General features: G+C 37.5%; 1 protein-coding gene and 1 non-coding gene across 3 annotated transcripts; one reads left to right on the top strand and one right to left on the bottom strand.

Moving 5' to 3' along the window:
- The first annotated feature begins 485 nt into the window (after positions 1–485).
- On the top strand, positions 486–54,769 carry ADAD1 (adenosine deaminase domain containing 1). 2 transcript variants are annotated; one of them, XM_075544828.1, is made up of 11 exons: positions 486–657; positions 1,748–1,936; positions 6,083–6,250; positions 7,355–7,423; positions 18,896–19,021; positions 31,225–31,348; positions 32,306–32,443; positions 35,166–35,395; positions 38,047–38,284; positions 41,675–41,807; positions 54,656–54,769. In XM_075544828.1, the coding sequence occupies exons 1-11, from the start codon at positions 486–488 to the stop codon at positions 54,767–54,769; spliced, it is 1,701 nt and encodes a 566-aa protein (XP_075400943.1). The 2 variants fall into 2 exon arrangements, with proteins under 2 accessions (XP_075400943.1, XP_075400942.1); XM_075544827.1 differs by having other exon boundaries at positions 32,273–32,443.
- LOC142444206 (small nucleolar RNA SNORA48) lies at positions 34,703–34,846 on the bottom strand. The gene has a single exon (XR_012783859.1). It is a non-coding gene; the product is annotated as a small nucleolar RNA SNORA48 (small nucleolar RNA).
- Positions 54,770–60,948: the final 6,179 nt, after the last annotated feature.

Here is a 60,948-nt window from a genome sequence, read left to right as displayed (position 1 = left end):
CGTGGCGCCTGGCAGGCCGCTTGAGGTGAGAGGTGAGGGCCGGAGGAGGAAGCAACGGCGGCCGGCAAGCTCTGCGCCGCGGCCTGGCCCCCTGGGGTGGGGTCCAGCCGAGGGCGGGGAGAGCAGTTGGGTGGGTGGAAGCCAGGTAGGCCCGGAGGAGGCCGCCCGAGTGGGTAGGGGGAGTTCGCCGAGGGGCCACTCTAATGCGTCAAAGCTGACCTCTAGGTCGATGGACGGGCCTCTCCCACAGCCCGGCTCCCCTCTTTTAAGCAAAAGTGAGACTCTGGAGAGCCACGTTCTGTGTCTGTTAAAACTTTAGCACCGAAAGCGGGCCATCACTCGAGTTAAAGAGGGAATCACGAGCACGTGTGTGAGTAAGCCATAGGTACGATTTTTTGACTAGAATGGATATTTTTTATTTAGTCACTTTTTTCCCCCTTTCTTTCCAATTACCTTCCATTTTCTCATGATTTGCAGGTGAGAAGATGGCTGGCAACAACGATTGGTTCCAGAGCCCCCGGGTCCCTAGCTTTGCGCAGATGCTGAAAAAAAATTTGCCAGTTCAGCCCCCTGCGCAGACCGTGGCTGCACCATCAGGATACTCCTCAGAAAGTTATAGCCTGTCGAATATGGCTTCCAAGGTTACGCAAGTGACTGGTAGGACTGCTTCTTCATTTGTAACAGTGCCTCCGTTCATTACGATTCCAGCATCGCCAGTACGCATCGCCAGTACGACCTGCTGGACCTTTTGTTCACAGGTTTCAGTGGTTTGTATGCAAACGCACAGCCATTTGCCTGTCGGAATAGCCCACCTGGGGCTCGAGCCCAACCATGCTGAAGACCAGCTGTAGACCTTGGCTCAGTGCTGCTTAACTGTTGTAGATTGCCTTCAACTTAACCTTGTCTTTTTGATGCAAGGTGATTGTTTGCCTCTTCAGGGAAGGGACTGAACTTGTGTTGGTGACTTAGGTTCCACATATCATTTAGCAGAGTATCACAGGCACCAAAATTAGGACCCAAAATAACAAAAAGTTGCCCTGGTGTTGAGTCTGACGCAGTAAACCTATCTGGTTTCCAAACTAATCTTGCTCTTAGGGAGCCACTGGTGGGTTGAAACTGTTGACCCTTCTGTTAGCAGCTGAGCAGTTCATCACCGCACCACCATAAAGGAGGGACCAACATAAGCTTAAAAAAAATGCTTTTGAAGTCTGTGAATCAAGGTGGAAGCCAAACACCAGGTTCTAGTCCCAACTCTGCTACTTAATTCAATTCATTTTAAGCCTTAGTAATCACATGTGTGAAGTTGGCTTAGGGAACCTCTGAAGATATTTTCTCACTTGTAAATCGTGAGCAAGTAGATTCTTTATGGTACTTAACAATGAGAAGGCAGTGATGTTACCTCTCTGAAAAATAGTCTTCCTGTAAAAGACACATGGTAATAACAAATTGTGCATATCATGCCAAAAGACCTATGACCAAACGGATCTGAGACAATCTTGTGTGTTTAGGGAAGATCAAGTACTTTCACTTGTCTGCAGTTCAAACTCATCAACTGGCACTTGGGAGAAAGATGAAACTATCTGCTCCAGTAAAGATTTGTCGTCTCAGAAACCATAGGGAACTTTTTTACTGTCCTACAGGGTCTTCATGGTTGGAATTAACTCAGTAGCAGTGGGTTTGGATGAATTGGTTAGGTTGGCTCTGGTATTTGTTTACCAAATTGACCGATGTAAATATTTATTTTTAGGGAATTTTCCGGAACCATTGTTTTCCAAAGGACTTACATCTATTTCAAATCCAGTTCTTCCTCCCAAAAAAATACCTAAGGAATTTATAATGAAATACAAGCGAGGAGAGATAAATCCTGTGTCTGCCTTGCACCAGTTTGCCCAGATGCAACGGGTTCATCTTGACCTCAAGGAAACTGTAACAACAGGCAAGTGCAAAGTTGTGCCTGGTTATTGTAGGACTGGAAAGTCTTCTTCTTTTAAATACTGAGCATATAAGTTCGCTAACTTTATTTCCTATATTCACTTAGCATTAGGGTTAGATAACTAGTAGCTGTTTGACAGGAATATTCTTAAGTTTTTATATCTACACTTAACCTTTTGAGATGTCGATCATAATACATAAATAAAATGTTTTGTCTCATTGAATTGTAATTTATGTTGTCTATTTGAACTGAAATTTCATTAGCTTCATGGATTATCAGGTAAAATTTACAGAATATTATTCACACTTTCCTAGGGATGTTAAATATTTGCCGTATGAGGAGGATTTTGTGATAATGATTAAGAAAAAATTATCATTTGTGATAATACTTAAGAAAAAACCATGATCAAGTTGCCTTCTAAATTCTTGGGAATTAGATATGAAAATAGCACTTAATGTGATTGGTTCTCTCTGAGTTTGCCTGGCTGTTCTCATTTTTTAATTCCACCAATAAAAAAACAATGACTTTATTGAGCTTGTGGAAGACTAGAGATTATAGATTAGTGAAATGACAGAATGCAGTTTGATTTCTTTACCTGATGACCAGTGATTAGGAAAAAGTTTAGGAAAGTGGAGGACTGAGAGAGCCAATGCTCCTAAGAGGTTATGAGCAAGTTACATGTGTGAGGCAAAGAAGCACGGCTGAAAAAATAAAACCTTTATATGAGGGGACTTCAAAAAGTTCATAGAAAATTCTATTTTCATTCCATTTTCCACAAACTTCCTGAAGCACTCTTCCCCCCATGTGCTGTGTATGCTTGTGTGTGTGTAAACATATACAATCAAGTAGTTTTGGGGGTTTTTTTTGTTTTGCTTTTAATTCTCTTCCTGAAACTGACTTACTAGTGTGTACCTCAATGCAATTTTATTATTTTTCAAAATAATTGAAAGGTATTAAGACTTTAAAACACTGTAAAAGGTAGAATTCTCATCTTTCAAGTGGAAGACCAAGATTCAATTCCTGGCCAGTGTACTTCATACAAAGCTGCCACCTGTCTATAAGGGAAGGCTTTATGTGTTGTTGTAATGCAAGAAGCAGAGTTTCTAAAATATGGTCTAGGAAGAAAGGCCAACCCATCTTCTTCTGAAAATCAGCCCATGCGAAAGCCCTCTGGATCACAGTGGTCCAATGCGTAAACACTCAGGGAGGATGATGTAATGATGGAGGATTTGCTGTATGTCCTCTGGTCATGTGTAAGATCACCATGAGTTGGGGCTGCTCCATGGCAGCTAGCAAGAATAAAGATTGTAAGGATAATTGTAGCAATCTTGAGACTGTTGACCAAATTAAATTTTAATGTAGAATGTGGACTTTTCCTTGGTACTGTCATTATAGTTTGGCTTAGTTAATGATGTCAGTACTGTGGTGTTAATCGCTGTGTAACAGCTAGTTTTTCTCCGTTGTCTGACTTTCCTTGAAACATGTAAGCTGTTGGCTATAGTAGAAATAACTAAGTTGATCAGGGCAAATCTTCACTGTACTGAGCAAAAACAACTCCGAAGTACTATTAGTGGTTAATTGTGATCATTTGTGAGCAATGGATCAATTGTATCTGTAGGTTTTGTAGTGAGGCAAGGTAATTAGTATTTCCAACAAGCTCTGCAGGTGATTTTGATCTATAAAGTTTGATAACCTGAAGTTAATGAAGCTTAAAGGCTTACCATTCTGGAAAAGGTGACTTTATAGCAGATGACGTGGAGAATATATCACACATAAGAATGGTTTAGGCCACTTGTTAAATATGCAGAATATTCTGCTAGTTTGAAACCACCAGGCTGGCCACGAGGCTTTCTACTCCTAAAGAGAGATAGAGTCTCAGAAACCCGCAAGGGGCAGTTCCACCCTCTTCGGGGGGGGGGGGGGCTGGTAGGAATCAGAATCCACTTGATAGTGAGTTTTGAGGGGGAAAATACCTGAACATATCTCTATAAATCAGTTACTAAAAATCCCATTTTACAGATGATGGAAGAGAGGAGCCTGTTCACTTAAAATCATGCTGGTGGTAAATTCTAGGGAAGGATCTTGAACCTAGGTCTGTCTCGTGGCCAAGGCCCACTCACTTTGAAACATTTCAAAGCCCATATTGCATACTACGCACAGCAAGACACTTGCTCCTGAAGATCCTTCTGGGATCATTCTGACACAACAGAAGAAAGCCTGCAGAGATTATAGCACAAGACAGAACAACTTAAAAAAATGTTTTAACCTAATTTTCAGCAAATGTACAGGCTGTATTTTACATATTTTAAAACTTCTAGAAAATATAAGCTGCAAAAAATACAGACTACTACACTCAGAAAATTCTACCTAGAGAGAATTACTTATCAAACCTTGATGTTATTTTCTTCACTAAAAATTAAAAGTAATGTATTGTGATTATGAATATGAGGCTTAATTACAGGGACATAGTTCTTAGCCATCCATAAGCAAAAAAAGTTAAGACATACCACTAAAAACCAAACCCCATGCTGTGTCAATTGTGATACACAGTGACCTATAGGCATAGGTTCCCAAAATTATTTGGCCTACTGCCCCCTTGTCACATTACCCTGCCCCATGAATTACAACTTTTATAGTAAACCCCAGGGCTTCTTAAACTACTTCCACTTTGGACTCCTTTTCAACCAAGAAATTTGCAACATGGGCAAGGTGCTGCTAAAAACACCTTGTATTCATTATGCATTTATTTAATTAATTTTTGGTTATTGCATGTTTAGAAACCTTTACTGTTGTAACACTTTTTGTGACCTCTGTTCACTTACAGGACCCAATATGGGACATGACCCACAGTTCAAGAATCTTTGCTATAGCCCATAATCCAGGATAGATAGCTGCTTTTGTGCCCCCAAATTGTTCCAGTGCTCCCCATGGGGTGGAATCACCCAGTAGGGGAAACACTGCTATAGGCAAAGTAAAGGTAATCCCTAAAATTTCTTAGGCTGATGTGTATAAATCTTTACAGGAAGAAAAAAACCTCATGTTTCTCATTCAGAGTGGCTGGTGGATTCAAACTGCCAACATAAGGCTATCAGCCCAATGCATAACCCACTATTACATCAGTGCTCTTTATGACATAAAAAGCCCTCATAAAGTCCAAATGCAAAAGCCCTGGATTCAATTCCCGACCAGTACATTTCATGTACAGCCACCACCCATCTGTCAGTGGAGGCTTGCAGGTGGCTATAAAGTTGAGTAGGTTTAAGTGGGGCTTCCAGACTGAGACACTAGGTGTGTAGCCTGGTTATCTGTTTCTGAGACGTTGCCATTGAAATCCTTCATCATAATAGTCTAATCCACAGTCAGTCTTGGGGATAGAACAGAACTAAGTGGTCTTCTTACTTCATCCATGGACCACCTTGAGCAGGTGGGCCTCGCAGGATGACAGCTAACAAAAACAAAGTCCACATACCAACAAATAAAATGTGAACCAGAAAAATCTTTGATCTGTACGTTTAAGAGCTGTTCCATTTTCATTTATCATGCAGATAGTTGGGTTATTAGATCTAATTCTCTTAGGAATTTTGAGTAACTAGACATTCAGTTTAATTCTTTAAGATAGCTTGTTTCTCTTTGAGTTCCTTTACTAGCTATAAGAAGACAACCAATTGAATTGTTTTCCTAGAGGTGAGTAAATACTGATGAATGCATAGGATTTCTTCAAGATGTCTGTGTCCTAGAGCTTAAAAGATCGATGAGACACTCAGAATGGAAAATATTTAGTGTATTTGCTATTGAAGTGTGAAAGAGCAGGTCCAAGAGATGATGGGAAGTTCACATTTTGTCTTTCAGTGTATTCAATACGTATTTTGAGTTCTTAGGATCAACCATGTGTAGCTTGTATTCTAAACTGCTTTTGTTTACTTTGCATCTGGATCCAAGCTGGCTGGTACAAGGGCTCCTCAGATCTAGTTCAGGAGCCTCCCCAGGTTCTGTTTTAACTTCCACTTGTCCTGAGAAAAGAATGCCGTATCCAGACTTTTCTGAAGAAAGTCATTTTCCAAAATTTTAATCCCCATATACTATTCCCATATACTTTTCCTAAGACATATTGTGACATATCATGGCATTCATTCTGAATTCTTTTTCAAGGTAATGTTTTGGGACCATATTTTGCTTTTTGTGCTGTGGTGGATGGTATTCAATACAAGACTGGACTAGGACAAAATAAAAAGGAGTCTCGATCCAATGCAGCAAAACTGGCTCTTGATGAACTTCTACAATTGGATGAACCTGAACCAGGAATTTTAGAAACATCAGGTAAATATTTTTAATTATACAGCATATGAAGAATATACTAGTTTTCTGGAGTAATTGACAAAAAGAAACTAATAAAGTAGTTACTTGACAACTTAAAAATGTTTCAGGATTTGAATGATTTCCTTTTGTTGCTGTCTGTTTGCTGACTTCTAACATGTGGCCCTTTCAGGTAAGCATTGGACTGCTAACTGCAAGGTTAGAGGTTCAAACACAACAGTTACTCCATGAGAGACAGTTAAGGCTGTCTCCTCCCATAAACCCTTAGAAGCCTTGGAACCCCTCTATAGGGTCACAGTAAGTCAGAATCAACTCAAGGCCAGTGAATTTTTGGTAAAATGCTCTTGGATATTTTATCAGCAAAAGATAGCATTATGTTAATAAATTTCTGATAATTTGTCCAGGACTTGAGTAAAAATTTGTTTTTGTTTTTTTCCCTATAACTATTTAATTCATATTACGCAATTACTGTTGTGCATCTAATCTTTAAAGATTTTCCTTGTGAATTTTGTATAGTCTTCATTTAAATTTCTAGGATCTCTTTTAACTCTTTGGTTATTATGCTTCCCCCACCCTTTCCAGGTTCTCCCTAAATTGGGGACCAAATTGTGAAGTCTTCGAAAGTATGCAATTAAATATTGCTCAAGAAATTGTCTGGCAAAATAACTGATGATACTAATTTTTACTTAATTACATTTTCAATAGAATATTAATATAAAGTGTTTTATACTATAAGTAGCAAAGTGTTTATAAGCATCTAGGATACGCTTTTAAAAGTTTTTAAGGATGTTTAATTATAAGCAAGCTATATATATCAAACCAACTCGACAACCCCACCACTGAGTCAGTTCCAACTCAGCAATCTTACAAAGAGTTTACAGGGCTTGATGAGGCTTTACGAACGAACTCAGCCTCATCTTTCTATAGTGCATCAAAAGATCAGAAAATATGCCTACGGTATTTCAAAAATAGCCAAGATGTTTATCAAGGGTTAGCATTAGGTGGGTTAGAGCTGACAGATGTATACTGGAAAAAGTGATCACTCCTGGATTACTCTTTAATTACAGAATAGTAACTGTTGGAATCTCTGTGATGTTTTGTTCACAGGTCCTCCTCCTATTCCTGCAGAACCTGTCATTTCACCTGAACCAGCATATGTTTCAAAAATACATTATGGTAGGAAAATTCCTTCATGGTGTTCTTTTTTAAGAGTAACTTAAAAATTATAAAAGCAATGATTAATTATAGGTATGATCATATAAATTAACATTTTATCATTCAAACCTGTCACAGAAAATGACAGAAATAAGTAATTGAAGAGCGAGCTTTTTTCCTATAAGGAGATGATTCTTTAATTCATATAATTGATTTTGCTTGATGATTGTTGGGCATTTGGGTGATCCATCTTAAATAATCCATTTCCTTCTTTTTAATGCCGGTAAATATACCACTGAAGCCCAAGAAAACTGCAACTGTAGTTGAAGTTACTACTTATATGTGACCTTAAATCCATTAGTTCTCTGTGCAGCCTAATTTACCTATGAAATAGGGAAAATAATAATTACCTCATAGGGCTGGTGAGGATTCCAAAAATTAATATAAAGTGCTTATATCAGTGCTTGACACATAGAATTAAAAAAAGAAATTACCATCAAGTTGATTCCAACTCATATCAAGCCTATAGGGTAGGGTAGAACTGTCCCTGTGAATTGGCGAGACTATAAATAAAATTTAATGGGAGTTATGTGGTTGTCGTCACCACCCCTCCCCCCAGAATCACTGTTGATTTTAAACTAGGGTAGACAGCCCAATAGGTAACCCACAACTCCACCTGGGGTAGGAGCTCATTAAATATTAACCGCTCATTAAAACGAACCTTGGGGGCTTAGTGGTTATACATTGTGCTGCTTTCCTCAGGGTCAGCAGTTTGAAACCAGCAGCCACTCTGAGGGAATAAGACTGGGCTTTCTACTCCTGTAAAGAGTTACAGTATCAGAAACTCAAAGAGGTAGTTCCACCCTGCTCTACAGGGTTGCTATGAGGCAGAATTGATTTGATGGCAGTGCGTTTGACTTTGGTTTATTATATATAACAAAGAGCCCTGGTGGTATAGTGAGCTATACATTCAGCTGCTAAGTGAAAAGTCTGGGGTTGGAACTCAATAAGCCACTCCTGGGGAGAAAGATGAGTCTCACTGCACTTGTAAAAATTTAATTAAAAGTCTTAGAACCCCAAAGGAGCAATTTTACTCTGTCCTGTAGGATTGCCAAGAGTCAGAATTGACTTAACAGCGGTGGTTTTTTAGTAACATGTCAGCACATTGAACAGTATATCAACTATTGTTTTACTCTTCCTATTAGAAGGAGCCTTTGTGGCATAGTGGGTTACATGGTGGGCTGTTAACTGCAAGGACAGCAGTCCGACTGCAACAGCTCTTCTTCAGGTGAAAGATAGATGACTTTGTGTGCTGGCAAAATTTCATAGCCTCAAAAACCCAAGGGGCCAGTTCTGTTGTCTTAGAGGATTGCTGTGAGTCAGTATCTGCCCAGTGGCGGTCAATTTCCCACTAGATTGTGAATAGGCTGAAAGACACATAACTTTAATTCTTAATTTCAACATGCCTACATGGTAGGCATGTTTCAGATTCTCAAATTTAGAATGTTTATAGAATTACAATAAAAGAAAAGGAACCATTTTTCCAAGACTGGAAATTACTATTAAACAAAGTTGAATTCTGTTATATTTTAGAGAAAGGCCTTGCAAATTCTTGTGGGACCATAGAGTGAAATGACCAGCTAAGGCAGCAGTTCTCAACCTCTGGGTCACAACCCCTTTGGGCGTCAAACAACCCTTTCACAGGGGTCGCCTGACTAACAACAGTGGCAAAATGACAATTATGAAGTAGCAACGAAATAATTTTATGGTGGGGGGTCACTACAACATGAGGAACTTCAATAAAAGGGTCGCGGCATTAGGAAGGTTGAGAACCACTGAGATAAGGGAAAACAAGCACAGCTAAAATACAAAATCCTGAATAGTTCCATATATTCATGAGACCTAACAGAAAAAGGAACTGTTGAATGAAGAAACTAAGATGGATAAGTCTTAAAGTAGTTGTTACCTGCTGTAAGTTGGTTCCCATACCTAGCTACCCTATGTTCAACAGAAGGAACCACCAACCAGCCCTGTGCCATGTTCACAATTTATCTTCTGCTTGAACTCATTGTTGCTGCCACAGTGTCCATCTACTTGAGGGGCTTCCTTTTTTTCTCCGCCCCTCTGCTTTACCAAGCATATTGTCCTTTCCCACGGACTGGTCTTCCTGACATTGCCAAAGTACAGGAGACTTGAGTCTTCTCATCCATGCCTCCAAGGAGCTTTTCGGCTGTCTTTCTTCCAAGACAAGACTTGTTTGTTCTTTAAGCAGTCCATGGTAAGTTTCAGTGTTCTTTGCCAGCACTATAATTAAAATGCATACATTTCTCTCCACTCTTTCTTACTCAATATATACCTTTCACAAATATATGAGGCAATTGAAAATACTATGGCTTGGGTTAGATGCACCTCAGTCCTCAAAAGTAATCTTGCCTTTCAACATTAAAAAAAAATTATTGGGGGCTCTTACAGCTCTTAACACAATCCATACATATATCCACCGTGTCAAACATATCTGTACATATGTTGCCATCTTTTTCAAAACATTGTCTTTATACCGAAGCCCTTGGCATCCACTCCCTCTTTTTTATTTTTCCTCACTCCCCCATGTCCCCTTGATAATTGATAAATTATTCCGTTTCATTTTCTCATGTCTTAAATTGACTGCTGTCTCCTTTCACCCACTTTTCTGCTGTCTGTCCCCCTAGGAGGGTGGGCCATATATCAATTATTGTGATTGGTTCCCTTTAGCTCCATCCCCCTCCCCTTAGCCTCCTAGTATTGCTGCTCTCATTATTGGTCCTGGCGGGCGGGCTGGGCGGAGTGGGGGGTGGTATCTGTTTGGGATTTCCTGTGTTTCGAGCTCTTATCTGTACCACTGTACATGTTCTGATCTAGCTAAACATTCTAAAGCGGTCTTGTGCAGCACATTGACCTATGCAGTGCATCCTTTGATTGCTGATTTTTTGATTAGGGATCCAAGAGAAATAAATTCCTTGACAGTGTCAACTTGTTCTCCATTTATCATCATGCTACTTAGTAGTGCAGTTGTGAGGATTTGGGAATTCTTTAGATAGAATCCTAATCCATACTGAAGGCTGCAATCCTTTATCTTAATCAGCAGGTGCTTCAAATCTTTTTCATTTACAGCAAGCAAGATTGAGCCATTTGCATCTCACAGTTTGTTAATAAGCCTTCCTCTGATTCTGATGCTGCATTCTTCATACGATCCAGCTTTCTTTATAGTCTGAATAAAGATTTCAACACTGACACACACTTTTACTGAATTTAAACCATGCAGTATCCCCTTTTCTGTTCACATAACTGCCTCTTGAACCATGGACTAGTTCCCCATGACCACAATGAAGTGTTCTGTAGTTCTTACTCTTCTCAAAGACTGTCTATATTTGGTTATGATTCAAACAGCCAGATATCTTGGCATAGTCAATAAAACACAAGTAAAAATCTTTCTGATGTTTTCTTTTTTGAGCCACGATCCATCTGACGGCAGCAATGATATTTATTTTATGTCCTCCTCTGATTCTGGCCAGAACCTTAGGTCAGTATACTGCTGCAACTGTTGTTGGATGATTGTCAGCACAATCTTACTTGCATGTGACATTAATAAATTTGCTCTTTCTGATGATTTACCTTTCTTTGGACTCTTGCAATCATTTGGCCTAGGAGTTAGTTGTCATCCAAATCTCCTGGCATAGACAAGTGATTGCTTCCAGTGTTTCATCAGCTCGCTGAAATATTTCAATTGGAATTCCATCAATTCCTAAAGCTTTGTTTTAACTAATGCTTCCAGTGCAGCTTGAACTCCTTCCTTTAGTACCACTGGTTCTTGCCTCATAGTTATTTTTCATCTAGTGACAGTGTTCCTTTCCATCATCTTTTGATGATTTCTGTATTATTCACATTAGATCTTTCAGTATGTCAGCTCCACAGTCTTGAATTTTTTTCTTGGATTCTTTTAGTTTAAGGTAGGCTGAGCATGTTCTTCCTGTTTGGTTTTCTAACTCTAGGTTTTTTCACATTTCATTATAATACTTTTGTCTTTTTGAGCTGCCTTTTGAAATGTTTTAAGTTTTTGATCTCATGATTTCTTACATGATTAACAGCAATTTTCAGAATTTTTTTCTGACATCAACTTTGATCTTTTTTTTGTCTTAAGGACCATTTACTTTCTTAATGAGTGCTGTTCTGTATATCTCACAGCTCATCAGGTCTTGTTTAATAATCAGATCTCTTAAGATCTTGAAATTCAGGTGGGATATGCTCATGGTTGTATTTTTGTTCTCATGGACCTTTACCTTTCTTCAGTTTTATCCTGAACTTACATAGGAGCAAGTGAGGGTTTGTTCCATAATTGATGTTTTCAGCTGTTACTTCTAATTTTGAGTTGTGCTCCAGCAGGAACTAAAGGTCCGGAAGACCGTTCTCTTTCTGCATTATTATGATTGACCCAGGTTTGAGAATGCAGTTCTTTTGAGTCATATTTTGAATGTCTTCTGACCTGGGGCTCATCTGACAGTGTTCTGCTTCTATTCATGAGCTTTTCAGGATCTGATGATGTTTCTATGCTCCATAAGGTTTTCGATGGCAAATTCTCCTGAAGCTGACTGTCTGTTCTTCTTCATAGGCTGTTCTTAGTCTGGAAAGTCTGCTGGACACTGTTCTCCTAGGGTGTCTGCTGGTATTTAAAATTCCAGTGACGTAGTTGCCAGCGTCATAGTGACACATAAGCCCCCACAGTACGAAACACTGAGTCTTTCAGTAGTGATCTCTTAATATGGAAAGAGCTCAGGTTTTTCTTTCAGGGTTGGTGGGTGTTTTTAATCAGTAAAGTGGTAAAATTGACAATTAGTAGATTAATATGGAAAAGCAGGCCATAGTTTGTATAGAAGAAAGAACATTTTGTTAACTCAGTGCCATCAAGTCAATGCTGACCCTATAGGACAGGGAAGAGCTTCCCCTTTCTACTCACAGGTATAACAGTATCTGAGACTATAACTCTTTATGGGAGTAAAAAGTGCCCTGTCTTTCTCCCTCAGAGTGGCTGGTGGTTTCAAACTACTGACCTTATGAATCACAGCCCTACTTACAACCACTATGCCACCAGGGCTTCTTATTTTGTTAATGGTAACTTTTAAAGGAAATAAAGGAATAGAGTTGGGTTTGATAGTCTCAAATGAAAAGTAAAGTGTCAGAAAAGTCAAAGCCAAAACAAATCCACTGCCATTAAGTCAATTTTGACGCTTACCCTTTGCAGTGGTTCTTAACCTTCCTAATTCTGCAACCCTTTAATACAGTTCCTATGTTGTGCTGACCACCCAACCATAAAATTATTTTCATTGCTGCTTCATCACTAATTTTGTCACTGTTATGAATCATGCAACACTGTGAAAGGGGTTACGACCCACAGGTTGATAACCACTGTTTTATAGGGTTTCCAAGACTACATCTTACAGAATCAGACAGCTTTCTCTTTTCTCGCAGAATTGCTGGTGGATGTGAACCATTTTACTTCGTAGTTCACAGTCCAGTCCTCACCCAGCATCATCACCAGGGTCAGAAAAGGGAGGCAAACATTACTCTCAAGTGCAGAGATCAAAAAGGACTTACCATTTTTGAAGAAAGAATACCTACCAGATCTGAACACTTTGCTGTGGGCCAGATAGAGTTGACAATTCTTTCAGCCTGTATATTCTACCATATGGTTTCCAGTTGGACTTTCTGGAAAATATTAGGTCAAAAACAGTTTCATATCAGGTTAGTTTATAATCCATTACCTTTAAGTCAAGTCCAACTCATAGTGACCCAGTAGGACAAAGTACTACGGCCTCATAGAGTTTCCAGGGCTGTAATCTTTATGGAAGCGGATGGCCCTACTTGTCTCCCACAGAGACATTGGTGGGTTTGACCTGTCCCTTTGCACCCGAGGACTTTAGCCACTGTGCCACCAGGAATCCTCAGGACTACGCTAATCTGTAATACTCCTTTTCAGTCAAGGTGGGGGAAAAGCACTTTATTTTTGGTCAAACAATCCTATAGAAAATTGGAGACTGGTAAAGCAGAATTTTAAAATATTAACACAAATGATCAATCACTTTGATCATTGTAAGGTATATTTTCCTGTCTTCCTATTTTTCTTAACATGTTGAATATGCTGCTTTAGAACATTTAACTTTATCCTAAGGTAGTAGTACATTTACATGGTTAAATTGCTTAATTTATATTTTATGTGTATATATACACACATTAATTGTACACATACAAATTGTTAGTATCAAAATTGACTCATAACAACTCTTATGTACAACAGAATGAAGCACAAATGTACAAATATACAATTCAGCATATATTGGATGTATATTGGATGTATATATATTACACACATACGATTTTGAATCCTCTATATATAACATGAGTATTTATACATGTTATTTGAAAACTATTCCATAAATTATACTGTAATGTATTTTACTATTAAAATAGTAGTGATCATTTAAATCCTTTCTAGGCATTTACTATTATAAGTAATGTCTTTAATGTCTTTGGACATAAATCTTTTACATTTCCTATTTTTCTTTGTACAGATTCCTAGAAGAGGAATTACTGGGTCAAAGCATATGAACCTTGTTCTCCATTGCTTTAAAACTTTTGATACTTATTGCTAAATTGCTTTCCAGTAGAGCTTTACCATATAAAAGATTTCTATCATCTGTGTGAGAATTGCCTCTTTTATTGTACCTTTGTCAGTTTTTTAAAAATAATCTATTCTAAGATTTTAGGGGAAATGTCAAATTTTTCTAAGCTTGAATTTAGAAATTTCATATTAAGTGAATGTTTCTTCATGCATTACTGTTATTTCTTAGAAATGTTTAATTTTTATTGGTCTTTAATAATATTCTTCAATAAATGTGTAGCAGTTGGTGACTGAGCTTAGTATATCTTTGCAACTTACACAACTAAAGATAAAACCTGAAGCAGTAGTTACATAATAAGTTAACAATAAATTGTTGTATTTCCGGATCCATATTCCCTTCACTGCTCTGAATCTTAGGTAGATTCTTAGATCCTCAAACATTGAGCTTAGATGGAAAGTGGAACAAAACCACAAATAGCTGATCATACTTTAACGGAATTTAGAGACTATTTTAAGACCTTAAATAGTTTTAGCTCTTCCAGTTGTAATTTGGTACATACATAATTTGAGTCAGTTAAAGCCTAGAGTTTCTGTTCCATTGTTTAGCTAATTTAGCACAGCAAAGTACAACTATAATATTCCAAGTGTATTTCACTAATTCTAAGAGCATTTCATAAATAGGCATGCACCTCAATGATGGCAGAACATTCCATGTCACATCATGGATTAGATAATATACAGTTTTCTATCCATATCATTTGTTTAAATAGCGTCTCCTAATGTATACTGAATCTTAATACATGTATTCCTTTTTCCAGAAGACTGCATATAATCATTTTTAGTGTTGAGATGTAAACAAAGAGAATAGTTAATAATATTACTTAGACCTCTTGAGTCTCTAGTCCCAGACTCCCCCACTATTAAATGCCTACAAATAATGGTTTCCCTTGATACTGATCTTCTGAGATTCTGTATATACAGATGAAACATTGGAAATGAAGGTTTTAAAAGTGAACACTAACCAAGTGATGATAGTATGTCTTGACTTAAAATTGTTATCCTGGAAAAATTGTAACAACTTCCCTTTTCAGTCTTAAACTCTCATTCAGTCATTCATGTGATTACTTTTTTAAAAGGTTCCCAGTAAATTGCCTTAACACTGAAACTTTCCGTGGACATACGTGTTCTACTTTTCTCATTTGCTAAAATTATTCCCTGAGCTTAATAAACGATCCTTACTTTCAGTTCCTTCTGTTTAAGTTTTGGTGCATTCCTACTCATGAGTTATAATGTAAATATTTCTAGAATGTGTGGTGCTGTTGATCACTAAATAGGTAAGCAGATATTTTAGGAAGATAAAAATTTAAATGAACACAAATCAGTGAATTGGGAGTTAATAGTTTTATGAGAGAATAGGGATGGTATCATTTGCATTCTTAAGCAACTGTGATGGACAGTTTGAGCCCTCAGTTCTGTTTATGGAAGAACAAACATGGCCTAACAAACAGACCTAAAATTATCCCTCATTTAAAAGATTTGTTTCCTAGCTATAGCCTTTTCAAGAGCTGATAATGTTGATTACTTCAATTTGAGAGATAGAGCAGTAGCTGGACTCAGTTTTGTCATTTGGATGTGATTTAAAGATATGCCCAGAAATGTTTTTGTAGTTCTTTCAAATGAAAAGAATCAAGTGATGAGCAAAAATCACTTTTATGCAATCAGATCACCTGTCTTCATTAAAAATAGTGATATTTTTGTTCTGATTTTTTTAAAGACACTAAACATCAAATGAAATTACAAAAAAATCTTCATTGCATAGAACTGATTCCAACTCACAGCAACCCAACAGGACAGAGTAGAACTGCTTTTCTGGGTTTCCAAGACTTAGATCTTTTCTGGATTAGGAAGCATCTTTTTTTTTTCTTTTTCCATTTGGAGCAGCTGGTGGTTTTGAACCCTTATTGACTTTGAGGAGTACGCACAACCCACTACCACTACACCACCAAGGCTCCTTGCGTGAAATTAACTTGAAATCAAATGAACTTGATGGATATTATCTGTGTTGTAGTTTTTGCTCATTCTTCATTCCCAATAATTTGACCATTATCTCAACAACCGACATGAGTGTGTGGGACATGTTCTTGCACTTACTCCTTTCCTTTCCACATACATGCCAATACAAGGTAGAGTTAGTTGCTAATGTTTTATTCATAACATTCCTTACCACTTTCAATTTGGATTAAGATCAAGAAGTATAGTGTTAATTTCCAAATTTTGTGCATGATATCTATGTGCAACCTTTTTAATCTGTAGCAAAACATTTCCTTGGCACAAACGTAATTCTTGTTACTATAAAGTTCAGTATGACTTTTCCAATACCATAACACAAAATAAATGCAACATATCTACTGCCTTTGCGTCAATTCTGACTCAACTTCATAGAGTTTCTGAGGCTATAAACTTCAGGGAAGCCTCATATTTTTCCTGTGGTGTGGCTGGTGAGTGTGAACCCCACTAAACCTTCAGTTTAGCGGCCAATGTGTACCAACTATACTACCAGGGCTCCTAATCACTGCAGAGGGGATGGTTAAGTAAATTATAGTACATTCAGTCTATGGAACCATTTTAATAATGAGGCTGCCTTTGAGTGATATCTAAGAGAAAGTAAATGCCAAAAAAAGTATCTTAGCGTGCCCAGATTTTGATTTATGTGTTTACATATACAAAGATTATTACATAAAATATCCATAAGAAATTGGTTGCCTCTGAGATTGACTTCTCAATGTATATCCTCATATTAACCAAAATCACAAACTCTAATCAAGTCAATGCCAACTGATAGCGTATCCTGTAGGACAGGGTAGTCCTCCAGACTAGAAGTCTTTATGGGAGAAGAAAGCCCTGGGTTGTTTTTTCTCCTCATCTTACTATTGCCAAAGAGTAAAACTGAACAAAAACACATTATTAAAAAATCATTAAGTGGAGATAGAAACTACTGTATCATAGGTATTTTGGTGATAAAGAGCCAAATTGATAAGAACTCTTTGTACTGTATAAAGATCAAGATCCAATTTATATACCATATCATGAGGTTTTAATACCATTAGCATGAAATAATTAGCACTTCCACAATGTAGGCTTTGTGATTAGATGAAAGAAAATCCCCAAAAGCTCATTCAGCTTTCTCTTAAGAATTTTGGTTTACCTTTGTGATGTTTCTTTCATTTTTTGTTCTTGTGATTATTTTTGCAAAGAAGAGAATATTAACAATATTAATATAAATACATGGGAACTTCAAAAGGTTAGTGGAAATCAATTAAAAGATCAGGAACCCTCCCTCATAAACAAAAAAAATACATAAATGAGCTGCTGAAACGAATTACACCTAGGTAGACTATTAACAGACTACTGACTAGTGTTATACTTTTACTATTTCTGTGCCTTTTACAATGTAATGATTATTAGAATTCTGTCAAAATTACAATTAATCATACTTTTGAAGTATATTCTATAAATAAGGGAAAACTTAGTTCATTACTTATTTTCTCTGAAAGCATTAAGTTGAAATCAGGCTACTTGACTGACTAACAAGCACTATTCAACAGAAATGACTAGTGGTTTATAATCAAACATTGAGAAATACCGGAATAAGTGATTCTGGAGCCTCTTAGCCCATACAGCAATGGGTCTTCAGTAGGTATACACAAGCATAACACTATAAAGCAATGAATAGATGGAACCTTCCTCCAGAAGCTCAGGCTCTGTTTTATATATATGAATATAGATATATATGATAGAAATCTGCAGTTATGATTTGTTCTTTATTTAATTTGAAAAACTTTATATTGTGAATTGGGTAAAGATTTAAAGAACAGATCACATTTTTGTTCAGAAGTTGGTGCAATTTTGTTTCATCTCATTGCTTGAAATCCCCGCAATGTAACATCATTTCTCTATGCTTCCTGTTTCCATTCCCCCTTCATGGCTAATCCATCTGAACTTTGTCCTCTGGTAAATGCTGCCCTTTTGATCTTAAATGGTTGATTGTTTTAAGGTGAACATACCTCACTAGTGTTGTTCCCCTGTTATACCCGTTATTTTGCTGGAAATTGAGCCATGGAGATGAATTCATTTCCAGATGTGAAGAGTGATTACGGTCCATTGTCATAGTGGGCGGGTAGGGAGTGGGGTACCACTAGTTTCTTTTCTATTCTTAAGTTTCTTTACTGATCTTTCATGGGTAACATTTGATGTATGTTCTTGTATAAAAACTACCTGTGGTAATTCTATTTAATTTAGTACTATGTTCGTTCTCTTTCAGTTTCAGACATTTTTTAATGGGAACATGCAGTATTAAAAGCCTAAATGTTTAGCCATTTGCAGTGATTTTCATCAGGGCAAATACTAGGGAGTATATTTAATGTCACAATTATTTGGGTGAAAAAATGACATTTAGTGGTATATTGTTCGCCTTTCATTGTGAGGGTCTATCTTTCACACATGGAATTATCCCATATTGTTTAGATATCTTTTCAGACGAAATTCAACAAATGAGCATCAAAACATTAGAGGAAAAATATTCCATTAACTGGCAATTCCATTTGTCCATGAACTTTTTGAAGCCCTCTCCTATAAATCAGTAATACTCTAGAATGTAATACTAAAGCACCTTGTTCTTTAAGACTTGAATGCTTTAAAATTTCATTAATGGCATATTATAAATTCCATTTCTGTAAGACTTAAACTCATTCCATTGTAAATTGAAATAAAAATAATAAGGAGCCAGCTTCTGAGAAAGCATGTCTTTCAAATTCATAATTGCTTTTGATTTTTTCTTCTAGAAGGGAGACAGATTCAGTATGCAAAGATTTCCCAGATTGTTAAGGAAACATTTAATCAACTAATTTCTAATCATTCAGAATATCTGAAATGTAGTAATTCATTGGCTGCTTTTATAATTGAAAGAGGTAAGTCCAAATATTTGGAATGTCGTAATTTGTAGAAAAACCATTACCTTAATTACAGTAATATTTCACTTTCTTTGTTCCTGTTGACGTGGTTCTGCATTGATTTGAAGTGGTTTTTTTAAAAAAGAAAGTGTGAGTCACTAAATATAAAAGTTCTCAACATTACCAAAAGTTGAGGTAAAGTATACTAAGAACGATAACTTCAGAAAGGTAACAGTTCTGAAGAATTTAAACCATAACTCTTTGTAAACTACTACCAACCTGAAATAACATTATAAGCATTGAGAAGGAGGAAGTAAAATTATATTTTCTTAATTTCAAGAAAGAAAAATTAGAATGTGGATAATCATAAACCTCTAGGTTTGGGGGAGATATTAAGATGTTGCATAGTACATTTTTATCCTTTATTTACTGTCTTTATTATTCTGGGTTTATAGCTCAAGTCTTTGAGTAGCTGTTTTAGGTTCATTGCTGAATTGGATAAGGATGATGTGAAATCACTATGAGATTTGGGTCATGTTCCTTAAATATATTTTTATTGTAAATTAGGTGGAGGTTTACATTTTGATCATCAACTTGGTATTCTACAGTTTGTTACTAATCCAACCCCTCACCTGCTCCTCACTTAATCCTTTACCTGCTTCTAATTCTGATGCTATAAGTGGGAAGAGAAAATACATTTAATAATTTAAGATGATAAAAGTTAAAATACGTTTGCTGTACTTCAAAATGTGTGGGAATTAATAGAAGATAAGTAAAGACATTGGACAAGGTGAAGACGTAAGCTGAAACTTTAAAGATTGATGAGGTTTGGATAAAGAAAAAGGAGACCTTCTAATATGAGAAAATGCATGGAAGGAAAGAAACTGGAAAAGGCTGGGACAAAGACATACTCTTAAACTGCTAGTGCAGATGAGTAATAGGAAACACAAGGAACCCTGGTCACATAATGGTTAAAGAACTCAACTGCTAACCAAAAGGTTGGTGGTTCAAACCCTCCGGCTGATCCATGAGAAAAAGATGGAGCAGTCTTCTTTAAGATTCACATCCTTGGAAACCTTATGGGTCACTTCTACCCAGCCAATAGAGTCGCTGTGAGTCAGTATCAAATGGTTGACAGGCTTTTTAGTAGGAAATATAAGGGTGAGTAAAATACTATGGAATCACTTCAAGCTCATGTAGAAGAATTAGCATATCCATATATACAGGAAAGCGAGAAGTTGGTGTGATCTTTGATACAAAGGGAGTATAATTTATTTTCAGAAAACAGAAGTATGCCTATGGGATAAGTAAAATGAACATTCCTAGAGTAATACACAAAGTCTGTACATCCTTAAGGAGTATTAACATCAATCTCAAATAGGTATCCTCAGAGTCCAGCTAACGTATACGCCAGTAGGTTTAGTCATATTCTTGTGATTGCTAAATCATCCTTTTAAAATTTTCTTTAAAAATGAGAACATTATACTTACAGAAAATCAGAACCTATCTCATAACTTCTCATCCTCTCTCTCAACTAATGACCTTACTCCATAATTTTTAATTAGGTCTACAAAATTGTAACACTTCTTTTATTCCCTGCCACCAGATCTATATACTTTGATGCATTTGTATCAGCTGTCTTAACTGTTCAAAGGTGAAAGAGTCTCTCAAGTGCTAATTTCATTCCTTGTTATGTCTTGACGAATTTTGTCATTTGGTTATATCCTCTTTTTCACTGCATTACCAAACTCTCTGCTGCTCTCTAGATCAAGCTGTTCTTGGCTACATCATTAGCTTTATAACCTAGAGTTTGTATCACTGTTAAAGAATTTACACTGACAATATGCAATTCTATTTAAGGGAAGATTTATAAGTATCTAGTTCTTGAATCAAGTCCAGCATTTATAGGGCCACACTCTGACTTCGACAAAAGCAGAGTCAGTGCTAAGGTGTTCCTGAATAATATTTGCTTTCATTTCCAATATTTAAGGATGCCTGGCTTCTCAAAATTTCAACATAAAACCAAGTAAAGAAACCCTCTTAAAAAAAGAAAGAAGAAACCGTCCTTTAAAGCCATGCTTCCATACACTTAAGACCAATAGCATTCTTTATTTTGCTTTATAACCACACATCATAAAAAAATTTTTTTGATACTCAGTTGTGCTCACTCTTAATTACAGGTTAGCTTCCTACTACTCTCTGCCCACTACTGTCTTCAGCCTGGTGTAGCAGTAGTATAAGCACTGTACTACTAACCACAAGTCGGGAATTGAAACCCACAGCATCTCCATTGGGGAAATCTGAGCCTCTCTGCTCCCATTAAGGTTCACAGTCTTGGCAACCTTACATAGGGTTCCTGTATCGAATGAGAGTCAACCTAGATAGCTGTAGGCTTTGGTTTATTACTGTCTTGCCTAAAACTACCGTAACAAATACCATGAGTGGATAGCTTAACAAACAGAAATGTGTTCTCATAGTTAACAGGTGCTGTACATGCAGTTGCGACTCACTTCCACCGTGTGCAATAAAACAAAACACTGCTTAGTTCTGCATTGTCATTACTACGTTTGAGCCCATTTTTGCATCCTCTTGTAAAGGACTTTACTCTCTTGCTGCCCTCTGCCAAGTAGAATGTTCTCCTAGGACTCATGCTCTCCTCAAAATATGTCCAAAGTACTTGAGACAAAGTCTCGTCATGCCTTCCTTGAAGGAGCATTCTGGTTGTATTTCTTCCAAGACAGTTCTGTTCATCCTTTTGATAGTCCATGGTACTTTTCCGTATTCTTTACCAGAACCATAATTCAAATACATACTTTATTCTTCACTCTTCCTTATTCTGTGTCCATCTTTCACATGCATTTGACGTGCTTGAAAATTCCATGGCTTGAAACAGATTCTGATTTGCAGATGGCTATGGATGACAGTGGGAACCCAAGATACATTTATGAGAGATCTCCGTACAAAATTAGCCTCCAGTGATCTCCCTCTATAATGGAGGGACGGGAAGAAACTGTTACCAAACAAGGGTTTTGGAAATATGACTACAGAAAATAAAAAAGAAAAACCTAACTACCTAACTTGAATGGTTAAAACCTTTGTCAGTTAACCCCACCTTTGTTGCACATTAGAACTGATCTGGTTTTCAACATTTTCTGTATTTTGTTTTTTGATCATATTGGGTTTATCTCAGATTTTGTATTTTGTCATTGGGGGTTGATCCTCTTGGATTTTTGTTACATAGTTTTCAGTATATGAACCCAAGGAATGGTAAATCTATAGAGAGCGCAAAGAGAAGTAGGGTTTCTGGTGGTGGTGGCGGAGAGGAGGGTGTGGGGGTAAAAAGGGAGCTGATGCAAAGGATTTAAAGAAGAGAATGTTTTGTAACTGGTATGGTAGTAATGGTACAATACTGCTTGATGTGATTGGACTATGGAACGATATACCTGTATTAGCGCTTAATAAAATGGTTTGGGGGGAGGAAATTAGAGAACAATAAAAAACACTAATATCTCACTCCAAAAAGAAAGTACCATGGCTTGAATAAGTTGCACCTTAGTCTTTAACCTTTATGCTTTCAGTCCTCTAACGATGTCCTGTGCGGCAGATTTACCCAATGTAACACATCTTTTGATCTCTTGACTGCTACTTCCATGAGTATGGATTGTGGATCCAAGCAAGACAAAATATTTGATAACGTCACAGTTCCTCCATTTATCATAATGTTACCTACTGTTTGGTTTTTAAGGATTTTGGTCTTTTATTGAGGTGATGTGCATACTGAAGGCAATCTTGCTCTTCATCAGCAAGTGCCTTACATTTTCCTGGGATTCAGCAATCCCAATGTGGCATTCTTCTGCTCCAGTTTCTCAGATTATTGGCTTGGCACTTGGATTGAATAAGTATGGTGAGAGATACAGCCCTGATGAATTCCTGATTTTAAACCATGTAATATTCCTTTGTTCTGTTCGCACAGCTGCCTCTGATTCCACATACAAGTTCCTCATCAGCACAATGAAGAAATCCGGAATTCACAAGTTTTCTTTTTTTTTAATCATTTTATTGGGGGCCTCATACAACTCTTATCACAATCCATACATCCATCTATTGTGTCAAGCACAGAAGTCAAGCTCTACTTGAACTTTTGGTATCAGCTCCTCAGTTTCTTTCCTTCCCTCCCCACAAGCCCTCCCTCATGAACCCTTGATAATTTATAAATTAGTATTTTTTCATGTATTACACTGATGTCTCCCTTCATCCTCTTTTCTGCTGTCCATTCCCCTGGGAGGGGCTTATAGTAGATCATTGTGATCAGTTCCCCCTATTTCCCCACCTTCCCCTTACCCTCCTGGTATGGCTGTTCTTAATATTGGTCCTGAGGGGTTTAACTGTCCTAGATTCCCTGTGTTTCCAGCTCTTATCTGTACCTGTGTACATGCTCTGGTCTGGTCAGATTTGTAAGATAGATTTGGGGTCATGATAGTTGGTGGGAGAAAGCATTGAAGAAGTAGGGAAAAGTTGTTTGTTTCATCAGTGCTTTACTGTCCCCTGGCTGGCTCGTCTCCTCCCCTCCTCACAACCCTTCTGTAAGGGTATGTCCAGGTGCCTACATAAGGACTTTGGACCTCCACTCCATACTCCCCCCTCATTCACAATGGTATGTTTTTGTCCTGGGTCTTTGATGCCTGATACGTGATCCTATTGACACCTTGTGATCACAGAGGCTGGTGTGCTGCTTCCGTATGGGTTCTTTTGCTTCTCAGCTAGATGGCCGCTTGTTTATCTTCAAGCCTTTAAGACCTCAGACACTATGTCTTTTGATAGCCGGGCTCCATCCACTTTCTTCACATTTGCTTATGCACTCGCTTTATCTTCAGCAATTGTGTAGGGAATGTGAGCATCATGGAATGACAGGTTAATAGAACAAAGTGTTCCTGCATTGAGGGTGTACTTGAGTAGAGGCCCAATGTCCATCTGCTACCTTAATACTAAACCTATAAATAAATGTACATAGACCTATTTCTCTATCAAAAGTGTATTTACATATGTACATGCCTGTACTTAGAATTCTATAAATGCCCTTTACTTCCTAGTTCTTTCCTCTATTTTACTTTATTCTTGTCCCACTATCATGTTCAGCCTTCATTTGAGTTTCAGTCATTCCTTGGTTATATTTCCCTAGATTAAGCCCTTACCAGGCCTCCTACACTCTCCTCACCATCAGTTTTAGGCCACTAATTCCCTTTCTACTTCCTTTCCCCCACCTCCCACTCTCCCATGTCCCCCTAGAACCATCGGTCCATTGTTTCCTCTAGATTGTTTATCCTATTTTAACTAGATAAACATGCAGAGGTAATAGTATGCACAAAAACAAGACAAAGCAAAACAAAAGAAAACAAAGTGGCCAAAAATAAGCCTATAAATGAGTAGTTCAAGGTCTGTTGACCTTTAGTAGTGTTTTCTGGTCAAGTCTGACGGTGTCAAGTCTGAGCCCCCAAATCTATTTTTGGTTTTCCCTGGGGACTTCCATTGCTCTGCTCCCCTTGCTGTTCTGTTGCATGCCTGTAGTGTTTTCCCTCGGTATGGTGGGTCTAATCAGGCACAATTCCTGCACTGTGTCTCCAGTGTTGTCCCCGTAGAGCTATGGGTCTGTGAGGGATGATGTGTCTCATGGGGGTGGGAGGGGGGCGGCCCTTGGTCCTCTCTGTGCATTGACTGCTCTGAGGAGGAATATCATCCTCAGGGCTTGGTGGGCCAGGATGTGTTCCACACACTCTCCCTGCCTCTTCATTTGCTCCTGTGTGCCCTGATCAGACATGTCCCTCTACTGAGCTGTAGTTTTAGTGGGAATTCACAATCTTAAGGCTACATTCTGAATTTTGCCTAAACCTCTGCATCTATAGAACTATCAATAGTTCTGTAATGTGGGCCTTCTTTTTTTAAAACGTTTTATTAGGGGCTCATACAACTCATCACAGTCCATACATACATCAGTTGTGTAAAGCACCCTTGTACATTCATTGCCCTCATCATTCTCAAAGCATTTGCTCTCCACTTAAACCCTTAGCATCAGGTCCTCTTTTTTCCCCCTCCCTCCCTGCTCCCCCTTCCCTCACGAGTCCTTGATAACTTATAAATTATTGTGCCACATCCTGAATTTGGGTATTTACCATAATATTAGAAATTAACCATAGAATGATAAACTCCAAAAAATCAAATTTGTGGAAATTGAACAACACTTTTCTTAACCACTGGGTAGCTAAAGAAATAACCAGCAGATTCCTTAAAATAAATGAGAACAAAAATACCACCTGTCAAACCTATGGGATACAGCAAAAGCAGTACTCAGTGATAGTTTATGACAATAACTGCACATAGCAATAAGGCAGAAAAAAGTAAAATAAACCTTAATACATCAACTTCAGCAATTGGGAAAAGTGCTGCAAAACAAACCATCAGATCCTAGAAGAAAAAGATAAGGGCACAAATCAGTGATTCAGAAAATTTTAAGAGCTACACGATGAAGTTGGTTCCTTAAAAAGATTTTTAAAATTGAGAAACCTAACAGGAAAATAGTGAGGAAAAAACTTCAACAAATAAGAATATCAAATGTATGGTATCACAACAGAACCAGAATGGGGAAAAATAAACACAGTATTGCTAAAAATGCATCATTTACCTAAATTACCACTGAATGATGTAGAAAATACCATACCCATAAAACAAGAGACTTAGGGATTAAAACTTCCAGCATCAAAAAGTCTAGGTCCAGAAGGGGACCTTTCACTTGGAAATTTATCAGTAATTTAGAGAAAATACCAATTTTATCAACTTCACAGTATGTAAATGTGCAATACACAATGAAACTCATTTTATGAAGCAACTATAACTGATACTGAAGTAAAGCAGAGACATTGCCAGAATTCAAAATTACAAATAATTACAAAATTACAAATAGCTGTAAGGAATATAGACACCAAGATCTTCAATAAAATCCTAGCCAACAATTCAATAAAGCATCAAAAATGTCACAAGTGATATAACAAATATGGAAAGATAGTTTAATAGAATATGATTTATCACAGCAAAATAAACAAGAGCCATATAATTATCAATTAATGCAGAAGAAGCAATTTGATACAATGCAACATGATAAAATGTGTAAAAGGGATAAAACAAAACGTCTTATATTCAATATAATACCCATATATGTAAAATCAGAGGCTCTACAGTAGAACATTTTTTAATCATTGTACTTGGGGCTCATACAACCCTTATCACAATCTATACAATACATTGTGTCAAGTACATTTGTAGATATGTTGTCATAATTTTCTTTGTACTTCAATCCTTGGTATTAGCCCATTTCTCCCTTACCCCTCCCTCATGAACCCTTGATAATTTATACATTTTTTCCATGTCTTAACATTGATGTCACTTTTCATCCACTTTGTTGTTCAGCCCCCTGGGAATGGGGTTATATGTGGATCATTGTGATTGGTGACCCTTTGCTCCCCCCACCTTCCCATTACCTTCCTGGTATGGCTACACTCATTATTGCCCCTAAGGTGTTTATCTGACCTGGAGTCCCTGCGTTTCCAGCTCTTAACTGTACCCGTGTACATGCTTTGGTCTATCCAGATTTATTAGTTGGGGTCATGAAAGGAGCGGGGATAAAGCATTAAAGAACTAGAGGAACGTGTGTTTTATTAGTGCTATACTGCTTGCTGACTGGTACGTTTCTTCCTTGTGGCCCTTCTGACGGGATGTCCAATTGTCTACAGACGGGCTTTGGGTCTCCACTCTGCACTCCCCCTCACATTCACATTGATAGGATTTTGTGTACAGGGTCTTGGATGGCTGATCCCTGATCCTGTCGACACACCTCATGATCACACAGGCTGGTGTGCTTCTTCCATGTGGACTTTGCTCTTATCAGCTAGATGGCCATTTGTTTATCTTCGAACCTTTAAGACCCCAGATGCTATATCTGGTGGTGGTGGTTTTTGTTCTGGTTTTTTTGTTGTTGTTAGGTTGCTTTGTTTTGCTCTGTCTTGTATTATTGTGCTTATTATTGTCTTTGCATGTCTATATAAGATAGGATAAACAATCCAGAGGAGAAAACAGTGGGATCAACTGTCTGGGGTAGGGGTGGAGAATGGGGATACCAACCAACCCAAGGACAAGGGAACAACAACTGATCTAAAATAGATGGCAATGAGGGTATAGGATGCCTGGTAGGGCTTGATTAAGAGCAATGTAACCAAGAGGAATTAATATACCCAAATGAAGGCTGAATATGATTGTGGGACTAGAGGAAAGAACTAGGAGGCAAAGGACATTTATAGAGGTCTAAATACAGGAATGTACATAATATATAACTGGGAAAATAGATCTATGTACACATTCATATTTTAAGTATTAAGGTAGCAGACAGACAATGGGCTTCTACTCAAGTACTCCCTCAACCTAAGAACACTGTTCTTATAATCTGGCATTCTGTGATGCTCACCTTTGCAACGCAATTTATGAATACAAAATAGGTACATAAGGAAATGTGATGGTGCCTGGCTGTAATGCCTGGATTTTAAAGCCTATTATATAGCCATGGTAATCAAACCATCCTAGGACAGGTACAAGAACCAAAGAACTAGAATTAACCAAGTGTATATGGACACCTAATCTTTGGTAAAGAACTAAAAACAAATGGGTAAGGCAGCCTTTTTAACAAGTGGTGCTGGAAAACTGGATCTTTACCTGAAAAACAACACAACAGCCCATACCGTAAACCATATACAAAAACTCAAGATGGAACAATAACCTAAATAAAAACCACACAACTATAAAAAAGCATCAATGAGAAAATAGTGAGAAATTTGATGACCCTAATGCAAAGCATAAACATACTACTACAAAACATAATGAAAAATATCCACCCTATAGAACATAAAGAACTAGGACCTAGTAAAAAGGACATTTTATGTATATTGAAAACTTCATTATAAGAATCAACAGAACCTACTACCTCGGGAAAAAGTACTCAGCAGTACTACATCAGATAAAGGGCTGATCTCCAAAATCTCAAGAAAACAACATAATCTTAAGAAAAATATAAATAGCCCAATCAAAAAAAACAAAGTCACAGGACATGAATAGACAATCTACAAAGACAACATTCAGGCAGCCGCCAGCCATATGGAGAAATGTTCACATTCCTTAGTGATAGAGAAAACATAAAACTGAGATACCACCTCACACTGATGTTTAGCAAAGTTAAAACCAAATGCTAGAGAAGATGCAGAGGGATCTGAATGCTTTTACATTTCTTGTGAGACTGTACAACCACTGTGGGCAAATACAAGTATGAACCAGCAATTTTCCTAATGATTATATAACCAAAATAAAAGAACACAGTAGAAGCACAAATGCACCCCTGTGTTTAGTGTAGCAACTTCCATAATAAAAGAAAATACCAACTGTAGAGGAATAAATACACTGGTACTTCTGTACAATGGGATATTATGCATCAAATAAAAGCCATGACAACTCTTATTGAAGACGTGAAGAAATCTATAGAACATTTTTTAATCAAACTAAGTCAATCTTACAAAGATTTAATAATACCATTATTGTAAATAAAATCAAATATGGTTTGCACGCCAAAAGACAAGACTGATGAGTAGGAGGTGGCCACAGGGAGAGGGGAAGGATAGGAAATTGAGGGGAGTGGGGAGAAAGAACCACATACATGGAGGGCTTATCAGGCTCTTGATTTCATTTCTTGAGATGAACTGTGTAATAATAATGTGTTTCTGTAAAAAACAAAAAAGTAAACCCTCCAGATTCCTTGCCCCTTGGCAGTAGTATGGGTGGCTAAAAAAAAGGAAAAGGAAATAAATGGACTTGGAGCCTTTAGAAACAATTTCATTTCAAGCAAAATATTTGAGCTTTCTGTGGGGTCATATTTCTTTGGAATGGGTACAAACAGGGATCTTCCAGTCAGTTGACCAGCTAGCTGTCTTTCATGTTTCCTGGCATAGACTTAGTGAGTGCTTCCAAGATTTCATCATTTGAAACATTTCAATTAATATTCCATCAATTCCAGGACCTTGTTTTTGGCTAATTACTCTGCAGTTAGAGGGGGTGCCAGTCCCCCACCACTAATCACAGGTGTGATAGGCACAATTGTATGTTTGAGATATATGTATATTAAAGTCAGCGAGAGCATGAGAGAGAAAAGAGATTGAAATAATGGAGTCAGACACATTTCATGGTAGCAATGCTCACCTAAGCCCCGCTTGGTGGTCCACATGGAGAGAGGAGGAAGGGAAGGGGAGGACAAGGGGAAAGGGAACAGGAGAGCAAGAGAGGAGTGGGTAGCCAACATGAAGTCAAGGGAGGAGCTGAGAGATCTCTTACTGACTCAGGCCTGTATACCTTTGGGGGCGTGCAAGCCCACTAATTACAGGTAAAGACATACATCAGAGGAAGGGGGTGCACTATAGGTTCTACAGCAATGAGGACAATTTAGGGATATGCACGTGATAGGAAGAGGAATTGGGGATATACATGTGACAAGATGGGTGGATCCTAGATTCAGGATGTTCTGCTAAAATTTGGATGTCACTAGCCACCAGTTTGATCTGTTCTCTGGATCTCCATAAGAACCATTAGCAGTAAGGTGTAAACCCCACCTACAGGACCAAGCTAATGGTCACAAACCTCAGGGAGAAGTAGTCCATTGTCCCCAGCAGCAGGAAGCAGGGCCTACTGTAGTCTGGTGACTGACTTCAGGGAGGATGTCTGTAAGCATCTGACCTCTCCCCACAATACTCAATTCATCTTGAACTTCATCCTTCACCAATTGGTTCTTGTTCAAATGCTGCTTCCTGAAATGGTGGAATGTTGACTGGTTCTTTTTGGTACAATGATTCAGTGTTTTCTTTCCTCCATCTTTGGATACTTCTTGCGTCATTCAATGATACCTTTAGTATATCATTTAGAATCTATCATTCTCTGAGTTCCAGAATGGCATATTCTTTTGACAGCTTATAAGTACCTTGGATTTGAATATTGAGAAAGCAGCTTTTCTCCATCTAGTTCTCCAGCTCTTTCCATTTTAGCAAATGACATTCAGTCAAACCAATGTTCTACTAGCAATCCATTACTATTTATCTCTTAACTCACTGGAGTTGTCTCTAATGTTTATATCCCCAAATTCAGTCTCACCTGATCATCCCTTTCAATTTAACTGTCACTATTCAACTCTTGTTGCTGGAACAATGGGCTCAAACATAAGAACGCTTGTGAAGGCGGTTCAGGTCCCTGAATGTTTTCTACTGTGCATAAGATGGCATGTGTCTCGGCGGATTCAGTGGTACACACAGCAGCAATTTAGCATTTACTTGGACTACTGTGATAGCTCTCTTATTTGAGCTCTTGACCCTTCCATGTGGTAATCTCCACATAGAGGAATGATGTTCATATATAACCCGAGGTGATGTGTTTTTTTCTTGTTGATATTTGCTCCCGTCTGTAGCGTCCCAGTAGCCTCTCAGGGAAAATCCATAAAGTTCTTATAATTTACCATCATCTCTCTCTCAAACCTTATACCACTCCGTTTACAACAGTGGTTCTCAACCTTCCTAATGCCGCAACCCTTTAATACAGTTCATGTTGTGGTGACACCCCCAACCATAAAAGTATTGTTGTTGCTACTTCATAAATGTCATTTTGCTACTGTTATGAATCGTGATCCCTGTGAAAGGGTCATTGGATCCACCCAACGGGGTGGCGACTCACAGGTTGAGAACTGCCATTTTACACTCACATTCCTCCCAGCTTATTGGACCAGCTACACCTGTCTTCTGATTTCACCTAGGGTTTGCATATGCTAATTTTTTGAGTGGTATACTCTTTAGCTCTCTCCTCCTGTTCCCATGCCTCTTAATGATTTTAAGGCGTGGTTATGCAGATAGTTTGGTCTTTATTAGATAATGTTTTCCCTATTTTGCATTAGCTCCATTATCCCAATTTGTGGGCATTTTCATAAGTTACATACTTAAGAATTTTTGTTTCTTAGCAAGCTTAAACTTGTTTGATGATATGAAACTGTTCTTTATTTTTCTGGTTAATTTGAAAATAGTGGGATAGAGGTTGAACATAGGGAAGTGAAAAGTCAAAATAACCTGTTTACCTTCTTTTTTTTTTCCCCTGACCACCAGCTGGACAACATGAAGTTGTAGCTTTAGGTACAGGTGAATACAATTACAGTCAGTGCATTAAGCCAAATGGAAGAGTGTTGCATGACACTCATGCTGTTGTTACAGCAAGAAGGTCTCTTCTTAGGTAATCTACTTGTTTTTGCTGTCTTCTTTGACTTTAAGAGTAAAATTATATTATTTTCCCCTGAAATATGAGAGAACTTCAAGTAGTTTGTGTAAAGTGGAATTAAAAGATAATGGTATTTTTTCACAAACTTTAAAAAATTTTCCTTGTACTTCAAACATGTGTTTTTAATATCTTTAAAAGAGAATCTGAAGTTATTTGGGAAGTCTATGGTGTTAAGCTCCTTTTGTGCTTATTATTTGACCTATTTAAAGTTGCCTGTTTATTTCTTCCAACGTTTGACCTTTTATAGACTACTGATTAATTTATTACATGTTTCCAATAAGAGTTTATTACATCTTAAAATCACAGTTTTCTTAATAAGTCCTTGATTTAATTCATTATAGACTTTCAGTATATCTACTTCTCATGGCCTTAATTCAAGTTACGGTTTTCAGTGTTTTGTGTATTTTTCTCTTCAAAACCACTGAAGATCAGGAACTACAGTATTTGTTGTAGTTGTCGTTTTGCCAGGGGGTTGGGGAGAGGCGGGGATAGGAGGAAGGCAAGGTTGGGTTTTTACCTGAGTGGCTGGGAGCAGAACTGCCTTTAAAAAAGGGCAGAAGCTGAAAAATGGGACCTACCAGAGAAGCCATTTGCAGGATATGACAGTCGAAGACTCTAATATGAAATGGGAGTTTAGTAATAAAGATGAATACTTTAAGGTAGGTCACAAGGTAGGCTGAGATCCAGTTGAATGAAGATGTCTTAAGAGGATTAGTATTTTTGTTAAATAAGATTAAGAGGTCGTATCAATATAAAAATTAGCATAATGGAAACATTGATTATGACCCATATCAACATAGTAACAGTAAAATCCATCATTTATATTTATATTTATTATAACTTGTATTACTTGACAAAGCTATGCCTCATTTATTTTAGGTACTTTTATAGACAACTATTACTATTCTACAGCAAAAATCCTGCTATGATGGAAAAATCCATATTTTGTACAGAACCAGCTTCTGATTTACTCACTCTCAAACAGAATATTAACATTTATCTCTATATGAGCCAGTTGCCTAAAGGATCAGCTCAGATTAAGTCTCAATTGTAAGTATTTTGGAAATTGTCATAAAAGCTATTGAAAATACCATATCATATACATCTCCTTATTATTGACAATCTCATCTAATATTTTATGTTAAGGGAAGTAGTGAAAATATGTATATAATTCTTTTCATGTACATCTGACCATAATAATTGCCAAGGTGCAAGGCAAGAGTAATACTAGCTGTGATGATAAGATTTTGTGTTACAATCTGATCTCATTATGCTGGAGCAAAAAACTCAGCATTCAGCAGAGCAGTAAGGGGAGCAAGGTGATGAAATCCCTGGGGAATACCAAAAATGGACTTTCGATACACAGTGTAGCACCCCATCAGACTACTGGAAAACACTCGTAAAGGCCAACAAACAGACCTTGAACTATCTGTAGGCTTTTCCATTTTTGTCAGTGACTTTCTTTTTGTTATTGCTTTGTTGGTATTGACTTCCTTTGTTGTTTGGTTTGGCTTTGCCTGGTTTTTGCACTTATTAATGTCTCTGCATGTCTAGATAAGATAAGTGAGATAAACAATTCGGAGATGAAAGGAATGGGACCAATGGTTCTGGGGGGTACAGGAGAAGGGTAGGTGGGAGAAAGGAAGGGAGGGGAGTAACCAATCCAGGGATAAGAAGACAACAAGTGAACCAAAATCAATGGAGAGAAGGGCATAGGATGCCTAGTGGGGCTTAATCAAGGGCAATGTAACAGCAAAGAATTACTAAACCAAATGAATGTCGAACATCATGGTGGGATAAAAGGAAATAGAGGAAAGAACCAGGAAGCAAAGGACATTTATAGAGGTCACAATACAGGCATGTGTGTGTGTGTGTGTGTGTGTGTGTGTGTGTGTATTCAACAGAGCAGTAAGAGAGGGGAATAGAACTGTGTACTCATAGCTATATGTTAAGAATTAAGGTTGCAGATGGACATTGGACCTTGACTCAAGTACTCCCTCAACACAAGAACACTTTGTTCTAATAATCCAGCATTCTATGATGCTCACCTTCCCGACACAATCGCTGAAGACAAAATGGGTGCATAAGTGAATGTGATGAAGAAAGCTGATGGTGCTCAGCTATCAAAAGATATAGTATCTGGGGTATTAAAGACTTGAAGATAAACAAGTGACCATCTAGCTGAGAAGCAACAAATCCCACATGGAGGACGCACATCAGGCATCAAAGACCCAGAACAAAACCATACCCAATGTGAATGGGGGGTGAGGGAGGGCATGGAATGGAGGCCCAATGCCCATTTGTAGACAACTGAACATCCCCTCACAGAGGGGTCACAGGGAAGAGATGAGCCAGTCCGGGTGCTGTAGAGCACCAATGAAACACACAGCTTTCCTCTAGTTCTTTTTGGTGCTTCCTTTCCCCCACTATCATGACCTCAATTCTACCTCACAAATCAGATCCAACCAGAACATGCACACTGTTACAGATAAGAGCTGGAAACACAGGAATCCAGGATAGATAACCCTTCAGGGCCAACAATGAGAGTAGAGATGCCAAGAGGATTAGGGGTGGGGAGGGGGAGAAATGGGAAATTGATCACAAGGATCAACCAACCCCCTCCCTCCCAGGGGGACAAACAATGGAAAAGTGGTTGAGGGGCAACAGAGGACAATTTAAGATATGAAAATAATAATCTATAACTTATCAAGGGTTTGTGGGGGAGGGAGGAGGAAGAAATGGGGAGCTGATAACAGGGCCTCAAGTGGGAAGATAATTCTTTCAAAATGATGATGGCAGCATATGTGCAAATGTGCTTGACACATGGATGAATGTATGGATTGTGGTAAAATGTAAGGGTCCTCAATAAACGTATTTAATTTAATTTAAAAAAATGTGTTAACTTGGCTAGGCCATGGTTCTCTGTGGTTTGGCAGTTATATAAAGATATATTTTGCACTTACAGTGCATAAGTGAAAAGTGGATACATTCTGAATTCCTACAGTAAATTGAAAAGTAACTTTGTATCTACCTGTATTTTCCCTTAAGTCTTCAGTTGGAATGAATAGCATAAGGTATCATGTAATTTAAACAGTACAGACAAAAACAAAAGTAAAATTCACATCATCTCTGAATATCTAGACTACAGGAAACCATGGGTAATATTGTGGTGAAAATCGTCTTAGTAATACTTCATAAGCAAGAATAGTGAATGCTTCTTGAAAACTTAAAGGAACTCAGACAAAACATGTTTTATTGGATTTATTTCTTGAACAAAAGGTATCAGGTTTTTTTTTTTTTTTTTTTTAATAATGTGCCCTAGGCATGAAACAGCTCTGGCCACAATCTAGGCATCAAGCTAGGATGAACAAAGGGCTGCCACTCTGCTCTGCCCCTGACTGATAAAAGAGCACCACCACCAATCAGGTGTCTCTTTGCTCATAGCCAGGGGGATGGTATCAGGTTTTTAAACTTATTTTAGAGTTTAAATTTTTTATATATAATGAGGAAGAAAATAACTCAGACCCTATGCTTTTCAGTTGATTTTAATAATATGAAAACTATCTCTTGAATGCTCTAAATATATTATGGATAATTTTTCTCTATATTAATCTTAATTAATCCATTTATTCCATTCCTGCCTTGCAGCTGTTTTTATTTCTTGAATTAAAAGTATACTGGAAAGTTAGAGAATACTTGTTATGTACATGATATAGATTTTACTCTGACAATTTGATTTTTAAAAAGAAATATTTTGTGTTTTTCTCTCCAGACGTCTTAATCCTCATTCTGTATCTGCCTATGAAGCTAATGAAGAACTGAGTCTTCATGTGGCTGTTGAAGGCAAAATTTATCTAACTGTTTACTGTCCTGCAGATGTCATTAATCGAATAAGTAGTATGTCCTCAAGTGATAAATTGACCAGATGGGAAGTGCTTGGTGTACAGGGGGCCTTGCTGAGTCATTTTATACAGCCAGTTTATATCAACAGTATGCTGATTGGTAAGTGAAAAATAAAAATGCGTCCTGACTTCTTTCACTAGTGAACTCGCTATTTTTTACACATCAGCATAAAATCAACTTTTGTATGCATGAAACTTAACCAAGGTCAAAATACAGATCTATTGTTTTGTTGGGCTTTGTGTTTGATGTTAACGTGAAACCACACTTAGGATGCTTCACTTTTTCTTATTCTCCTAAGATGTCTCAGAATGAATATTATAAATTAGTCAATTAGATATAATACTCAGTCTTGAACTTTTTATTTTTGTTTAATACTCAACTTTTCCTATTTCTTTTATGAGACAATGCATCCTTGAATTTCTCAAGTTGCATAATGTTTTTATAGTGCTTCTTGAAATAAAAATGTTAACTCCCCATTTTGGGTCTTGTCTCCCCTGATTCCTTTTCTAACACATCTGGACCCATCAGCTGCTCCACAAGTGAAAGAAGAAGCTATCTGCTTCTGTGAAGATTTGCATCCTCACAAAGGAAGCCACTGGATGGCAGAGGATTTTTTTTCTTTGTTATGCGCTATTACAGAAAGTTTTAAAATTTGAATAGATTTTCAAGATATCTCATTAGCAAACCTTTTGGAGACTCCTTTCATTAGTGTTTACAAAGTTTGGGTGTTTTAAAGCTTTAGTTACCCATCTGGAACACTTGCTTCTTTTGCTGCTAATAAATTTTGGTAATGATTGTATGTGTAAATGTAAGATCTGGATGTGGATAATACTTTTGGTTTGGGTTGCTTTATAATTTCTGTATTTTCTCATTTTGTGAATTTCTATGTAGATTTTTCAGTTCCATATTCATGTAAGTCACTGTATTTTATTGCTGTTTGTTTGATGTGCCTTTTTAAAAAACTAATGCAAAGGAAATGGTTGTTTATTTTTCTACATAAACTAGATTTATTTAAATAGAAAATATGTTACTTGGTTCACAACTCAAAAGCCTTAAAAGAATGTTCAGTGAAAAATTATTTCCATTGACCCAGCCACCTATTTTTTTTCCCCCTGGAAAAGTGTACATTTTTATCTGTTCTGTGCACGTGTGTATGCTTTTGCACATGTATTTTTTCTTTAGAGAAATAACTGCTGATTTTTATACAAATTGATTTTTATACAAATGGATCATACCAACCAGATTCTCCATTTTACTTTTTTTCATATAACATAAATTAGGAATCTTTCCATTTCAGTATATAAAGAATTTCCTCATTATTTTATGGGATCTATTCAGTTTGGGCTCTTATAGTCTGACTATAATTAACCTTTGACTTTAACCTTTGAGTTACATGTAAATATTACTGATCATTTTGAATGACTCAAATTAAAAATTTTAATTATATGATGTGATTTTAGAGATATATTTTCCAAGAACAAGATTTAGCTTCAAGATATAATTAAAAACCATACCTTGGATATAGTAAATCATTGTGGAATAGATGTATAAATATACTAAAATCTAACAGTATGAATGAACTTGAGATTTTAATCTTAGCTTTTATTCTTCTTGAAACAGCTAGGTAAAATAGTATGGTATTTAAAAGGGTTTGACTTTTGGTTGCTTTCTCTTTTTCCAAATCTATTATTTTTTAGATACAACCAGTGTCATTATCTCATTAGAGAGTGAGAGAAATTCCCTGCATTTTGTTTTGAATTTGTCTCTTCTGTTCATTCTATTTACAGTGTCTACACAGACCCTATTGCCTCCCACTTTTTCTTTGCTCAAGTCAAATTTTTAATTTGTCTAGTGTCATTTTTATCTCTTTATTTGAAACACTCAAGAGAGCACTTAGAAGAAGGTGTCAGAAACAATTCATATATTTTATTATTATTGTGATTAAAATATATATATTAAAAATCCACAACTTCCACCTGAGTAATATAGTGTTATGTCCTTTGCAGTTCATTTTCTTTTTCTGAGGTAGTCATACTGGGTATAAGTCCCCTAACCCAGCTCAACTTTCTCAATGATGGGGAAACAAAATTGATTCATACATTTTTTCTCGTGATACGTATGATTTTCTTATGAGAACCTTTGACATTCGTTGGAGATAAGAGCTCTGCTGTAGAATTATTATTTTTAAATGAGGACTCCATAACTTCTTTTTTTTAAGTTTGGGTGCAGCTCATTTAATAATATTATATAATAGTGCATATTTTTTAGCTCTGCTTCAAAACATAAAAACCGAGAACTCACAGCTTTTAGTATTAGCAGAATTTTAAGCAGAAACAGACAGTCTATATGTTACTTTGTGCTCTGAAACTAAAACATTGTTATGTGCTCTATAACACAATGTTGATGGCCCTCAGATATAGCAAAAAATTAAATAACTCACATCTACCAAATATTTATTAGCCAGATTATGTGCTGCATTATCCCCTAATTTCAAACAGAAATCAAGATTAAAAGGGCCAGTTAATTTGTGGGTCAGTTTTCTTTAATGGAGTATCTTTTCATCATTGTCTTTAATTTTTCTAAGAGGAAATTAACTATCATTACATGTGCTTGGTCCTGGAAAATAGTGAAATAGCCACTAAAAAGTAGAAAGAGAAGTTCGAGATATAGCATAAAAAGCTATCTCCTAGTTGATTTAAACTTTTATTTTTTGATGCTGAATTCTGATCAGTTTCCTTTTTGCATTCTAGGTGATGGGAGTTGCAGTGATACTAGAGGCTTGGAAATAGCTATAAAGCAGCGTGTGGATGATACACTCACTTCAAAACTTCCAATGTTTTACTTGGTCAATAGACCTCACATTAGTTTAGTACCATCTGCGTATCCACTTCAAACGAACTTGGAATATAAATCCCTGAGTCTAAATTGGGCACAAGGGGATGTTTCTTTGGAGATTGTGGATGGTCTCAGTGGAAAGATCACTGAAAGGTTAGATATATTAACTTCTTTGAGACTTCTGCAAAAAATATTTTGATGACAAATTTCTATTTTTCCAGATAATAATCATAAATTTAGTGTGACCATGATACAGACATTATTGTAATAGTTAAAAGTCTGCTCCCCACCCCTGCCCACACGAAAAGAAATCCTGGAGAAGTTACATATCTTTCTAAAGGTATACAGTCAAGAATAGAACTATCTTTCAAACTCAGATAATAAGACAAGGAGGGATAATACTGAGGGGATTCTCATTTTATTAGATCTCAGAAATACTAGCAAAATTCCACTTTTTGAAGTTTTGCACCTGAAATGCAAAAGCTAAATCCCTTGTAACAGCAATAGTTATGGGAACTAGTAAAGGTGACAGGAATCTTTTGCCACCCAATTTTGGAAAGAAGTGGAGTGACAGATATGTTACTATTTTCAGGAATCAGTTTGATTATGAAAATTTTGTAGTCTCTCCATCAAGGTATCTAATGCAAATTCAACTTTGAAAAGTTCAGTCCCATTCATGAGCAATGTATGAAGAACTGGGAGAACATTAAGATACAGAATTAAAGAAGCCAGCAAAACTTAAATCACAGACTAGGACACTCTGCTGAAAAAATGTTACTATGGAACAGGTTGGGGTTTAACAAGGAATATACTAATTTATTATTATTCTATTCACTGTCATCAAGTCAATGTTGACTGATAGACGACCCCTGTCGGTTTCTGAAACTAACCTTTCAAGAGAGAAAGCCCGTCTTTCTCCCACGTTGCTGCTGGTGGTTTCAAACTGCCAACCATGCAGATTGCAGCCAACATGTAACCACTATCCCACCAGGGCTCCTAGCATGTTCTAGTAAGGGACTAATAAATGTGTTCTAAAGAAAGAAATTAAGCATTTTATTAAATGTTGTAAAAGGAAGATGACCACTGCCACCAAGATCGGTTTATTATTTTTTTTAAATATCAGAACAGCACATGTAAGCACACCCATACAAACAAAGGTATTCTTTGAAACAGTGTAGAAAAATAACTTATAAAAGTATCCTGAATTTGGTGAAGCTAATATTAAGAAATATGAGCCTTGTTGATATAGTGGTTACAAGTTACTGCTAAACTGCAAGGTCAGCAGTTTGAAACCACCAGCTCCTCCGAGGGAGAAAGATGGGCTTTCTACTCCTGTACATAGTCTTAGAAACTCACAGAGGCAGTTCTGCCCTGTCACACGGGGTCCCTATGAGTCTGCATTGACTCCATTGCAATGAGTTTGTTTTGTTGTGTTTTGATTATTTTGTAACATACCATATATCAAAGTTAAGTACCTAAGTAAAATTCAGGTAGTCCCCTTGTATTATGAATGATAACCATTCTTAAGATTTGTCTTTAAGAATAGGTAGGTCAGTGTGACCGAGGGAATATGGTTCTTATCTAACTTTACTGTAGTGAAATACAGAAGGAAATTCAAGCATTTGCATCTTTAAAAAATTACAGCCCTAGAAATCCACAATAACCTAGAGATTACCTGTGAATTTGGCTTTCACTATAAAAACAAAAGATGACGTTTCTGTGCAAAAAAAAAATACCTATGACCTTGGAAACACTAGTGAGCTGTTTTCTTCTGCTCTGTAGCATTAATATGAGTTGGAAATAGTTTGATGGCAGTGGGTTTTGGGGTTTGGATGCAAGAAAAGCATCAGGGCCTTTTCACTGATTTAAAAGCTGCAGGTACAGCAAGTGAAAATGATTATGATAAGGAATTTGTTGTGAATAGGGGTTGATTCAATCTTTTCAAAGTGAGGGCAAACTTATGTAACATTAAAAGCAAGTAGAAGATGTTCATAGATATGACATCGATAACCAAGGGACTGTCAACTGTATTAGGATATAGCACCATATTTATAAAAATTGTATTTTATACAGCAGTACTGATGTCTTTTTTTTTTTTAGGGAATGCAAGGATAGCAATTTAGATAGTTAAAAACTGCTTCATGTATTAGTTACTGTATTAGTTGATCTAGGAAGAAATGCCTTATAGCTAGCTAATACAATTCAACAACTGTTCTAGATAAATTGCTCAATTAAAAGTGGGAGTAGATTTTTTTACAGAATAAAATATATATACATGATGTAATCTTAGAGATATTCCCATGAACAATCAGTATAAGACATGTACTGATTGTTCAATCTCATTGCTGTTATTTAGCATTATACTGAAGGAATTGGTATAATTGGCAAGAGAAAGAAATTATAGATATTAAACATTGGAAAAGAGGAGGTAAAAGATCCACTCTTTGAAGAAAGTAGTACGTTATTATATTTGGAACATCCACAGAATCTTCTGAAAAGTTCTCTCATAGTGACAGAGAAATCACTAAGGAACCAGGTTGGAAAATTAATCATGCAAATGAGATTACATCCATAGGAGTGCATGTGAACTATTGTTACATGAATTAGCCTCACACGTGATCAATATTTTATAAAATAGTAATTGTGTATTATTGCTCACAAGTCCGTACTTAAGTCACCTGGATGGTTCTGGATTTGGATTGCCTCCTTCATGAATGGGGGTCAGTTGTCGTTCTTATGCAAGTCAGCTTAGATGATCTTAGAGGGTCATTCAGGCTCTGGCCCATGTATCCACTCACCGTCGAGTAAGGTGATCCTAACCTGTTCACATGGTGGAAGCAAGGGTTGTAAGAGAAGTAGAAGAACACGCCCCTGGAGGCTAATAAGACAAAATTCAAAGGGGTAGGAGAAACCTGCAGGAAGTAACTAGACGACAATTCTTAGCACGAAAACAGGAAGAGTAGAGGATTGTGGGGAATTTTGTGATCTTTGAGAAGAAATAATGTGAAATATAATTAAGGAGGGAAATTACAGTAGCAAAAGTTCATGATCTGTAGACCCACTTTAAAAAACAAACAAAAAAGAGATGCATTCACCTATACACCTATACATAAAATTTGGATATATTTTATTTTTTGAGTTAAACTTACATAAAAATCATTTTCTAAATGTTGCTATATAAAGAACTTTATAAAGTTGTTAGAAAAATTACTATTATCTTTTAATTTTGTTTATAAACTTTTTGAAGCCTAATGATATGTTTCTACCACACACAACCAGTAAAATGACCCAAATAGCAACCTTCTGCTTTAATTATTAATGTAGAACTATAAAACTTAAACTGAAATGTTATTAAAGAAATTAGGTCTGAAAATAATTAATTAGAAATGAGTTTTTAATGTAAAAATTCTGTTTAACATGCTTTTTGCTTATAATCTGGGATCAGTAAATATTTTTAGGATATATGTTGATTTTGATCTCCACAATTGTCAATGTACATGGCTGAATTCCGAATAGTAAAGGTTTTGTTCTTTTCGACTTTAGTTCCCCGTTTAAAAGTGGCGTGTCAATGGCAAGTCGACTCTGTAAGGCTGCAATGCTAAGTCGGTTTAACTTGCTTGCCAAAGAATCTAAAAAGGAAGATTTGCTTGAAGCTAGTACATACCATGCAGCTAAGGTAAGTTGGAATTAAATATGTCATAGAAATAAAAATATAAACAATTTGGTAATTTTAAGATGATACATAACAAAAGTTTTAAATATAAAAATCCTTGAGTATAATGTGTTGTGGTTTGAATTATGTTTCCTTGAATATGTGCTACAAATCCTAATCTGTGTGCCCGTGGTTATAATCCCATTTGGGAATAGGTTGCCTTTGTTATGTTAATAAGACAGGATTTGTGTAGGATGTGTCCTACATCCGTATATTGTTAGAGATAAATAATTTTAAGCAAAAGAAGTAGGGATGAGACTATAGAATCCATACCACGTGAAGGTTTCCTAGGAACAAAAGCTCAGAAGACCCCAGGACCTTTCTCCAGAATGGATGAGAATGCCTTCCCCTAGATCTGACACCATTATTTCAGACATTTAACCTCCTAACTGTGAGAAAATAAATTTATTTGTGAATGCCATCCAGTCTGTTGTAGCAACATTACATGCTAAGACAGCATGTAATGGTAAAATTCACTTTTAAATGAATATATTAAAAACTAGGTATGTAAATGTTGCCACGTAAACTAGCTACTTCAAAAGGATATATAGCTATATACTTGTGTATAAGTCGAGTTTTTCAGCACATTTTTAATTAAGTTTTTGTGGTAAAATTAGATGCCTTGGCTGATATTCAGGGTGGCTTATACTTGAGTACATACAGTACTTAATTTTACAATATTTTATGTCATACTCAGAGAAATAAATTACAATAATGTATTTTCTATATTGTATATTGATACCTTCAGGACCAAGGGTGTGGGGGGCGATGATGGGAGAGTGGAGGTTGAGTGGGTTGAAAATGGGGAACTGATTACAAGGATCCACATGTGACCTCCTCCCTGGGAGATGGACGGCAGAGAAGGGGGGGAAGGGAGACTCCGGATAGGGCAAGATATGACAAAATAACAATGTATAAATTATCAAGGGCACATGAGGGAGGGGGGAGCGGGAAGGGAGGGGGAAAAAAGAGGACCTGATGCAAAGGGCTTAAGTGGAGAGCAAATGCTTTGAGAATGATTGGGGCAGGGAATGTGCGGATGTGCTTTATACAATTGATGTATGTATATGTATGGATTGTGATAAGAGTTGTATGAGCCCCTAATAAAATGTAAAAAAAGAAAGAAAATGCATAAACAGTACGGAAGCTACATCTAACCTCTGGTTACAAAAGGGACAAAGAGAAGCCAGCTTCACATAAACCCAAGACTGATTTCTGTAAGGCAGAGGCCGGACAAGCCTTCACTTTCCATCCTTCCTTACCTTATTCTGACACCAACAGTTCCTCCCATAGGACTCTACTTCTATGCTAGGTTTGAAAATTCGTTACAGTAACCACACAAAAACACAGTTATGGGGATTTATTAGAGAAGTTTTGGGAAATTAAGAAGGACACAATGTATTTGGTAACTCTGTTACATAAAACCTCTTTAAAGTATTGAAAACAAGGATGTCCCTTGGAGGACTGAGGTGTGCCTGACCAAAGCTATGGTATTTTCAGTTTACCTCGTCGATATGAAAGTTGGGTGTTGAATAATAAAGACTAAAGAATTGATGCATGTGAATTATGGTTATGGTAAAGAATATTAAAACTATCATGGACTACCAAAAGAACAAACAAATCTGTGTTGGAAGAAGTACAACCAAAATGCTCCTTAAAAGCAAGTATGATGAGACTTTGTCTCATGTACTTTGGACATGTTATCAGGAGAGATCAATCCCTGGAAATGGACATACTTGGTACAATGTAGGGGCATGGAAAAGAGGAAGACCCACAATGGATTAACACTGGCTGCAACAATAGGCTCGTCACGATCAGTAAACAATAATAATACAGTCATTGGTCCTCCGCAGTGTTTCTTCTGACTCCAAAACCAAGCCTCACTCTAGTCTTCAATCTCTTAACCATGAGGTCCTTTGGCTTCTGGTTTGCATAGACCAGGAAGCCTGCCCAAATATAATGAATATAGTATTTGCACTTCTCTGCTCTGTGTGATAATCTTGTGGCCTCAACCTCCAATCTTGTCCTGCCTCCATTGCTCCGTGCCACAGCCTCCAGGTCTTGACCTCCATTTAGTACTGTAGATGGATCTTTAATGTACCCCACTGGCTCTTCTTCTTTTAATGCTTCCACGAATTCTTCCTGGGGACTATATTGTAAAGAAACAGTGATGATTAAGATCATACCCTGTACTATGGCGGTGATTCTGAATACATCTCACCTTAATCCTATAAGAGAACTTTTCTAAAATGGGATTATAACCATAGGAATAGAGATTAGAATTTATAATACAGCATACAAAATAGTATGGTTAGAAAGGCCATATTAATTGACCATATCTCCCCACAGAAACTTACATACCCTAAAATAATGAGATACCATATAAATGCATTTGGCTATCTCGAAGATGTGAAACAACTTAAAATTTACTAAGTAGTTGATTGAAGAAATGGCATGAGTGCCACATCAGACCTCCTTTGGCTAGAAAGGAAAAGGAAAATTAGATCCTACACCAGCTTTGGGAACTCACAAGCCAATTGCCATAAGGCAGAAGTCAGATATGCCTCCATTCCAACTTCCTTTAACCAATCTGATACCAGCCAGTGCTCACACATTACTGTACTTCTCTTCTGTGTTCAAACATTCATTACATTGGCTATACAATTCACTGATAAAAATCAGGATTATGTGATTTATTAAGTAAGCTAACAGGTTACAAAATGTTACAAGATAGTTAATTTACCTACAGTGCCTCTTCTCAGCCATGATGGCAAGCATGTCTCTCTGGTCCTTGGCCTCTGATTTGTTCCATGGACCAGGCAGCTTGCTGCTTTGCCTCAGTGTTGGTCTCTCTCCTCTGCTCTTTTTCGTGGTTTTGGTGCATCTTTATGCACTATCTCAAGGTCTTACGGTGGCTCCTCTGCTCTGTTTCATGATGTCAGTACTGAGACCTCTGGTACTTCTGCAGATGCTGCCACTGCAGACAAGGATCTTGCACATGCTTTGCAGGTGACTTCTTGATGATGGTCAGGGGACCCTCTCTCTGCTTCTAGAAAAAAAGTGTGTGTGTGTGTGTGTGTGTGTGTGTGTGTGTGTGTGTATGGCATCTCAGAAGCAGGAAGAGTAGATGCGCACACACACACACATATATACACACATATATGTGAGAGCCCTGGTTATGAATTGGGCTGCAATGCACATGGTTGGCAGTTCCAAACCAGTTGAAGCTTTAGCAGAAAGACTAGGCTTTCTACTCCTGTAAACAGGTAGTCTTAGAAACCACAGGGAGTCGCTAGGAGTCAGCACTGACTCAATGGCAGGTATAGTAGGTTACATGTTGAGCTGAAAAGCACAAGGTGAACAGTTTGAAACCACCAACCTGTCTATAAAAGAAAGATGAGGTACTCTGTTCCCATAAAGATGTAAAGCTTTGTTATTCATTCTCCTTGAGTGGGGTTGTACAGACATCATTGCTCTCAGCTCCCCTTTCCCTCCCTTCTCTTCAATATTAAATGATTCAGTGGGCAGAGAGCATTAAATGATGCTGGAGGCATCAAAGATGAAGGAATACACAATGACTGAACCCAAAAGCATTCATTTCGTGAAGGGTAGCTATGATGAAGAAACAGTGGTAGTGGAGGAAGAAGTTCAAGCTGCCTTGAAGGCATTAGTGAGAAACGAGGCTTCAGAAATTGATGGAATACTAAAATTGATAGAAATTGAGGAAATGTTTCAGCAGATTGATAATGAAGCACTGATAGGGAACCATGGTGGAGAAGTGGTTACGAGTTGAGCTGTGATCTGCATGGTTGGCAGTACAAAACACCAGGCACTTCTTGGGAAAAAGATGGGACTTTCTATTCCCATAGTTACAGTGTCAGAAACTCACAGGGGCATTTCTACCTTGGGTTCTACCACAGGATTGCTATGAGTTGGTATTTACTCAATGGCAGTGAGTGAGTTTTTTACTGGATGTACTTATTGACTTATCCCAAGAAACTGAAAAAAGACCTTGCCAATCAATTGAAAGAGAGCTATACTCCAAAGAAAAGTGACCTAGCCGAATGTGGAAATTATAAATAATGGCAATATGATATTTAAGTAAAATTTAGGTCAAGATGATTCAACAGTGGTTACAGAAGTACATCAGAGGTGTCAGGAATTCAAGCTGGATTCAGAATAGGATGTGGTGTAAGGGATATTATTGCTGATTTTGTTAGACCTGGTTGACTAGAGAAACATATCCAGTGACACTCATTAATGTATAAGAAAAAGCTTTATATCAAGAAGTAATTATATATCCAGAAAACATCTCAGCCCAGTTCAACTCAAGTCCATAAATCTGACATTAGTCCATAAGTCCCTGTTCAGACTCATGTAGCCACATGCAATGATGCAGAATGCAGGAAGATCCCAGGGCAGAGGGTACAGAGTCATGGGGAATCCAAGGTCAGTGGAAACATGGCAGGGCTTTGTCAGATGTAAGCAGCAGGAAGAGGAAAGGCAAGGTGGGGGGTGTCCTAAGATCTTTATAAGTAGGCCACACTCCCAAGGAGACAGCATCAGGCTGTGATCTGATTAAGAGGTCTGCCTCAACCCCAAGCCAGGAGTGTCTAGTTGACACAATTGTAACAATCACAGACCACTACTGCCAACTTGAGAACCTTACACAGATCTTTAGCCATACATACTTTTTAAAAAATGATAGTAAAATCATACTGGTGCCAATATGATACAATTAATACACATAAAATGAAAATCGCGAGCTTTACTTAAACTTTAAATTCTGTAAGTGAATAAAACAGTAATATTCTCTGCCTAACAATTGTAGTTATATGAACACCTACACCTTAATCATATAATCATATCAACATCTTTCCCCACTCATGAAAGTTTGTAAGCCAGACACTTCATGTCTTTCTCCTCCCATTTTGGGCTTCTACGTTACCCATTTCTATTAACCTAGTTGTCTGAGGAGACAAGCAACATGTTTGATGTGAAGAATCTTCATTTTAGTTGTGAGTGTGCACCCATAAGCAAAATCAAATCAGGAAAGGCCAGCCATAAAGTCAGTAACACTGTGTACCAGTTTACAGGCGCAAAAATCCTGTCTTCCTCTGGTCGGGTTCTGGTCGACTCAGCATGGGCCCCCTCGCTGAGCCTTACCAGGGTCGCTGTTAGCTGCAATACTTCTTGACCAAGAACCCTTTCACAAATTCTCAACAGTCCTAGCCCCTATGGGCTAGGTGATGTCACAGGCTCAGGTTCTGCTCAACACTTCAAAATTTAGACCAGCCAGTCTGCTCTCATCTCCTCTAGTCCCTGTGAACCATATCCATGGGTGTCAGTGAACATACTCACCTGTCTCTCTCTTGCTGCATTTTTCCCACTTCTAATTATTCACTCAATAAGTAGATCCAGGTGGTCAATTAGCATTTCAAGCTGCCCCAGGCCTCCCTTTAACTTTCAGTCCTAGAGAGGAAAGTTCCTTCATTGTTCCATATTTTTTCCAGCCTTAGGCACTAACCACTAGTTCAGAATTCAAAAAGCCAAGTAGGCGCTCTCACAGGTAATCCCAGCTACTCATTTAACAGATCTAATTTAATGGCTGAAGGCAATAGGCTTACAAACTTTCTATTCATACTTCACAATAATCATTTCTATTACACATCATATCAAAAACAATCGGTATAATAAATCAGTATAATCCTAGTACAGTTAGATCTTAAAATAATCAAATTCTATCATTTTCTATCTAAACTATCCCATTTATATGCATTATGAACTTAGTCCTCTGGCAGCATCAAGCCAGGGGCCAGGCCTTCTGTCAGGAATTTTGACTAAGCAACATGGCTTTTCCCACAGAGAACTTAGAGAATTTTTCATCTCCTGAACTGCAATTTAACATCCATCACGTTTTCACCATTTGAGGTAGAAATAATCAAAGATAACTTCTACCACATGGCCATATCTGACATCTGGCTATGCATATTAGAAAAATTCAAATCCATACAACTGCCTTAAAGCAGAGCTCAGACAAGCCTCTACTTTCCATCTTCACGATTTGTTTCCTAGTACCCCACATTCCAAACACAGGTACCATAATGTGTTTTTACCAGGTTGACTAGAGAAACAAATCCAGTGACACATTAATGTCTAAGAAAAAGCTTTATATCAAGAAGTAATTTTATATCAAGAAATCTCAGCTCAGTCCAACTCAAGTCCGTAAGTCTGATACTAATCCATAAGTTCCTCTTCAGACTCATGTAGCCACATGCAATGATGCAGAATGCAAGAAGAACACGGACCATTGGGTGAAGTCATGTGAATCAAGGTCAGTAGAAACATGGGAGAGCTCTGTCATCTGTTAGTGTGTACAGCAAACAGTAAATGATAAGGTTGGGTAGGGGAGTCTAAGGTCCTCATAAGAAAGCCATAACTGCAAGGATACAGCATCAGGTTGTGACCTGATTGATGGATCTGACTCCACAACTAGGCAGGAGTGTCTACTCGACACAGATGTAACTACCACACTGATTTCAGATGGATTTGGCTGAAAGCAGGGAAAAAACATAAAGCTGTTTCCTGTGTTTTATTGACTATTCAAAGGCATTTTCATGGTGGATAATAGTAAACTGTGGATAACACTGAAAAGAATGGAATTTCAGAACACTTCATTGTGCTCATGTGGAACCTGTACATGGACCAAGATACACTTTTACAAACTGAATAAGGGAATAAATACTGCATGGTTTAAAATCAGAAGTGTGTATCCTTTCATAATAACTTACTCAATTTGCATGTGGGCCAATAGTCTGAGAACTGGACTGTGTGCAGCCTTACTCGGCATCAGGATTGGAGGTAGGCTTATTAACAACCCAAGATATTGCAGATGATTCAGCCTTCAATAATGGATTAAACTCAACGTAATGAAAACCAAAGTCCTCACAACGGGACCAATAGGTAACATCTTGATAAATGGAGACAAGATTGATGGTCAAGGTCATTTTGCTAGGATCAGTCATAGAAGCAGCAGTCAAGAGATCAAACAACAAATTGCATTAGGTAAATCTGCTGCACAAAACCTTTTTAAAGTGTTAAGAGCAAAGATGACACATTGAAGATTAAGGTGTGCCTGACCCAAGCCACGGTATTTTCAGTGGCCTCATGCGTATGAATGTCACGTAGTTAAAGAAGATCACAGAAGAATTGATGCATTATAATTATGGTGCTGGTGAAGAATAGTGAAATTATAATAGAATTCCAGAAGTACAAACAAGTTTTTCTTAGAAGTATATATAACTAGAATGCTACTTAATAAGCCTTGGATAATGTGGTTTAATCTTTTTTTGTTGTTAATATAATACTATAGAATTCCATGTTCATGCTATTCACTTTATTAAATTACTTCCTTTAACCTAATTCCAATAATTCTACAGTATTTTGTGAAAGTTTTCTATTTAGTTCTACCAATACCCCTATTCGCAAACTTCATAATCCATCCAGTTAAGTCTACTAATTACAAGTATATGAGCATATGAAAAGCTGCCATTGAGTTGTTGCCAACTCATAGCTACCCTATAAGACAAGGTAGAACTTCCCTCTGATTTCCAAGACTAACTATGGGAATAGAAAGATTCAACTTTCTCCCAAGGAGCAGCTGGTGATTTAGAACTATTGACTACATTTAGCAGCCCAGTGCATAACTACTATTCCTTGTACACACACATAATTTTATGTCACAAAGCTTATTCAGCCTGCTGCTTTATGTGATAAGCTTGTTAAGTCTCTTTGAAAATAACTGTAAAATTGAACATAATTTCTACATACAACCATTCTATTCTTGAAATTGACTAAAAGCAGAAAACAATCCAGTGCAGCCCATCTTTCGATCTCTTAACATTAATTGGATCCAAACAAGCCAAAATCCTTGATAATTAAATATTTTCTCCATTTCTCATGATGTACCTCTGGGTTCAGTTGTGAGGATTTTGGTCTTCTTTTTTTTCCCTTTAATCCTTTTATTAGGGGCTCATACAACTTATCACAATCCATACATACATCAGTTGTGTAAAGCACATTTGTACATTCATTGCCCTCATCATTCTCAAAACATTTGCTCTCCACTTAAGCCCCTGGCATCAGGTCCTCATTTTTTCCCTCCCTCCCCACTCCCCACTCCCTCATGAGCCGTTGATAATTTATAAATTATTATTTTGTCATATCTTTCCCTGTCCGACATCTCCCTTCACCCACTTTTCTGTTGTCCGTCCCCCAGGGAGGAGGTCACATGTAGATCCTTGTAATCGGTTCCCTCTTTCCAACCCACTCTCCCTCTACCCTCCCAGTATCACCACTGACACCACTGGTTCTGAAGGGCTCATGCTCCCTGGATTCCCTGTGTTTCTAGTTCCTCTGTACCAGTGTACATCCTCTGATCTAGCAAGGTAGAATTCGGATCATGATAGTGGGATGGGTTGGGGGAGAGGAAGCATTTAGGAACTAGAGGAAAGTTGTGTTTTTCATCGTTGCTACATCGCACCTTGACTGGCTCCTCTCCTCCCCTAGACCCCTCTGTGAGGGGATCTCCAGTGGCCAACAAATGGGCTTTGGGTCTCTACTCTGCACTCCCCACCTCATTCACTATGGTAAGATTTTTTTGTTCTGATGATGCCTTATACCTGATCCCTTTGACCCCTCGTGATTATACAGACTGGTGGGCTTCTTCCATGTGGGCTTTGTTGCTTCTGAGCTAGATGGCCGCTTGTTTACCTTCAAGCCTTTAAGACCTCAGATGCTATACCTTTTGATAGCCGGGCACCATCAGCTTTCTTCACCACATTTGCTTATGCACCCATTTGTCTTCAGCAATCGCATCATGGAGGTGTGCACCTAATGATAAGATTTTTTTGTTCTTTGATGCCTGATAACTGATCCCTTCGGCACCTCGTGATCACACAGGCTGATGTGTTCTTCCATGTGGGCTTTGTGGCTTCTGAGCTAGGTGGCCGCTTGTTTATCTTCAAGCTTTTAAGACCCCAGATGCTATATCTTTTGGTAGCAGGGCACCATCATCTTTCTTCACCACATTTGCTTATTTACCCGCTTTGTCTTCAGCGTTTGTGTCAGGAAGGTGAGCATCATAGAATGCCAATTTAATAGAAGAAAGTATTCTTGAATTGAGGGAGTACTTGAGTAGAGGCCCAATGTCCTTCTGCTACCTTAATACTAAACCTATAAATATCGGCACATAGATCTATTTCCCCATCCTCATATATAAATATAGTTGCATATGTACATGTCTTATCTAGACCTCTATAAATGCCCTTTGCCTCCTAGCTCTTTCCTCGATTTCCCTTGACTTTCCTCCTGTCCCACTATCATGCTCAGTTCCCACCTGGGTTTCAGCAATTCCTCTTGGTTACATTACCCTTGATCATGTCCTACCAGGCCTCCCACACCACCTCACCACCAATTTGGATCACTTGTTGCTCCCTTATCCCTGGGTTTGTTAACACCATTAGCTTTCCCCTCACCCCCCCCCCCCCCCCCGCCTCTCCCATGTCCCCCCGGAACTGTCAGTTCTGATGTTTTCTCCTCCAGATTGTTCATCCAGCCTATCTTCTTTAGACAGACCTGCGGAGATAATAACATGCACAAAAACAAGACAGAGAAAAACCAAGCAACAATATACAACAATAACAACAAACCACTGATAAAGAACAAACCACAACTAGAAAGAAAAGCTTGTAGTTGGTTCAAGGATTGTCTGTTGGCCTTTAGGAGTGTTTTCCTGTCCAGTCTGTTGGGGCACCACACTCTGGCCCCAAAGTCCACCTTCAGCATTCCCTGGGGACCCTGCTGCTCTGTTCCCTTGCTGTTCCACTGCACTGCCCCTGTGCTTTGCCCTGTGGTGGGATCAGATTGAGCGCAATTCCCACAGTTTGTCCCCGGTGCTGTCCCCTGCAGGCCCATGGGTCAGTGAGGGGCATCATGTCTCTTAGGGGGGTTGGCCATGTGGTCCTCTCTGTGGACTGGCTGCTCTAATTGGGGTCATCGTCCTCAAGGCCTGGTGGATTTTGGTCTTCTTAACATTAAATTATAATCCACACCAAAGCTTGAAATCCTTGATCTTCATCAGCAAGTGTCTCAAGTCTTCCTCACTTTTAGCAAGGAAGATTGTGTCATCTGCCTATCACAGGTGGTTAATAAGCCTTCCTCCAATCCTCATGCCTCATTCTTCATAAAAGCCAGCTTCTCTTGTTCAGCATACATATTAAATGAATATGGTTAATAGAAAATAATTAAGAGCTCAGAAATAAACTATATTTCTAGTCAATTGATTTTTGCAAGAGCACCAAAATAATTCAGTTGGTAAAAATAGTGTCATTGATTGAATTGTGACTTCCCTAAATATCTTATTAATTTGCTTGGGCCATTGTGCTACTTAGATAATTTTATGTCAGCTAGACACTCATGGTTAAGGGTGGAGTCAAACCTGTCAAGCCTGATGCTGTTTCCTTGATATTATGGCCCTCTCATAAGAAGGGTCCTGAGAACATTCTTCTCACTCTGCAACTCTGCTTTCCTGCCTGGTGGGTCTCTCTAGGACTGATTGTAGAGCTGTTGGAGGAGCTCTGTCATGTTTCCACCAACCTAGAATCCACACAACTCTGCACCCACCAGCCTGTGATCTTCTTGCAATCTGCATCACTGCATGTGGCTGCAGGAATCTGAAAAGGTGCTTAATGGATGAGTATATGGCTTTCAGACTTGAGTTGGACTGGGCTGAACTGGACTGGTTTGTTTTTTTAATAATAATTACTTATTGATTTAAAGCACTTTCTTATACACATTTGAGTGTCATTGGACTTGTTTCTCCAGTCCACCTGGCCTAACACATCCATGATTCTCATTCACTGTTAAATAACAATGTAATCATCCCCTGGTCTATGATGTTTTCTGCTGTGATCAGTGAATGAGTTGTAAGAACATTAAGCTGGGATGGAACACCCTTAATTCCATCACAACCCATGTCCATATAAGGGAAGTTTTCCTGGAGTATGGTCAGCACCACTTGTTATCATGCCAGAGAGAAAATGGAGAGAGAAGCTTACAGAGAAGGAAGAACAAGACAGAAGAGCCTAGGACAGAGCATATCCTTTGGACATGAGGATTCCCACACTGGGAACCTCCGAAACAGGAGACACACAGAGAGAAAACTTTCCTCTGGAGCACGTACTCACTCTGATTCAGACTTCTAGCCTTTTGAAATGAAAGAACAAATACATTTTCCAAGTCACCCACTGTTATGTTATAATAGCACTGGATAACTAAGACAAATCATTTCTACAAAAAAATCTTAAAACAATTATATATCTATGTGCAAAAGAATGAATTTGGAACTCAACACAGTGCAATACACAAATATTTTCCAAAAACAGATGATAGACATTACATATAAAAACTGAACTATGAAACACAGAAGAAAACATCAGGGTAAATCTTTATGACCTTCCTATTGGCAATATAAAGTGGTACATCCATTTTGATAAACAGTTCAGTAGTATGTTACAAAAATAATGGTACAGTGTGACCCAACAGTTCTACTTGTAGTTAACTATTCAGAAAAAAATAAAAATTAAGTTTACCCAAAGATGCATAAATGTTTAATAGTATTTATATGAATGGGTTTTTTAAAGTTCATGGAAATTTTTCATTATCTCTATGCTCCAATGGAATACTGTGTTAGTCCTGGGTACATTAGAGAAACAATCCACAGAAACTCATATGTATGAGAGAGTTTTATATAAAGGGTTAGTGAACATCAAGAAAACATCCCAACTCAGTGCTGCTCAAGCCCACAAGTCCAATTTTAACCCATATATACAACACCAATCCACAAAGTCCTCCCCCGTCTCACAAAACACACGCAATGATGCCAACTGCAGGAGGAAAGCCAAGTCAGTGAGTGTGTAAGCATCTCAGCGCTGGCAGGGGCCTTCACACAGCTACTCTAGCACCCAGGGTTGCATCGGGGTAGGTCCATGTGGCTTCTCCTCAGGGATGTACAAGAAGGGAAGTGAGCCTTGCCAGCTGAAGCAGGGAACTGGCTAAGGCAGCTGCATTCTGGTCCAACCATCAGAAAGCAAGCGACCTGAGAACTAGAAAGGCAAGGCTCACCAAGCCATTTATCTCTCTGTTCTCCAATTAACCACATGTGCTTATAGGCCAGGTTGGCACAATGAATGTTAACTATCTCAAATTACTAATCACAAAAGAGCACAAACCACTGATACATGAAATGTCATGAATAGATATGAAAGCACACTAACTGAAAGAAGCATGAAACATTGTATCTTTTGTTAATGTATTTATATGAAATTTCCGGAAAGCCAAATTCTAGAGATAGAAAGTTCTTTAGTGGTTGCCTGGAGTTGACATTGAGAACACAGAGTGATTTCAGGTGGGCACAGTAGAACTTTTTAGGGAATGATGAAATTGTTTGAAAACAAAACTGTTGTAATGGTTGCATGCTTGTAAAAATTTACTAAAACACACCAAGTTGTATAGTTCCAAAGGATGAATTTTTTAGTATGCTAATTATACCTAAAAATGAATTTATAAAGAATTTAGAGATGTGTTAAAAAAAGGATTTTTTTTGCTTCAGAAATAATTTTGAGATAAAGAAACTCAGTAAAATTTTTATTGATTTTTAAAAATATATCAAGCAAAAGGAATACGTTTACAATCACTTACATTTCATATTCTGCTTATTGTCTATAATTTGTTTTTGTTTTTTTCCTGTCTAGTGTATGTCTGTATTCTATCAAGAAGCAAAAACCTTGTTGAAATCCTACTTGCAACAACACGGCTATGGCTCCTGGATTGTGAAGTCTCCTTGCATCGAGCAATTTAGTATGTGAATTAGGCAATTCCTTGCCATATTAAAAAAGTCCTGTACTTTTTGGTGTGTTTGACTAGTAAAAATGCTTTTAAAATATTAACGGTTTTCAACTTTTAAAATCAAGGTCTTATAAACAGCAATATCCATGAATATGCCAATTTACAAAATATTAAGGGTTTTAAATTTTGGGAAAAGAATTAGCTGACTCAATATGTAGTGTTTTTGTATTTATTTTAATAGTCATTTTAAGACCATTACATTTTTCTTTTCTTCTTTTTTTGAATTTAAAACACATTTTCTTATAAAATTTTAAATGGAGAGCTCTCTAGGCATCTAATGTTTTGTAACTGGCATCTCAAGTTTTGTTTTAATTAAAATTTTGAAACTCAAGCATACAAATAATAAATCTTATTCATTGTCTATTATTTCAACAGATTTGAGTGCCTAATTTTTGAGCACGTGAATTTTGCCTAGGAGCCCTTACAGTATAGTAGGCCCCATAGTGAGCAGATTACCACAAGGTCAGCAGTTCAGATCCACCAGTTGCTCCTTGGGAGAAAGATTAAGCTGTCCATTCCTGAAAGACTTTAAAGTCTCAGAAACCTAAAGTGGCAGTTTTTTTCTGTTCCCTAAGAGTCGTAATCTACTGAGTAACTGAGTTTGGTGTTGTATATTGCCAGTCAGTATGCAGGGGATAATAAAAAGAAAGCAACCAGAACTTCTGGCCAAGGAGTTCTTGAATGAAAACTACATGTAAATGCAGGGAAGACATGTTAACCAGATTAGAGAATAATCCGATAACTCAGTTGCTTTGATTAATAGAGGCTTATATGTACAAGGGTACTGTGGTACATATGAATAAGTGTTAGGCTGCTGCCAATAAAGCCAATGTTTAAACACACTGTATGAGAGTGAGATAAGGCCCTCTACTTCCATAAAGATTTACACCGTCAGAAACCCTACTTTGCCCTGTAGGAGCACTCGGTCAGCAGTGGGCTTTATAGTGTTATCTACAAGAGTCCTAGTGGTACGGTGGGTGGAGCATTGAATCACATGTACTTTCTATCATAGTGAGCATGTTCATGTGTTCTGTAAGATCCCATGCTGAATATAATTCAATCCTTTATAACTAGTAGATGGCTTTAATGTACAGATGAATAAAAGACTGCTTAGCTTTCTATCTGCATTTGTTTATACAGTGATTTGATGAAAAGGGGAGGTTAACAGGGAAATTGGTTACTCTTCAGTATCTCTTTAGTGAAATTGACAGGTTATTTCATACATTTACCTCTTCAACCAGTTCTTTAGTTTCCATTATGATACGTTAAACACTTGATTTTCAGACACTGTCCATCTTAGCTTTATTAAACTTGCATCCCCGTTTCATATGAGTTACTATAATCTCTGATGAGGTTGATGTAGAATGCTTTTTGTTTGTTGCTATTTTTAAAGTATAGTAAAGTTTTTTTTTTGAACAGCAAAGATCTTAAAAAGCACTTTCATTTCTTTCAGTAGTCCCTACTTACTTATAAATTGATGTTTTTTAGATTCAAAAGGGTCAAATATGGACAATTTCAATTTTCATTCTATTGATTTCCTATTCCTAGTTATTTTGCTTTTAGCTTACACTGAATAGTTAAAAGAACCAAGTGGTTTGTATTTACTTCTGAAGTCCTGCCTAAACCATAAAAGACCTTGAAACATAATCATTAGAGAGAAATCACTAAAAATTTCTTTCATCGGGACATTTATAATTTTAATAGGAAGATAAAACAGATATATGTGTTTTATAAATATAATCTAGTAAATATTACATATGTAATTAGTACCGACCCTTTGCCTGTCAAGTTTATTATACTGTGGTGTCTTATATGTTGCTGTGGCCCTGAAAACTATGCTACTTGGTATTTTAAATACCAGTTGGTCACCTGTGGTGAACAGGTTTTAGCTGAGCTTCTAACCCAAGAACAGGCTACTGAGAAATCTTAGCTCCGGAAAAGTTAATGAATAGCATAGAATATTGTTGGATTAGCGCCAGAAGCTGAGCCCCTCAGGTAGAAAGGCACTCAGAATGGGATAGGGTAGAGCTGCCTCCTCTAGAGTCAGCCATAACGACATGGATGGAGTAAAGCTTTCCGATGTTTATTTGCAGGTAGGGCAAGACTCAAAATGAGAAGATACAACTGCAAACAATGTAATACTAGGAACACAGTGTACAAAATATAAATCTATGAAAATTGAAAATAAAAAAGGAACCGTGATGCATAAATATTGCTATCCTAGGCACTAGCCAGCTGAAATGGTCTGGCATAGGCCATTTTGAATCAGAAAATTCTATGGTTTAATCATACAATTACTATGCCAGAAAGGACAAATCCAAGGGCAATGGGATCACATCATCATCCAAAGGGCTATTTCAGGCTCTGTGTTGAAGGACAGTGCTGTCTGTGATAGAATACTATCAGTAAGCCTGCAAGAAAATCCAAGCAATATACGTATTATTTAAATCTATGCACCGACCACTAAATCATAATACAGAAATTTAAGAACTATACCCACATCTTTGGTTTGAAACTGATCAAACATACATTGATAATGGATAATGACTGGTGATTAGAATACAAAAGGATAAAAGAAAGAGGAAGGGACTGTATATAGATAATATGCTGGTGGTGATAGAAACAAAACTAGAAATAACATAATCAAATTTTGTCAGGCCAAAGACTACTTCATTTTGAATACCTTTTCCACAACATCGACTATACTTATGGACTTCTCTAGCTGCAATACACAGGAATCAAACTGGCTATATATCTGTGTGCAGAGACAATGGAGAAGCTTGATTCCATCAGCCAAAACATAGCCAGGGCCTGGCTATGGGACAGACCATCAGTTACTCATATGCACGTTCAGGTTGAAGCTGAAGAAAATTAAAATGTAACTGAGTATATCCCATCAGAATTTAGAAAACATCTCAAGAACAGATAGGATACTTTGAACACTAATGACTCAAGACCTGCGGAATTGTATGTATAGTGATATCAAGAACATAATACATGAATGAAAACGCTCATTTAAAAAACAGGAAAGAAAGGAAAGCCCAAAGTGTATGTCGGAAGAGACTCTTGAATGTAGAGTAATGTGATGAGTTAGGTTCTGCGTCAACTTGGCTGGGCCAGGATTCTCCAGAATTTGGCATTTAGGGCCTACTACTGCTCCATGCTGTGACCTAGCAGTGTAATCACCTCCACCAAGGGATCCACTATTAGCACCCAAACTAGTTGTAAGATGATTAGGGTGGCGTGCTGTTGAAGGGAATGTGAGGGATGACCTATTCCTATGTAATTAAGTACGGTGGAGAGTTTCTTTGATTCTTGCTGGTCTGGATCCTTCATCTGGTTTATTGACCTCTGAGTCTTTGGACTTGAGCGAACTGTCCGACCATATTATCTGCAGACCCCGAGAACTATCAGAACCTAATATTAGACCTGCCAGCCTTGGATCCACCAACTGTGGTTTTCCTGTTTGTCTTACTACTTTCTGCTTCATCAACCCCCACAGTTAAGCAAGTCAGGAGAAGCCTTCAACTTAAAATCTGACCCATCAACTTAAGTCAGACTGCATTTACCTACTTTTAGAACTATGTGAACCACTCGTAACAATATTTCAAGCCAAAACTGTCCCATGTAGCTGGCTGTTTTTTGACGATTATAAAACGAAAGCATCTACATAAACTTCAATATACTTTATTACACATCATGTGTTGAGATGAAGTTTATTACATATATTTAATAATTTGGGGGTGTGGTACACTGTAATGTATTTACTTATGTGCAATGGCACACAAGTTTTGCAAATACTCCAAGTTTCACTGCACTTCCCTTTGGAAAATCATACTCTACATCCCCTAGTGGGATTTATTTTTCCCTCACTAATTACTACTTTTTCTCAAATACTGTCATTGAATTTTTCTGAAAGCCTCGAAGGTGAATCTTTATACAGAACTCCTCTTAAGAATACTAGAAAAACTGCTAGTCTGTGTTGCATTCAGTTGAATTATCAGTTACCAAGTCTCTAGCTATTTCTGCTAGGAAATGATTTCATTTATTTGTAAGTTATAGTTGCAGAAAATTTTAAATGCATTGAATATGGCACGATGAAAAGGGCTGGTTTTTTTGGTTTTGTCTTACCATTTTGTGATTTTACATGATACTGCTGTTCACCAATTGTTAGTCTGCTTCATCACGTCATAGAGCTGTTACAATCCACTATGCGCCTGCGTTTGATTGTTATGTACGGATTTCATAGAGACAACGTGAGCAGAGAGCATATGGATTAGCATTTTGTCTTTCCATATAGCAAGACCATTAGGTCCTTTCCACAAAAACTTTATTTCTCCTCTTCAAAGGTTCTTTGATTTTTCTTTTAGTAATTTTGGCAAGCCACAACTCTCCCTTATAGTACTGCAGACTAGTGTTTGCTTTTTAAAAATATCTCAGCAACAGACACACTGTTGTAGTAATATCCTTGGTAAACATGATGTCAAGAACCAAGAGAAGATCATAACATCGATAATACAGTATCCTGTAGCGTTTGCATTTACCTGAATAAACCTCAAAGTTGCAAGTATATCTACTCTCACTTTTACAAAGCATAATCACTAAAAATCCCATCTTTTATTTATTTTGCCAGATTATACATTGAGGCCGGTATGTCCTCTCCATGGTATCATTGCTTCACATGTAGACTGAGATTCTGGAGTGAAGTAATTCAAAAGATGTCTGCCTTTGTGAAGTCTATCTTAGCTTGTGAATTATTTCTAAAATGTAAGAGTTTGCTTAAACCTCATTGTAGTCATAGGTTTAGGAAACAGGGTTTTAAGCAAAGGACTAGTTACCTAGTAATCTTTCTACAATTTTTCATTGATTCTGTCAATATAAGTAAACTGAGAAGCTTATTTATATCCCTTTGGTAACCTCTATTCATGGTGATGGAGCCCTGGTGGTATAGGCAGTTATGAGTTGAGCTAATAACTATAGATCAGCAGTTCAGATTCACCAATCACTTCTCAGGAGAAAGACAAGGCTTCCTACTCATACAGAGTTACAGACTTAGACACCCACAAAGGGAGTTCCACCCTGCCCTGGAGGCTCACAATGAGTCATCGCAGAGTAAAGAGCAGTGAGTTTGATTATCCATGGTGAAGTTTTATCAGAGGTCTTATTAGATTTGTCCATTTGCTGATGGTATATATTGGTCTGACTAGTAATCAAAGATACCCTTATCAAAAAGTAAATCTATTACTTCATATATTCTTCCTGAATCTCCAAGTTGAACAATTATGCTTTAATTATTTAAATAATTTTCCTAGTGCTAGTAAAATGTCATTTTACACCGATTCGTTTTCAGAATCACTTTCACTGTTGGTTATTCTCACATTTCATTTTTGCCTTCATGATGGTCTGTCAGACTCATTACTATTATCTGATAAAGTATCACTTAATAGCTTACTACCATATATTCCAGAGTTACTCATACACTAAGACAGGGTCTGGACATAGTTCATTAAATTTTTTCACTATTGTGATGAATAATTTTTAAAACTTTTGCCATACTGAAATAGGGGTAGAAAAATTTGTAAGCATTGCATACCAAATCTCTGGGAATATACGTTGAATCATTCAGGTGACAGTCATGCAGAGCAATGAGAAAAAATGGGTATAGTACAAATAAGAGACAGGTTTGAAGTATCTTGGCTTATCTTGCACAAGTGCACTTCTTAGAATCTTAGCCTAAACTAAGGTAAAGAATACAGTCTAGAATGCACCTCTAAAGACATATTGTTTTCAGGCTTAAAACCTGCATAAATTAATAATGTAAGTATAAACACAAGTTCATTTGTGACCAGTTAGCAAGGCTCAAGCGAAAAAACATGCGTATACTCGTGATCAGTCTGAATTCATCAAGCATATACTCAAGTTGAATTTATGATCGGTTATTGGGATGTGAAAGTTAGAAGCAAAGACAAAGGATCTGTATTTGGCACTTTCGTGTGAGGCTCCTGAAAAGACCATGGCTTGGGTCAGGTGCAATTTACTCCACAAAGTGACTTAAAACGTTAGGACTGTATAGCAGTTTTGTTCAATGCAGTATGTCATTTTATTTCTTGACTACAGCTTCCATGAGTTGATTGTGGAT

Source organism: Tenrec ecaudatus, chromosome 3 (assembly GCF_050624435.1).
Source record: "Tenrec ecaudatus isolate mTenEca1 chromosome 3, mTenEca1.hap1, whole genome shotgun sequence".
Taxonomy (NCBI): Eukaryota; Metazoa; Chordata; class Mammalia; order Afrosoricida; family Tenrecidae; genus Tenrec; species Tenrec ecaudatus.
This window is presented reverse-complemented; position numbering and strand designations above follow the sequence as displayed.

Excerpts from the sequence above, each read along its gene's own strand:
- ADAD1 (XM_075544827.1), top strand. The coding sequence starts at position 486 with ATGGCTGGCAACAACGATTGGTTCCAGAGCCCCCGGGTCCCTAGCTTT. Across the intron at positions 1,937-6,082 it reads CAAGGAAACTGTAACAACAG|GTAATGTTTTGGGACCATAT; the intron begins GCAAGTGCAAAG and ends TTCTTTTTCAAG. Across the intron at positions 32,444-35,165 it reads GCTCAGATTAAGTCTCAATT|ACGTCTTAATCCTCATTCTG; the intron begins GTAAGTATTTTG and ends TTTTCTCTCCAG.